Source organism: Ambystoma mexicanum, chromosome 1q (assembly GCF_040938575.1).
Source record: "Ambystoma mexicanum isolate Mex_15411 chromosome 1q, UKY_AmexF1_1, whole genome shotgun sequence".
Lineage (NCBI taxonomy): Eukaryota > Metazoa > Chordata > Amphibia > Caudata > Ambystomatidae > Ambystoma > Ambystoma mexicanum.
This window is the reverse complement of record NC_090922.1, coordinates 1,271,615,830-1,271,687,918: the sequence shown is the minus strand read 5'-3', so window position 1 is coordinate 1,271,687,918 and position 72,089 is coordinate 1,271,615,830.

The window sequence follows — 72,089 nt, the reverse complement described above, 5'->3', positions numbered from 1 at the left end:
CTGATTGGTTGGCGTGAAGCGTGAGGTGCATCAGATTTTTGGAAATGCCTGCCATCTTGGATTCGCGGACATCGGCCGGTGTCCACTGACATTGCTGTAAAAACAGATTAAAAAACACAACATTGAACTTGTCAAATTTATCAAATAATCTCTGGGGAGGTGAGGGGTGATGAGGATGGGATGGAATATGGCTGCAAGAAGCAAAAGAACTGGTGATTTTTGCCACAAAAGTCTGCAAACAGTTTGGATGTTTGCGAACAGTCCTGAGAAGTTCAAGGACCCTTCAGATGTTTGGGGCCAGTTTTGGGATGGCTTATAACTTTGGTGCTACTTAATGAAAATACATGAGATTTTGCAATTATATTCCTGACCTGGTCCCGAATGAGTTTGCAAAGTTTAGTGGGATTCGCTCAAGAGGGGGCAAAACTAGAGGGGGGTCCCAATATTATGTAAAGGCTTATACATGAGGTGCCATTTGACTAATCTACACTTAATTTGGCAAACTAATAATACATATAGATATACATGTTTTTGTCAAGTTTGGTGTGATTTTGTAAAGAGGAGGCAAAATTAGAGGGGGGGTCCCAAAATAATGTAAAGGATTATAAATGAGGTGCCAATCTACACTTACTTTGGCAAATTGATAATAGATCTAGATATAAATGTTTTGCGAGGTTTGATAGGATTTTGTCAAGAGGGAGCCGAATTAGAGGGGGGGTCCCAAAATATTGTAAAGGCTTATACATGTGGTGTTATCTGACAAAGCTATACAAAGGTTTGAAAAAGATTATAGATCTAGATATAAATGTTTTCAAATTGCAAAAGTTCGATCCCTAAGTGTGAGAGCTGTCTTGCTGAGAGCTCTTGAAGCAGAAATCGAGTATGCTGAGTCCCGGGTTTTTGCTCTGCCCACCGTGTGGATTCAGCAAACTGTGAACTGTTGTGTATTGGAGGAAGCCGAGGAAATTTGCCCCTACTCCCTCCCAGACTCCATTTCAAATAAAACTGACCCGCGCGAATGCACGCGCATGATTGCAAAAGTGTGATTGCTAAGTGTGAGAGCTGTCTTGCTGGGAGCTCTTGAAGCAGAAATCGAATATCCTGAGTCCTGCGTTTTTGGCTCTGCCCAACGTGTGAATTCAGCAAACTGTGGACTGTTGTGGATTGGAGGAAACCGGTAGGCTTTTGTTTGGACACCCCTTGTAATACTTTGTCAACTGCCCAAACTATTGTATCCAAGAGGATCCGCTGCCCAAATCCTGATCCGCTGTTTGTGTTTTCTTCCTAGAGGACATTTGCCCCTCCTCCCTCCCAGACTCCATTACAAATCAAACAGACCCGCGCGAATGTGCGTGCGATTGCAAATGTGCGATCGCTAAGTGTGAGAGCTGTCTTGCTGTTTAGCGAGAGAGCGGGAGAGGGGTGCATAGATTCTTCATAAGCAGTGATTTGGAACTTTCTTGACTGTAAGCATATTCGGTAGAGTGCGTTGAGTTTTGCTCTCAATTATAAGTAAATATTGTGGCTGGGGAGTAACATTTAAGTTGCATTTAAATGTATAAACTAACAGGAGGCATGCCCAGCACAAACCATGATGTAATCAATGTAAATGCAGCTTTCAGCATGAAATCAATATTCAATGCGCAGGCTAAATGGAAAAAATTAGCCAGAATACAGTGCAGCGTTTCTTTATCTACCGACATTAGAGCATTTTAATAGAACGGCCTGGGTTAAAATGAACATACAAACACCAATTGAAGCACCTGAGGAGGGTATAACTATTAAGGAGCCAAATGGGTGCAAATCCGGGGGCTCCTGGGGCCTTGCCGGGTAGCAGGGAGATCTCCCAGGCCTCCAGGCAGGTTACAGACAGAACCTTGGAAGCAGCCTGTGACATTGGCGAACTATGTCTGTTGCAATTGGCTTTGTTACATAGTGACAATGCGCATACCTCTTCCCCAAAAGTGCCCGCGGTATGTACAGTACAAGCCCAACATCAGTTAAGAGAGGCCTATGATAACCTGACAACAGCAGGCGAAATTGATGAAGATACTATGAATTTTATGAACAGCAGTCCTTCTTTGGGACCGAGTTCACAAGAGGTGCAGTACATTTGTTCTAATACAGGTGACCTGATTCAATTTGAGGTTGACCCAAAAACAGGCTTTTCGGCCCACACGTCAAATGTAGAAAATAGATCCGAAGCATTAAAATTCAGACAGCCTATTCTATCATGCTCTCCCGCTCTATTTGATGAATCATACTCCGGTGATTCTAATAAATCGTTATCCTTTGTTGCCCCAAACCCCAGGAGAACAACTTTCAATGCACCTGATATAGATCCCCCCTTTTACATGCGAGACCAAATGGCAAATAATATGCCATCTAACCGAACCTCATTTCCTGAGGTTCCCTTGTTGAATAACACATCAGGAGCCATGAACACAGCGTTATTTTTCCTAGCAAAGTTGTATGAAATTCTAGATGAAGAAATAGCTAAACAACATGATTTGCTGATTACCTTAACAACAGAATTCAGAAATCAAACACACATGATTCAAGTACAAAAATTTGGAAAATAAAAAATTGGACGGGGAGAACGGAAAGGTCACAAAAGTTCAACTTTGTACAAATATGATGGTAATAGGAGTGCAAAATCAGCCACATCAAGTGGCCACCACAGGAACAGACAACTTGCATCAATCTGGCCAAGAGAAAATGAATCCTCATGACTTGGGAAAGAATGAAAAAGTCATGGCGACTTCTAAGCAGGAAGTTATTGTGATTAATAAAGTGACAGAAATTAAATCTAAACAAACCTTATGTCCTGGGGAAGTGAGTGACAGTGTCAAAAAGCTGAAAAATCCATTTAACATATTTTCAGGCTCATAAAAGGAGCAAACTGATAAGAGCAAAGACTCTGCTGAAGCCAGTGAACAAGGCCCACAACCCAAAATCTTAAAAAACAGAAAATAAAACTATAAGACCAAGGAAGTTCGTACGAATTATCACAACAGCAGCTAAGAACAAGTTGCTTGAAAGAAGCACTAATCAAGGTTAAAAAACTAGTCAACCAGCTCCATATAAACCTCTAGATGATTTGGCAGCATTATCCAAAACCTTGAATAGAGAGCAAACCACAAATATACTCTCACAACAGACAGCTGCAGTTGATGTGGTTGTTGTACCATCCATTCCTGTAACGCAGACAGATCAGATAAATAAATTGAATCCAATTTATGCATCAATACAAGAACTGAGAGAGGAGATACGAAACCTCCACAGAACAGTATAAAATGACAAACCAGGAAGTTCTGAACAACAGAACAACCACACAAAGTGCTTCGGAGATAGATAATCTATCTTTATTGCAGCCAGCAATCCCACAAATTGGCTTTCTTTTAAGGGGTCCTGGCTTGGAGGGGAGAGGGCAACTTATTGACAATGAGCAAACGCATTTTAAAATTTATGAACCAAATGAGAATCAACCAGCTGCCAGCAGATTAGCCCCACCTATAAAAAATACTGGCAAAGGCAATAACCCAATACATGATAGGAAATGGGAGTCATACAAAAATCATCATATTCTAACGATCAAATGTAGACCCCATCCTCATCAAGGTTATGACCTGAACCGTACAAGTATTTTAAATATATGCACAGAAATTCCAGCTCTACAAGACTTAACATCAGCAGATATTAGTCTGGTAAAATTTGCACATGAGAAACATCTGGATATGGCAAAAATGTACATCCAATCAGGTGTTGTATTTAACACCCTCTGGAAAGCGAGAACCTCGTTCTTCAATCTAGGGTTTATTTTGGATCAAGAATTCTCAGCAAGAAAAGAGAAGATAGCAATACAAGACACCACCAGAATACGTATATATGGACAAGGAATGAACAATCAAAGTAGACCCAACCACCATCAAACCAGATCACAATGGCAATTGCAGGGGAGACAGACAAATTCATAACAAAAGGCATCAAATGAGCAGATAAGTTTGGTCTCCTGGAATACACCAGGTCATAGTCATTTTATTAATTCTAAAAACAACCTCTTGAAAGAATATGACATAATAGTGTTCCAGGAGATGTGGCTACATGATATCCCCATATGGGATTTATGCAACATACACATGGAGCCCGCTATACGTCATAGTCAGGGGAGACCCATGGCGGGCCTACTCATGGCTTTCAAAAAAGATAAACATTTTCAAATCCAGCCATACACAAATAATTCTCCTTATTTCCGAGCTGTGAAGGTACAAAGAGATCAATTCTCATTAGCAATAGTCAACACATATTGGGCCAGGCAGCAACTATCTATTGACAAATTCTTTGGACATCTAATCTCCATACTGGATGAAGTGACATTGGATTGCGCTCTAGATCATACTCTCATTATGGGTGATTTGAACATGCATATATTACCGACAAAGAACAATGATAGACACATAGAAGAGCACAGATGGGCCAGTATCATGGCTGAAAGAGGTCTTATGTTAAACACACTATTCCGTGATCATTACTCACCGCAAATTACATGGTAAAGAGGTTCACAACAAGCTGTACTGGACTATATATATGCTGACACAGCTTTCAGAAATCAAATCAATTCCTGGGAAATGAAACCTTCCACCTTTAGCGATCACTTTCAAATATGTATGTGTTGGAACTGGCCCGTGTACAAAGATGAGCATAATATAAATCCCTATATGACCGGTTTAGTGGTGAACAATGCACGCAATCACATAAAATGGTCAAATGCTAAACTCAATCAATTTAAAAAAGTGCTTGTGCATCAATTCAAAAATCTTGATGCAAACGGGCAAACGAGTTATGTAGAGGCGATGCAGGCGTTTAAAACAGGAGGGTAACATATGTACCCGAATAGTCATATTCATCGACATGCCTTTGATGATGCAGTAAAAGAGAGAAAAGCTGTTCTGCGCAAAATTATGCAAGAGTTAAAAAACATGCCCATCCACTCCAAACAAATAAAGACCAAGCAATTAATTCAGAGGTACAAACGCTGGCACAAAGAGAGACGGCAAAACCAATACCAAAAAGATGGAGAAGACATGATGAGACAACTTGTCATGAAGTCATCAGGTGGCATATGGGCTCTCCTCAATAGTCATACTCGCCAGAATCAGATCATATCTCAAATAAACCCTATAGCAGAATCGGTTTAGCAGCTACAAGTCTTGAAATATACAAGTCTCCCTTTCCTGAGTCCTCTATGGATATAAACACCATAGTTCAGGCCCATAAAATGGTCTTTGATGTAGCAGATATATACCATTGTATTTCAAAATTGAGCCGGTCTAGAGCTGCAGGCCCGGACGGGCTACATAACATCATGCTCAAAGACAACCCTGAGGCCTGGGCACACATCTTAGACATAATATACACAAACATCATGGTCATGGGAACAATTCCAGCTTCCTGGAAAAAGTCAATTATACTACCATTATTCAAGAAGGGAAATCGTACAGAACCCAAAGCGTACAGGCCAATAGCCCTCCTAGATTGCCCTGGCAAGGTGTTTGCAAGGCTGATATTAGCAGAATTCAATAAATGGCTGGATAGCAAACACCTCAGAGACCCCTATCAAACGGGTTTCATCCCTGGATTAGGCACAACAATCAACTTGCTTACCCTTAATTCGATCATGCAGCAAGAAAAAGAACATAAGCAAGTATTGTATGTAGCTTTCGGTGATTTCAGGTCAGCTTTTGATCTTGTACCACGAGAAATCTTATACAAGAAATTACTAGATCGCCAATGTCCGTGGCACATATTGAAGTGGATAGTGGACTTACACACAGCCGCCACAATCCAAATACGATTACGGAATGATGGCCTACTATCCACTCCAATTCAATCAGAGCGCGGTTTAAAACAGGGCTCTTTGTTAGCCTCTGCTCTCTTTAATTTTTACATCTCAGATGTGAACCTAGCATTCATTGTCATAATTATGGACCCCCCGAAATTACAAGGAATAACTATCAACTGGCTTTTATATGCCAATGACATGATTCTCAAGTCAAAGACTCCGAGTGGCTTAAAGAACACATTGAAGGCCTTAGAAAACTATGCAATGAAGAACTTTATCAGTATAAACACAGGATGCGAATCTCTGCGCCAGCCGCGTGCGCTAAAATCCATTTCCGCGCACAGCCTATTCATGGATTCTAGCTACCAAAACCTGCCGTGGCGCACAGTGGCGCAGCGACCCTGAAGCAGCGCCAGTTATGCCCCCAAGAACCCCCCTAGCACAAGGAAAAGCCATCAAAATCCCCAAAGGGCTGCGCTAACCCTGGACCAGTTTACAGGGCTGCCAAACGCCTAGCAGGGAATGTGTATTACTGGGGTTCACGTGAAGTTTCGCACGCATTTGGCCCTGTGCGAGTGGGGTATGTGTATAACTGGGGTGTGCAGGAAGTTTCACACGCGAAGTGGGGTACATGTGCGAGTGGGGCACATGTATTACTGGGGTTCGCAGGAAGTTTCACACGCGATTGGCCCTGTGCGAGTGGGGTACGTGTATTACTAGGGTGCGTGGGAAGTCTCACACGCGAATTGAGCAGGGTACATGTATTTCGGTGCTGCGCAGGAAGTTTCACACGTGATTGGCCCTGTGCGAGTGGGGTACGTGTATTACTGGGGTTCACGGGAAGTTTCACACGCGAAGAGCTCTGTGCGAGTGGGGTATGTGTATTACTGGGGTGCGCGGGAAGTTTCACACGCGATTGGCCCTGTGCAAGAGGGGTACGTGTATTACTGGGGTTCACGGGAAGTTTCACACGCGAAGCGCCGTGTCCGAGTGGGGTACGTGTATTACTGGGGTGCGCGGGAAGTTTCACACGCAATTGGCCCTGTGCGAGTGGGGTACGTGTATTACTGGGGCTTGCGGGCAGTTTCACGTGCGAAAGGGCCCTGTGCGAGTGGGGACGTGTATTACTGGTGTTCTCAGGAAGTTTCACATGCGAAGGGCCCATGTGCGAGTGGGGTTTGTGTATTACAGGGGTTCGCGGGAAGTTTCACACGCGAAGGGCCCTGTGCGAGTATGGTATGTGTATTACTGGGGGTCGCGGGAAGTTTCACACGCGATTGGCCCTGTGCGATTGGGGTACGTGTATTACTGGGGTGCGTGGGAGGTTTCACACATGAGTGGCCCTGTGTGAGTGGGGTATGTGTATTACTGGAGTTCGTGGGAAGTTTCACATGCGAAGGGCCCTGTGCGAGTGGGGTACGTGTATTACTGGGGTTCGTGGGAAGTTTCACACGCGAAGGGCCCTGTGCGAGTGGGGTACGTGTATTACTGGGGTGCACAGGAAGTTTCACACGCGATTGGCCCTGTGCGAGTGGGGTACGTGTATTACTGGGGTGCGCAGGAAGTTTTACACGTGAAAGGGCCCTGTGCGAGTGGGGTACGTGTATTACTGGGGTTCATGGGAAGTTTTACATGCAAAAGGGCCCTGTGCGAGTGGGGTACGTGTATTACTGGGGTTCGCGGGAAGTTTTACACGTGATTCCGCTGTCAGAGCGGGTACGTGTATCTAGTGGGGTGGACGCGGAGTCCCATACGTGAATTGGCAGTGTGGGTCCTCCCAGGTGTGCCCTCCAACCCATCCACGGCCCCTGCAGGCAACCCACAACACAGGGGACTACTCTGCACCCCTGGCCATGCCCCCCAGCCAGCACACATGTCACCTTCCACTAGTGATCACCAACTCATGTCCCTCTGTACCCCCACCCCCCAGCAGTGAGGGGCACCTGCCACCAGGCCCCCACTCATGTCCCACACATGTCCACCATCACCCCCACCCCCCAGAAGTGAGGGGCACCTGCCAGCAGGCCCCCACTCATGTCCCCCTGCACCCCCACCCCCCAGCAGTGAGGGACACCTGCCAGCAGGCCCCCACTCATGTCTCCCTGCACCCCCACCCCCCAGAAGTGAGGGGCACCTGCCAGCAGGCCCCCACTCATGTCCCCCTGAACCCCCACCCCCCAGCAGTGAGGGGCACCTGCCAGCAGGCCCCCACTCATGTCCCCCTGCAACCCCACCCCCCAGCTGTGAGAGGCACCTGTCAGCAGGCCCCCACTCATGTCCCCCTGCACCCCCACCCCCCAGCAGTGAGGGGCACCTGCCAGCAGGCCCCCACTAATATCCCCCTGCACCCCCACCCCCAGACGTGAGGGGCACCTGCCAGCAGGCCCCCACTCATGTCCCCCTGCACCCCCACCTCCCAGCAGTGAGGGGCACCTGCCAGCAGGCCCCCACTCATGTCCCACACATGTCCCCTAGCACCCCCACCCCCAGCAATGAGGGGCACCTGCCAGCAGGCCCCCACTCATATCCCACTCATGTCCCCCTGCAACCCCACCCCCCAGCAGTGAGAGGCACCTGCCAGCAGGCCCCCACTCATGTCCCCCTGTACCCCCAACCCCAGCAGTGATGGGCATCTGCCAGCAGGTCCCCACTCATGTCCCCCAGCACCCCCACCCCCCAGCAGTGAGGGGCACCTGCCAGCAGGCCCCCACTCATGTCCCCCTGCACCTCCACCCCCCAGCAGTGAGGACCAATGGCCAGCAGGCCCCCACTACTGTCCCCCAGCACCCCCACCCCCCAGCAGTGAGGGGCACCTGCCAGCAGGCCCCCACTCATGTCCCCCTGCACCCTCACCCCCCAGCAGTGAGGGGCACCTTCCAGCAGGCCCCCACTCATGTCCCCCTGCACCGCCACCCCCCAGCAGTGAGGGGCACCTGCCAGCAGGTCCCCACTGATGTCCCACTTATGTCCCCCCACCCACTCACCCATCCAGCAGTGACATGCCCATCTCATGACACAAACCAAAAGTCAACTATGTACATCAACACATGTCCATCACACACACACAAACACACACAGGTTGCCATTGATTGAGTAAACACACATGTCAACATGCATGAACCCAATGAGTGAATCCCACACATTGAAGTAAAAGATCAAAATGTATTAACATGAAAACCAATTGAAAGTACTTAAAGCGTAAAATAATGGCAAACATGAAATGAAATGCATGTCCAAATAAAAAAATAAAAAATTCCTCCAAAAAATCCAAGTCCAAAAGAAAAATGGCCAAACCTCTCTGTCCACCAAACCAAATCCAAATGAAACGCAAAAAGGTAAATCCATTGATCCATGTTGAAATAAAATTAAAATGTCCAAATAAATTTAACGTTCAACTATGTACAATACAATTTTCAAGGGTCCATGAGCCCAACGAAAAAAATGAAACCTATCTAATAACCTACCGAACAAAAAAACTATTTACAAAAGTGTGGGGCATAGTCCAAAAGCCACAAAATAAAAAAAATAAAAGGAAACCTAACACTATAAACTATTTACAATGGCGACGGGAAAGCCCTGTGGTTCACTCATTGAAGTTTTCGGCCAGGGCATCATCGAACTCCATGTCTATTTGTTGGAGGCGGGCCTCTGTCCTGGCCCCGAGGTCTTGCAGGGAGGAACTCATGGCCTGTTCCAACTCCCTGCGAGTCGCCTCAAGGCATTCTGCCCACCTCAACGCCCGACGCATGGAGAACTCCGCCCTGACCATGGTGAGCCGCGCCTCTTCCGCCTGCCGCCGCTCCGCACCTATACTCTGGCCCAACCGCAGCCATTCCAGGGTCCTCCTGCCCTGTGGCCAATGCCTGCCCTCCTGATGTCAATGGCCCCGAGCCATCATTGCTCCCACCTAGAGCCTGCTCCTGCTGCTGCTGCTGTCCATGTGCCCTGTCCGATCATGCCTGCACATCCTCCATCAGCTGGTCTCCAGTTGTGCTGTCCACCCCTGCTGGACCGCCGACACTCGACTGTGGCTGGGATGGGATCTCCACCAAGCTGGCTATGTTGGTCAGGCCAGGTCCACAGGGGGCCCTTGTGGAATCTGGGCCGGAAGACGGCAGGGAGAACGACTGGCGCATAGTCTCCACAGAGAAGGAGAGGTCCGCCAGAGTGCGCGTCACATGTAGGAACCCACCAACCAGGGCCCCTCCCAACAGTGCCACGTCGCGATGCTGCTCTTTGTGATGGCGTGCGTTCTCTGCCCAGGAAGAACGCATGTCATCACGAATGTCATGCGTGCGCAACGCAACACCAATCAGGACGGAGCCCATATGTTCATGGGATCCCTCCTCCGCAGGTAGTGGAGAGGCAGATGACATGGCACTCTCCTGTACCTGCGGATGGGCCTGGGACGGGGCCTCCCTGCTGGTGCATGGTGGTGCAGTCACAGGATCAAGGACAGGGACATGCACAGGCCCCTCCGTGGTGACCTGTGCTGCCTCCTGACCCTGGCCCTGGACTGCACCACTTGCACCAGTTCGACTATCCCCACCAGGCCCCATGTGTGGCTCAGTAGCGGGCTGCTCCTCCTCTGTGGAGACCACCAACCTGGATGTCTCCATACCATCTTCCGCCATTGCAAGCCCCTGTGGGGGCTCACCCGGCCCTTCAACCACAGCTGTAGTGGCAGACGCGGCCCCATCCCCCTCACTCCTGGATGGTGGCAAGTCCTGGGAGGGTGGCTGGGCCTTGCGTCGCCGCCCAGTGGAGGCATCCCCGCTGCTTGGCTCCACAGTGCCGTCTCCACCCTCTTCTTCACTTGACGCTGCGTAGAGGGAAAAATAGAACACAAGCGTCAGGGTACAGTACAATATTCCCCTAGACAGGAAGCAATAACACATGAGTGGCAGTGTCTAACGTCACTTCCTGTAACGCTCACCTGATTCCCGCAGAGGCGCCGGTCTTGACTGGGTGAATGCCGTATCTTCAAAGGTGATGTGTAACACACGGTTGGCTCTTTGGGCTGGACCTCTGTGCACTGTATGTCTGACTCGAAGAGTAAGATGTCTGCAGATAGAAAATATGGGATTAATGAACTGGGGTTATTGGGTGCCTCTCTCCTCTTCCCTTTCTCTTCTCCTGTAGAACCCCAAAGGTTAACGCCCTCACCTTAGGTAAGTGAACGCCGAGCTCTCCATCTGCCTCGGGGCAGTGTGCCGTAACCAGTTTCTTCACTGGATAAGGGTGCAGGCCTCTTGACCTCAGAGGACTGCTGTCCGTCGTTAACTGCACGAACGGTAAGTTCTGGGCACTTCAAATGTCTTAAAAGTCTTTTGTAATGCTATCTCTTGTTTTGCAGGGTTCCGGCGATGGCGGATGGCGGGCTGATGAGAGTTGAGGATCGAACACGCGTGAGGAATAGAAGCGCCTGGAAGCACGTAAGTAAGCGCTTGTAGCCTGCTTCACGATGCGCACTAACTGTCCCTTTTATCTTGCAGGTACAAGTTTGGAGCTTTAGAGAAGCTGAAGGGTGCTGGAATACCCACTGGATTCGGCGTGGGAAGGAGTAATGGCACGTGAGTAATAAAGTTGCCCAATGTCTTTAAACGCACCTTCTTTTGTCTTTCAGATGCCGGAATGCAGCGCGAGGCGTTGGTAACAGCCGATGGACCAGGTAAGAGATGTGCTGCCACTGAAGACCGTAGTGCTAACCTGTTCTTTCTTTGTCTTTACAGGTGCTGCTGAAGACTGGATTCCAGGATGGTAAGCCTTTGTTCCCTTAGGCCCAGGATCAGAAGCAGAAGACACGATGAGCGTTCTGCTGCAGAGAATGCAGAATAACGCAAAGCAAGATTCATCCATTGGGTGTGGTTTAAATAGCCTCCTGTAGTGCTTAGGTGTCTCCTTCCACAGCCACACCTAGGTAAGAAAAGAGTTCCTGCTTTCCAGAAGAGTTCCAGTGTTCTGAACCTAGGGAGTGGCTCCTGCCCCACCCAACAGGAAAAGTAGTCCCAAACAGAAGAGGATCAGGGGTTCAACTGGCAGGTAAGTAAGCAGCATGGTCTGCTGCAGGTAAGTCCACCCAAGCATTATGAGCCCGGCGCTTCCAGCGCTGGGACTGGGCATCTTTATGAGCCTGGTGCCACTGGCGCCAGGACAGGGTCCAAAAGGTCCCAATTGGGACTGGCTGGCACTCGGAACCGGGGTTATGGGTCTCCTTCCAAGGGAGTCGGGCAAGTCCTGATCTTTTGGAAGCAGAGATCATGACAGCACCCCCCCTCAAGGCCCCTCCCAAACCGGGCTTCTCCGGGGGTTTGGGCTTGTTAGGAAATGTTCGATGAAATCTTTTGATTAGACGAGGCGCGTGGACATATTCTGCAGGTTCCCAGGATCTTTCTTGGGGACCGTAGCCTTTCCAGTCAATCAGGTAAAATAGTTTAGTTTTGGAGATCTTGGAATCCAGGATGCTTTTGACTTCAAACTCGAGTTCTCCATCAACTAGAATAGGTTTTGGAGATGTAGTTAGTCGGGTTTGAGGTTGCACGGGTTTTAATAGAGAGACGTGGAAGACCGGATGTATCTTCATGTGAGGGGGCAAGTCCAACTTGACCGCTACTGGATTTACTATGGTAGTGATGGAATAGGGACCAAGGTATGTTGGGTTGAATGTGCGTGGTCCTTTTAGAGGTAGATATTTGGTGGATAACCAGACTTGATCTCCTACTTGATATTGGGGGGCTTCCTTCCGATGTTGGTCTGCTCCTTTCTTGTATTGTTCTTTAGCCCTTTGAAGGTGAGAAACGGCTTCCTTAAAGGCTTGGGTGTATGTAGAATGCAGGTGGTCTACTGCTGGTGTTCCAAGATCTTGGAGTGGATCCAACTCCGAGGTTCGAGGGTGACTACCGTATAAAAGAAAAAACGGGGTCTTCCCAGTTCCCGAGTGGACAGAGTTATTGTAGGCATATTCGGCTATCCAAAGGATATCTTTCCAAGTTTTTTCAGTTTGTTGTAGCATGCAGCGCAAATACTGTTCCAGAGTTTGATTGGTCCTCTCGGTTTGTCCGTCGGTTTGAGGGTGGTGGCTGGTCGAAAGTCTCACATCAATTTGAGCCGACCGACAGCAACTTCGCCAAAAATGAGAAATAAATTGACTACCTCGATCCGAAATTAGAACTGAAGGAAAACCGTGCAGTCGGACGATGTTTTCGAGAAATTCTCGGGCCAGAGTTGCTGCTGTTGGTAAGCCTTTGAGTGGAATGAAATGCGCCATCTTGGAGAATAGGTCCACGATTACTAGGATTGTATTGTATCCGGAGCATGGAGGTAGATCGGTGATGAAGTCCATAGAAAGCGTATGCCAAGGGCGAGGCGGGATGTCAATAGGGCGTAGGAGGCCGGCTGGTTTTTCCTTTTGACTCTTGTTTTGGGCGCATACTCCACAGGACATTATAAAGTCTCTGATATCTTTTTTCCAAGACGGCCACCAGAAGTAGCGCTTGATCTTTTACGAGGTCTTGGTCATACCGGGATGTCCTTCCATTAAAGAATCGTGATAACAAGAGATTACCTTTTTCTGTAAATCTGTGCTGGGCAGGTATAACCGTTCTTGGAAATATAATAGGTTGTCCTTCACCGTAAAGTCCTTTCCCTGCAGATGCCAATTCTGTATGTCTGCTGGAGTTACCAGTAGCCTGGCTTTATCCTTAACTTCCTCTATGGATTGTGTGGCGATTACACCTAGAATTCTTTGTTCGGGAATGATAGGTACAGGTTTAGGATTGATCAAATGTTCTTCCACTCCCATCCGAGAAAGGGCATCAGCTTTACCGTTTTTTGTACCAGGTCGATAGGTAATTATGAAGTCAAACTCGGCAAAGAATAGTGCCCAACGGAGTTGCCTAGAGGATTGAGCTTTTGCGGTTTTCAAATATTGCAGGTTTCGGTGATCTGTAATCACAGTAACGGTGTGTCGGGCCCCCAGAAGATAATGCCTCCAAGCCTTAAAGGCGGACTTGATAGCTAGAAGTTCCTTATCAGTAATAGTGTAATTGATTTCAGGAGGCGAGAATTTGCGGGACCAAAATGCCACGGGATGCAACTGATTGGTTACTGGGTCCTTTTGTGATAGAACTGCCCCCATGGCAAGGCTCGAAGCATCAGTTTCAACGATGTAGGGGAGTTCTGGGCGAGGATGTTTTAAGATCGGTGCAGAGATAAATCTAGTCTTCAAATTCTGGAAAGCTTGTTCCGCCTCGGTAGACCATTCAAAACGTTTGTTTTTCTTTAACAAGGCGGTGATTGGCTGGACTATTCGAGAGAATTCGGGGATAAACCTGCGGTAAAAGTTAGCGAAGCCTAACATGCTTTGAACACCTTTTACGGAGGATGGCGATGGCCATTTGAGAATTGCATCGACCTTCTTTGAATCCATACGCACTCCGCTAGGTGATAATATGAATCCCAAGAATTCAACTTCAGTCACGTTGAAAACACATTTTTCCAACTTAGCGAAAAGTTTGTGTTGACGCAATCTCTCGAGGACCATTTTCACGTGTTTCCGATGTTCAATTTCCGATGAAGAACAAACGAGGATGTCGTCAATGTAAACAACAACACACACATCTATGAGCTCTCTGAGGACATCGTTCATAAAATATTGAAAGGCGGCCGGGGCATTGCAAAGTCCGAAGGGCATGACCTGATATTCAAATAGCCCATACTTGGTGCGGAAGGCCGTCTTCCATTCATCGCCCTCTTTTACTCGTACCAAGTGGTAGGCTCCTCTAAGATCCAGCTTTGTATATATGCATGCTTTTCTGACTTGGTCCAGGAGTTCAGGGATCAAAGGTAACGGATATCTATTCTTAACGGTGATCTGGTTCAGGGCGCGATAATCTATACAAGTTCTAAGGTCCCCTTCTTTTTTTGGAACGAAGAACAAAGCTGAGGAAGCAGGGGACTTGGAAGGACGAATAAACCCATTTGCTAGGTATTGATCCAGGTATTGTCGGAGGTGAAGATTCTCAGGCTCGGTGAGGGCATAAATTCTACTACAAGGAGGAGTAGATCCAGGTATCAGGTCTATCTGGCAGTCATAAGACCTATGAGGAGGTAGAGAGTTAGCCTGATCCTTCCGGAAAACATCTTGGTATTCTAGGTATTCGGGAGGTAACTGGGGAGCCTCCAAGGAAATTGCTGCCAGTGCAACACCAGGTCGAGGGTGACAAGTAGAAACACATTCTGGAAACTGAACCGTTCTTGCTCGCCAATTGATCTGAGGATTGTGCTTCTCTAACCAAGGAATTCCTAGAATAATCTGGAACTGAGGGGCCTTGATCACATCGAACACGATCTTCTCATGGTGTCCATCTTGACTTACTAGCGTCACTTCTTGGGTGGTATGCGTTACTGGTCCGGAGGCTATCTCTGTACCATCCACCGTAGTAATGACGTCCTTTACAGCCTTTGGACAAAGAGTCAGATTCATCCTCAAAACCATTTCATGATCCACATAATTGCCAATGGGACCGCTGTCGACGTAAGCTTCAATCGCATGTAATCGATCCGGATGTTCAGGGCTAATGAGGACCATAGCTATCACGAAATGCGAGGTCACGGAACTGGTTTTAACGCTCGGCAAGAGCACCTCTATTCTTGTCGGGCGAGGTCGTTTCCCTGCTCAGAGTTTGTGACCCTGGTAACTGCAGCTCCTACTGCCTTCTTGGCTGGTTTCAACGGACAATCTCGAAGAAAGTGCCCCGAGTTTCCGCAATAGAGGCATAATTGCAGCTGTTTTCTCATTTCCCGCTCCTTTTGTGTTAGTGGTCCTTTCAGGCCCCCTATTTGCATGGGTTCCCCGGAGTCTACTCCTTTGGTAAGAGTTGGTGGTTTGGAAAATACTCGAGCAGCAAACTTGGAACGATCGGCCTTCCTGTTCTGCAGTCTGTGGTCAATTTGAACGACTAAGTCAATATAGTCCGAACAGTCTTGCGGGGGATTCACTACTTGGGCTAACACATCTTTCAGCTCTCCACGTAGACCTCTATAAAACAGCGTAATCCTTTTGTCCTCAGGCCATCGAGTTTCCACTATCAGTCTGTTGAAAGACGCAATATAAGACAAAAGGTCTTGATTACCCTGTCGCAATGAAAGGAGCTCATTGTCCAAGGCCTGCCCCTGTGAATGTCTTGCAAACAGTTTTTCCATACTGAGCTGAAAAGCTTGAAAATCATGGAGAACCGGATCATCTTGATTAACTAGAGGGATCGACCAGTCTGCCGCATTGCCACTAAGGTACGAAAGCACGAAAGCTACCTTAGCTTGATCAGTTGGAAAGGCTGCTGGCCGGCATAAGAAGTGCAACCGGCACTGATTAATAAATACGGCAAACCTCTTTGGGTCACCAGAAAATCGTTCGGGCGGAGCCAGAGGTACATTCCCAGGTAGGTTGATCTGCACTGGGTTCGTAGAGGATGTTGAAGGAAGATTTGCCCCTGATGCGGGTAACGGAGTTTGTCCGGCTTGTGACTGTAGCAATTGTCTAGCGAGATCGTCTGTTCGCTCCTTGGAAATAAACAGTTCCCTTCTTAGAGCATTCGTTTCCTGACGGGCTGCATGCACTTCTGCTCTTAGTTCCCCAAGTAACTGGGCTAGCTGGTCGGTATCCGAGGTTTCCATAGCGCCTGGGTGGGAGTTTTGCGGTAGGCTTTGCGTTCTGTAACGCTCACCTGATTCCCGCAGAGGCGCCGGTCTTGACTGGGTGAATGCCGTATCTTCAAAGGTGATGTGTAACGCACGGTTGGCTCTTTGGGCTGGACCTCTGTGCACTGTATGTCTGACTCGAAGAGTAAGATGTCTGCAGATAGAAAATATGGGATTAATGAACTGGGGTTATTGGGTGCCTCTCTCCTCTTCCCTTTCTCTTCTCCTGTAGAACCCCAAAGGTTAACGCCCTCACCTTAGGTAAGTGAATGCCGAGCTCTCCATCTGCCTCGGGGCAGGGTGCCGTAACCAGTTTCTTCACTGGATAAGGGTGCAGGCCTCTTGACCTCAGAGGACTGCTGTCCGTCGTTAACTGCACGAATGGTAAGTTCTGGGCACTTCAAATGTCTTAAAAGTCTTTTGTAAAGCTATCTCTTGTTTTGCAGGGTTCCGGCGATGGCGGATGGCGGGCTGATGAGAGTTGAGGATCGAACCCGCGTGAGGAATAGAATCGCCTGGAAGCACGTAAGTAAGCGCTTGTAGCCTGCTTCACGATGCGCACTAACTGTCCCTTTTATCTTGCAGGTACAAGTTCAGAGCTTTAGAGAAGCTGAAGGGTGCTGGAATACCCACTGGATTCGGCGTGGGAAGGAGTAATGGCACGTGAGTAATAAAGTTGCCCAATGTCTTTAAACGCACCTTCTTTTGTCTTTCAGATGCCGGAATGCAGCGCGAGGCGTAAGAGATGTGCTGCCACTGAAGACCGTAGTGCTAACCTGTTCTTTCTTTGTCTTTACAGGTGCTGCTGAAGACTGGATTCCAGGATGGTAAGCCTTTGTTCCCTTAGGCCCAGGATCAGAAGCAGAAGACACGATGAGCGTTCTGCTGCAGAGAATGCAGAATAACGCAAAGCAAGATTCATCCATCGGGTGTGGTTTAAATAGCCTCCTGTAGTGCTTAGGTGTCTCCTTCCACAGCCACGCCTAGGTAAGAAAAGAGTTCCTGCTTTCCAGAAGAGTTCCAGTGTTCTGAACCTAGGGAGTGGCTCCTGCCCCACCCAACAGGAAAAGTAGTCCCAAACAGAAGAGGATCAGGGGTTCAACTGGCAGGTAAGTAAGCAGCATGGTCTGCTGCAGGTAAGTCCACCCAAGCATTATGAGCCCGGCGCTGGGACTGGGCATCTTTATGAGCCTGGTGCCACTGGCGCCAGGACAGGGTCCAAAAGGTCCCAATTGGGACTGGCTGGCACTCGGAACCGGGGTTATGGGTCTCCTTCCAAGGGAGTCGGGCAAGTCCTGATCTTTTGGAAGCAGAGATCATGACACTTCCATCCTGTCCCTCCACAACACATGGGTGAATGCACGCAACACACATGCATAAACAGGCATGGCGCCTGCAATCAACATCAGCATCCATGTACAAGTGCCTCTATTAATCAAAATGTTGCCTTCAAACTCACATGCATCCTGGCTCACAATGATCCCATGCACACACATGACAAGAGGGTCATGCATCATGCCTTGTATACCACAGACACAGTGTATAGACACAGTGCATACAACGGTGACCGCACTGCATGAGTGAATCTACACATCATCACGGACATGTGTCATGAATCCATGGCGTATCGAAGTCACAGACACACTTCTCAGACACACACACACATGTGCAGCATACAAGTACATGACAGCAGCACCCATCCCTCACACCCCCACCATGTGCAAGAACAGAAACTGGCATGCTTTCATGTGTGCATTTTCCATACAGCTCCCCATGTAGCATTGGAACTCATCACCAACCATGTGGTTCACATATTACTGGTCTCACATGCATGACCATGATGTCCCTGCACACACACATCCATACATGGCCCATGTCACACATACAGGCAAGTATCAGACTACCAGCATACTGCAACATGCCCTATCTCGCACACCAATGCTTGGCCACTTACCGCTCAACTCCAGACGAGTCTTCCTCTGAAGGATCTGGTCGTGGAGCGCTGGGCATACGTGTTCCAGAACCCTCATCTGGATGTCACTCATGCTGACCTGGCCCCCCTCCGTGAGGCGCCGGGCCTTGTGGAGGGTCCTGGACCTGAAGTCCTCCCAGCGCTTCTTGACGTGCTTGATGTCGCGGGTTGCCACCCCCTCCGCGTTGATGGCAACCACTACGTCGTCCCAGATCCTCTCCCATCCTTCCTTGTTGGCGCGTGATGTTCCGAAGTGGGCATCATAATGCCCCAGGACATGCTCCACCAGGACACCAACTTCCTTCACACTGAAGCTGGTGGCCCTCTGCCTCTCTGGCTGGGGCTCGCCAGTGGTCTCAGATGGTGTTTGCCCCGACATGGCGACCCCCACTGCAGGCGTGGGTGGGCAACTAGATCCTGGGGCTGGGCTGTGGAGCGATGGTACCCCAGTCGGGAGTCTTCTGTTCCAGCAGGGGTGGACACAGCAACTGGAAGCCTGGCTCACGTGCAGGCACCAAATAGCAGGGCACGTGGGCAGCAGGCAGTCAGGCAGCAGCAGATTGCAGATGGGAGCACGCTCTGGGCTCTGGGGGGGCAGTAATTCAGCCTTCTGGGCAGGAGCGTGGTCTTCCGTGTGTTTTCGCGTGGCCAGCTTGATACGGAGTGATTTGGCACGTAAAAAAATTGCACCTCAGCGTGGAATTCGAGGAAAGGACCTTAACGCGTAAGTGCATCTGCACACGTACGTGCGATTTCATTGGACCAAAGGCCCTTTGTGCGTAAGGGCGTAAGTTACATTACGCGCGTGGGCGTTTCCCTCATGCACGTGATAACAGAGCACATGTGGAAAAACTGCACGTCCGAGTGTCATCACGTGTAATTGGAGGAAAGGGCCTTAGCGCGTGCACGCATATGTGACATGTACGTGTGGGCCGGTTTAAAAGCTACGTTTCAGACGCCATTTCCTTGTATGTGCTTTTCGTGGAGAGCGAGTGGGTGAATTCTGTACTTCTTGTCGGTTCACACACGATTACTTCACAGCGTTTCAAGTTCGTACTCCCTGTTACCTCTGACAGCTTTTTTCTGATTTTTTGTTGGGCCTGTTTCCTCAAACAGCATTCACTTCTTCTTTTGTCCTGTCTCCTCAGACAGAGTACAATTCTTCTTTTGGCGGGGGTGTTGCCAACGCGCACACGTGCGCATTTTTCACGTTCTTTTTCCAGGCAGACGGTGAGTAGCGCACGTATTTACCAACTGTGCTTGCCCCGTTTGTCGCGTACCCCTTCAGAGGTCATTGTAGGCTGCGTGTATTACGCGTATGCCTATTTTTGTGTTTCTGGGTGCCACAGAGTAGTGCGGGACCATTTTTTTACGCACGTGGTCTACGAGGGGTTGCGTGCACGTTATTTTTTGATTTTGGGCTGCCTGTGCGTTGCGTGACCCGTCATCTTCCCCCAGGGGTCACAGACAGCCTTGTTAGAGCACTAGGGTACGAATTCCATCTAGTACCCTACCCCTTTGACCCCCAATTGCCCAGTTAATTGTTTACTGCAACTCCCATATGCACAAAAACATCAGTGCATGGTTGGGAGGCGACCAAGCGGTAAGGGCGGCAAAGGTGGCTGACCTTCAAAAGGTGGCCGTGGTGGGCGCGGTAGGGAACGTGGCCGGGATTTGCAGGGTGCCCCTATACCCCCATGTGTGGAGGACCAATCAGGGACACCCATGCCCCCCCCATGGTTGAGGGAAACGTGGTTGACACCATCCCAGCTCAGCCCTTGTTGGACCAGCCCATTGTGGCACCTGACCTGGCACAGGATGACTCCCAGGCTGACTTCCAGGTCAGCAAGTCTAGGCCACGTGTGGCAGTGCAAGTTGTTGTCACCAAGCCACGTGGATCTGGGGCAGCTATGTCATCTGCTGCCCCGAGTAGGCAGGGTGGGGAGGATGCAGGGGCAGCTGCAGCTCCATCCGCCCCAGCTCTGACTCTCCCATGCAGGACAGTGTCGGTCCAGGTCCATCAAACTGACGTTCCCCCTGCCAACATTACCCTGCAACCAATGCCTGCAACAAGACCTATGGTCATTGTGCATTCCCACACTCCTACTACGTAATGACTTGTTGGATTTAAGAGTAAAATATTTTCACCAGTACTTTGAAAGACATGTGTGTCTAACCGAAGAACAACTCTGGTTGGAGCTGTTTCATACACAAAAGAAATCCATTAGATATACTTTGACAAGCTACCTCAATCGTTTACAATTGAAAACTCAAAATTCAAAACTGTTAGTAGGTGATCAATAAGCTAGGGAGCTCAATGAATGACAACGTGACCCACACTTTTTCTTAGTTTTTACTTTTATGTCTATTTTGTAATATTTTATCGTTGTACAAAGACATTTTGAAATGTTGTAATTGTTTTTATAATAATTTGGATATATGTTGAAAGGTCAGGATTAATTTTTTGACTATATCAGCATCAATAAATAAAAAAATAAAAAATGTTTTCATAAAGTCTGAATGGATTTTGTCAAGTGGGGGCTAGGTTATATGATGATTGTATGTGCATACATTTGACACTTTTGAAAAAATAAAACATGGGTGTATTTCTAGCAAACTTGTAAGGAGCATTGGCAAGGGCCTGAAAGCATGGCTTTGCAAATGTGCCTGTGTTATATTTTTTGACAAGTTTCATAATGTAGGTACAAAGCCTGTGACCATGGGCAGTGGCCAGATTGTCTAGGTCATGGAATAAGGTCATGATCTTGACAATCTGGCTACTGGCCATGACCACGAGGGACAAGATATGGGGTTAAAGTGGCCATGACCACTTGAGACTGGCTTTATGGTGAAGTTATTCGGAATTGGGATAGATTTGAAAGGGAAAATGTGTTTGTGGTAATAAGGTCATAGGGTTGTCTTTTCACATTCTACAGGCTTCCATGAAAGCAAAAAGGGGCCCTGTATGGAACCCCGCCTTTCCTTTCCATGGTGGCCATCTTGGAAACAGGCGTCCATGGAAAGCGAAGAGGGGTCCTGTATGGAACCCCCCCTTCCCTTTCGATGGTGGCCATCTTGGAAAAGGATTTTCCTTCCTACACTGGGACATTTGTGATGTAATCTTTGATGTCCTGGGTGTTAGTCTTAGCAGTGCTCAGTGGTGACGCGAGTTATGGTTGCTTAGCTTACCATAACTGGCGAATTTCAGGGGGCTTTCGGTTTTACATGGAACCATAACACCTCTTTAATAAAGTTTGTTTCACTGAATTTCATAGGTTTTTAATAGTGCAATTTAACCATAACTTCCCTTTAACAAAGTTTTTTTTGCTGAATTTCATAGGTCTTTAGTAGCGCAACTTAACCATAATGTTCCTGTAACAAAGTTTTTTCACTGAATATAGATATATAGATAATGTAAATTTGATAAATGTTTACTAGGATGCCCTTTGTTTATATACATATAACATAAAACATACTGAACTCGCTTCCTGCGCTAGTGGGTCTCATATCTGCGGACCATGCGCCTGTTCGCGGACGGACTCGGACAACATCAAAACTATCCAAAAACTCAGGGGTTACCTTAATTTGTTAAATCTTCCAAAAAAAGAACTAAACATATTCAAAAAGCAGCACATAAATACAATACATTAAATAATAAATAAGAAGTGAAACTTTGTATGTAAGACACTAACAGTCCCATTATATAGCATATGCAACATAGTGGAGTATACCAAAACACAATAAATATGCCTCCAACAGAATTACCACACAGAAATTGCACAGCAAAAATCAACAGGACACCTACACAGCAGTAACAACAAAATTTAGCAAGACACTAGTGAGTACACTACATCTATTGAATATATTTATAAACTTTCTGTTTTAGGTACACTAAAACTAATATATTTTTTTTTTACACAGAAATGTCCATTACTTTGGAATGGCTGGAAGAAAATTTCCCTTGGGATGAAATGAGTGAAGACAGTGATACTAATGGTAGACACTACACTTCTCTATATAAGCCAATTAATAACCATTACTTTATGTGTAATTGACACATTTATTTTAACAGACATTAAAAATAATATACCAAGAGAGACGTTAGAAAATCATCTGCAGCAAATGGAGCTAAAAATTGATCTGTTAATGAAAAATGTCATTCTTTTAAAAAACTTTGTGGAGGTCCATATAAAACACAAAATTAAATATCACTGTCCCAAATGTACCTGTTCCCCCTCTGCATGTCCCGGCCAACTATCCCCAAACCCTCCCCAGCAAGAAAAATGTTACAATGAGACTTCCATCCCTTCCTCCTCTACCATCCATCATGTCCAAACCCCTAATTCCCCAGTATTTGTTTCAGTTTCTGCTTCCCCCTCTCTTTTGTAATTTTTTATACTTTTATACAATAATAAAATAATAAGTGTGTTGTAAGTATATTCCCCTGTGTCTTATTTTTTTTTAAAAGGCAGTTAGGGTGTCCGCGGACAGTGCGGCTGTCTGGGATGTCCTCAATTAACTATAATGGAGGTTTCCTTAGGACACACAAGATGTCCGCCTGTCCGCAATTAACCAAAATGGGGGTGTCCTAAGGACACTATACCTTTTTCCACTGTCTTCAATGAAGATGGGAGTGTCCTTAGGACACACAAGATGTCCACCTGTCCGTAATTAACCAAATGGGGGTGTCCTAAGGACACTATACCTGTTTGAATTGCCGTAGTCAAAATGGGGGTGTCCGCAGCAGAACACTAAAGACGTCTGCATGTTCGTAGCTATGCAAAATAAAGTGTCCTAAGAACATTCCTGCTGTTCGCATTGTCCGTAACCAGAATGAATATGTCTGTAGAACACGTAGGCCATCCGCCTGTCCGCAAAGTTGTGACGCACATTTATTTTGTTCGGGGACCTGAACACTGTCCGTAGAACACCCGCGCGCATGCTTAACACACCCTTTCCTCTACGAACATCGTGCCTGTCTGCAACTGACCGCTGCACGTGTGTCGCACTTTTAATTAGTTTGGGGACTGGAACACTATCCGTAGAACACCCGCACGGATGCATAGACCTGACCCCGCGCATTTGGTGTCCTACGGACAGCCGCCCAATTTGCCAAAGTGTCCTCGACGTCAGCATGTGACCGCACCCGCGCTAAGCGTAGCGAACACTGTCCGGGACCCTGGACACTTCATAAGTGTTTTTTTCAACAATCCAAGATATTTTCCTGGGAAAGTTCACCCTTGCACATGTCCCACACTATGTCCCTGGCGATCTGCATACTTTTGGGAATTTTTTGAGCCCTTTCTTGGTGTTCGAAATGTTTAAGAATAGCGCGGGTGTCTGCGAAGCATGCCCCAGCACCCCTATAAAAGGCCACACCCCAGAGCTGATCCTTATTCTCTTTTTGGACTTCCAGGACAGAGACTGCTCCTTGTTGCATTGGATTGCTCTTGTTCTTTGCAACAGCTGTCCTGGTTGCATTCATGGCTCTTGCTGGTGCTACTGCTGTCTCAGCATCACCCCCACACCCTCCACCACCAACACCTCCTCCAGGGCCTGCAGAGGGGAACAGGCATCAGGATACAGAGGAGAGTGATAAAGAGAATGAAGAGGATGAGGCAGTGGAAGGCCCTACTACTAGTTCCCACCGTGAATTTTGGGTGTTGAGGTTATTTACCACTGTTGATGGAGTACCAAGGTGACCTGCAATCAGTGCAAGATGGTGCTGAGTCGTGGGAAACCGGGTTTGTACAGCTATGGTACTACCTGAATGAAGTGACACCTAAAATCATTCCACGGTGGGGCTATTCGTAAGGTTGTATCTTGCGATAAACATAGTAAGTTGAGTTCCCCTGCATCATCCTCTGTTTCCCCTCCTGCCACCACAAGAGACACTCCTGTGGGGCAGCGCATCCCTCCAGCCGCCTTGCAGGCCATACATGATGCTGTTGATCATTCCCTTTCGAGGGTCAGAGTATTGTGCATGTACTGCAACGCAGTTTTCTGCAGGGGGTAAAACCTTCTAAGTGCTTTCGAGACTGTGGTCAAGGAGCATAAGAAGAACTGCGACGTACCTGAATAAGGCCCACCCTACTTCTTCATCTCTCCACCTGCCCTTTCTTCTCGCCATGGTTGGTGCCCTTCCTTACCCTCTTTTCCCTACCTTTCCTGGTGTGTTGTGTTTACAAAACCCCCCAAAAATATAAAACAACAAAAACCAAAAAAAGGCTCTTTTCAGAGCCGTCTTTCACAGTTCCATTAAAGAAATGTCAGTGAAATGCGCAAGGCCCTGTGCATTTATACAAGTCTGCAGACTGTCCGCGGACCTCTAAAATCTTTGCAGTGCTGCCTTGTCATGACCATTGCACTTTTCTCTGGGAGGAAGTGGTATCTCTGAAAAGAGCCTTTTTGTGGTGTTTTTTTGTGTTTCAAAAAATTCAAATGGTCAACACCTACTGCAAAATGTATTGCTGTAATTCCAAAAAAGGTTGCAATGCATTTTGTATATTTCACAGAAAAATCTGATTGCCGGCATAAGTAAGATGTACTCCATCTCTGCGAAAACTGTGTGTACTACGAAACATAATGTTTTCATTGTGAAAAGAGGACATACTAACATCTCTCAAAAAGGCAAGGACAGCCTTGTTAACATTGCACCTTGCTTTCTCCATTTGTGGACCAAATGAAGAAGAACACAGCCACGTTTGTCCATGTGCAATACGGGAAAAAATTACTCTGGAGTTCGGATGCATGTTCATGACTTTCCCAAGTCCTTCTTTCATTTCAAATTGCAAAGAGATGAAACATGTCCTAAACTGTTCCCTCCACAATGAATAATAATAATGTCTGAATGACACTGTGTCACCAAAGTAGCACAAAAAGATCCCAAATCCAGCCACTTCATTCCACGCACTCCATGCCAGTGCACTTCTACATGAGGGAATCCAAGATGTACAGCCACTCTGCAGTGATGTGCAAGCACCTCCAACCAATTTATCCAGAAATCTCTCACAATCCAGACAATCTGCTTACTGAAACACACAGCCATAGCTATCACCTCTCCTCTCAGGATAAAGACCTTCTGACAAACTCTCTGCTCACACATCACACCCAGTAAACCCTCTTGACCAATCCCTTGCTGTGCTATGTCTCATTTGCATCCCCCTCAACCTCAAAAATCCTGTATGTAATACACGTTGTTTGCAGACAACTGCGGCATCCGTGGACAAATCATAAAATCTGAACATGGGGAATTAAAATATAAATATTGTGCCTCATTTCCCCTTTGAGGGTGGCTCTGAAAAGAGCCTTTTTTTGTTTTTGTTTAGCAGATGCTTCATAAACACCTTTTATTTTGTATTTCTTTTCTTGTTTTCCTCCAAAAATCTTCACATTAGCTTCTCCAAAACAACCCTTATGTTCCAAAACAGCATGGTATTTCCCACAAAAGATAAAGACATGCCATCTTCTTTATAGTAATCAACATTACCAGAGTTAATGTTGTCATTGTTGCAAAAGAACATGCCAGCTCTAAGCATAAAAGCAAACATGCCTCGGTTGATTAAATACCTAGCAATATTTTGCTGAGGACAAAAAACAGAACTATTGCCCCATATCGCCCTAGGTACCAAAATAGAAAAAATTACCTTGGCATTTGGAAGTAGTTTCATTACTGCCTGAACCAAGTTTTCTAGATCTTTTAGCAAAGTAGGGGCACTGACATAACACAAATGCAAAGCACCACAGTGCAGGACAACCACATGTGGACTGTTAACCCTAGCCATATATTGGCAAACCTCTACAATTGCCTGCAAATTGAAACCAGGCACAGTGTTCCACACAACCTCCACTCCTTTTACATCAAAATTCTTTCCCACATTCCTACTTTTTGCATACTGCTCCAAACCATTCATATCTCCAAGCACCAGCGCCCTGACTTTCTCCACCTCCACCATTTCCACTACACACAGCCTCTCTCAATACGAAGCAGAACCTCAACACCTGATTGCCTAATCCTCAAAATACACTCCCATTTCATGCTCGGAAGCCGCGAATGTGCCATGTCCGGTCTGCGAACAGCCGCGCTATCCGCGGAGCACGTAAGTAACACTGGGGCAGCCCTTCTACCCTTTCCACTTCACTCTCTGCACCATTCCCTCATTGGCTACTGTTAAGCAGTCACACAACCATCCACCAACCACATGCAAGACCTCTACATCTAACTCCATCATCACAATTCAGCACTTTTGATGTACTGTTGATCACTCTGAGTACAATTGCACTGTGACTGCAAAGCACCGCAGCAACTACTAGTAAACTCTCCAACATTTCTACTTGCAGATTTATACACATCCACATGCATGAACACAAAGTACAGTTATGAATATTTTTTGCACAGTACATTATACATGCCAACATTCCGACCCACCTGGGAGGGACATTTCCTCCGAAAAATAGGGAGACAACATTTGTGTCATAAGAATGCATTGGGTAAAGATGTATTTTCAACAGGAGAACGTGAAAAATAACAATATTTTTTATGGAAAAATGTGGAGTCTCCCACCGAAATCGGGAGGATTGGTATGTATGGTACATGTACATCTCTTTTATAAATGCATATAAACAGAGTAACTGTCCTTTACCCTGTGTAACCTGTAACACAAGCTTACTGTCATTTCTCCCATCTACTATGATCAAGTGTCACTTGCAAAGTTCTCGGCTCTCCAAATTTTTGTTTACCCATATTATTAACTGCAATTTGTAAACTGTTATTTTCTTCATTCATTCTATTATTTCTGTAACCACTGCCACATATTTAACCACATTTCAACCATGATAGCATTTAATGCATTATAGTGCATAAGATGTACATACAATTTCCTTTCTATACATTCTGCATATTTCACATACATTCTATCATTTCAACTTCCTTTACAAATGACTATATTAGTAATCAGACACAACACCACAGCTATCTAACAAAGTGCCATTTCAGGTTAAAAGATGGGACAAATAACAGTATATTTATGGAAAAAGGCTTTCTAGTGTTTTATAAAATTACACACAACCACCAGGATGAGTACATGCATCTTTATCTATGCACACAGATAGCCAATATCATTTAAAAGGCTCCCAGCTAAAACACCACCACTGCCTCTACAACTGTTCTTCCAATCTAAACAGCTCTCTCATTCCAGCTGGTTGCCCATTCCGTGTGCTAGATTTCACAACAGCATTCAATAATGTTGCTTTAACATAGTTGTTTCACTGAATTTGATAGGATTTTAGTAGTGCAACTTAACCATAATGTCCCTTTAACAATGTTTTCTCACAGAATTTCATAGGTTTTTACCAGGACACCCTTAGTTTGTACTAATGTACCATACAGCATACTGAACCCGCTGCCTCCATGTTAATGGGCACAGTGGTCACGGAGTATGCATCTGTTCACAGACATCGGGTAGCATCCAACCTGCTCAGAAAGGCAGGGGTTCTCTTACATAGTGGTACCATGCAGCAAAGTCAAGGGACATATACAAACAGCACCATGTACAGAAATTGCAAGGGAAAATAGAGTAGGTTTGCCAACTCAGTACTTATAACAGAAACATAGCAAAGGCATAGGGTATACACCATAATGCAATGCACCAACAAGAGAAAAAATGTCTGCCTTGAACAATCTTACAGCACTGCTGCTTTACATAGGAACGAAGAACAAACTGCCAGACCAAGGACTACAAAGTGCTGAGAGCAGAATGTCACATCAACGTGGTAAGTACAGTAAAGTCTGTCTTATAATTGCACAGTGCGTGCAGAGTACAATAGTAGAAAAGCATTAGCTGGAAGAGAATTTTGCTCATGACGAAATGAGTGACCACAGAAACACCATTGGTACACACTGCAGTGTGGGAATTAAAACAAAAATTATATATTACTTCATGGTCACCGAACACATTTTTCTTTCTTTAACAGAACATATTGGAAAGCAAAGGAATGCACCACAAGAGGCACCTCTTCCACAACCGCATACGGCCACAGGAAGTAAAGGAAATTCTGCAAACACTAAACTGGACAGCTTAGATGCCAAAATGGACGAATTGCTGAACAATGTTGCCGCCTTAAAAGATTTTGTACTAGGACATATAATGGAGAAAATAAGATACCACTGCCACACCTGTAAGTGTACCTCTTCTCCATTTCCCAGCCTGCCATCCCCGCAAATTCTGTGCCATCAGAGACGTTACGATGAAACCTCAATCCCTTCCTCCCCTCACGACCAATTTACGCAAATCCCCACTTCCCTGTGAATGTTTCCATTTCTGCTACCCCTTCCCTTTCCTAATAGTATCTATGAATGTGTGGAAATAGAGGCTCATATGTAAATTGTTGCTGATTTTACATATTGTTTTTCCTTTGTTTTCAAAGTCCCATTATGACTCTTAGAGGCAGAGTTTTCGTAGGGATGACCGTGAGTAAGGAAAATGGAAGTGTCCTACGGAAACCGCACCAGCCCGGCTTATCCGCAATCACAATGGAGGCTTCCATAGGACGCCACAACGGCCTGTATGTCCACTTCTTGTGAACCACCTGTAATTAGGTGTAGGAACGCACGTTTGTCCGTTGCACAACTAGGAGCATGCGTACATCTTCCTCTGTGTACTGGTAACATCGCCCCAGGCAACATATCCAAAGAAACTTCTGACATACTTTTAGTTGTTCGAGGTGGCCACCCACGTCCTGCGAGTAGCTGTGCACCTCAACATCCCACCTGCTGTACCCTACAAACACCCAGCTTGTTCCAAAATGTTCAGCAGATGTGTGTAGCACTGTGAATTAGTCCGGGGATCCCAACGGTAAACGTAGGACACCTATTCACATGCGCACAAAGTATTCCACCTAATACGCATCCTGCGGACAGCCATCCCAATAGAGAACACTTCCAATGTCACCATGGTACCAGACCCATGCTGCACTTGGGGCCTTATTTGCCGGACACGATCCGAGCCCCTGGTTATTGAACAAGTACTGTTTTCTGCAAAGTATGGAGTGTAACTATGAAAGTGCACCTTTACAGAGGTCCTACATTCTGCCCTTGTACATTTGGGAAAGATTTAGGGCCACTTTCTGATTCAAAGTGCTCCACAGCAGCCCTATAAAAGGCCACACCCCAGAGGTCAAGTTCTCTGCATTCAGTGGTTGGCTTTCAGCGGGGCACATTGCTTCATGGTCAAATTGCTTTGTGAGCAATTCTGCTCTGCTGTATTACCGCTGCAACTAATAGCAGCCATGGCTGCTTCTATTGCTGTCAACTCAGCAGCACCCACACCGTTCCCCTCACCACCATCACCACCACCTCCTTCCGAAGGGCCTGGACAAGGGAACAGGCATGGTAATGTAGATCAAGAGGAGAATGAGAATAAAGTAGAGGAATTCCCCATTGCCTGCAGACAGCGTGAGTCGTGGGTGTGGAAAATATTTACCACCATAGGAGACATGCCCAAATCTCGTGCAAACCAGGTGAGATGCACTGAGTACAAGACAGTACTCAGTCATGGAAAACCTGGCTTCTACAGCGACAGCAACACCTCCATGTCGCAGCACCTCAAATCGAACCAAAAGGCAGCAGTTCAGAGGGTTTTCCCCTTCCAGCAAAGCAGCAGGTTAACTTCCTCTACAGCATTCTCTGCATCTGCTCCTGCCACCACTAGGGACACTCCAGTGGGGCAGCGGATCCCTAAACCAGCCTTGCAGGCCATACGCACCGCAGTACACCCGTACCTTTCAAAGGTGACTGTAATGTGCATGTACTGCAATGTGGTACACTGCAGGGGAGAGCAACTTCAAAGTGCTTTCGAGGCTTCAGTTCAGGAGCATGACAAGGAGTGCCCCCTACCTAAGTAAGGACCACCCAACATCTTTCTGTATCCACTTGCCCTTTCTTACCCCTGTGGTTTGTGCCCCTAACCTTCCTTCCCTTCCTTTCCTTCTGTGTCATGTGTTATAAGAACAAGAGCAAAGCAAAAACAACCAGAAAGGGAAAAACAAAAGTAAAAGGCTCTTTTCAGAGCCACCTTTCACAGTTCAAAAAATAGAATGCCAATGAAATGATCCACGTCATCATGCAACCTATAAGCTCCGTGGACAGCGCAACAAAAAATGCGAGGTGTACCTCCCTCACAAACATTTCACGCATTCCCAAGGAAGTGGTGGCTCTTAAAATAGCCTTTTTGTGATGTTTGTGTTTGCAAGGTTTGAAGTGTTGAACTCCAACGGAGGAAATGCTTGCTATCGCAAACTGCAGTGAGATGCCGGTAACATGTCCTAAACTGTTCCCTCCACAATGAATAATAATAATAATGTCTGGATGATTGAGCATCACCAAAGTGGCACAAAGAGGAGCCACATGCAACCATTGCATCCCATGTATTCTGTACCATTGGACATCCATATTATGGAACACAAGTTGTACAGCCACTCCACAGCGTACTGCGTACACTTTCACCCAACGTATCCAGGAGTTGCCCAAAAGCCACACCCAGGAAACCCAGGAAACCGTATTGACCAATCCCACACCTGCACAGTCCCATTTCCATGTCAGCCACAATGAAAAGAGCCACATTTGGCATGTGCACACCTCCAAATGCTGCAGTGCCACCAGAAATATTGTCCTTTGTGCACGGGTGAGGGAACACATTTCAAGCTGGGTAGAGATTTTCTTTCTAAAGGTGCTTCTAAACAAACACCTTTTTTGTATTTGTTGAGTATTGTTGTCTCCTCTTTACATTATTACACAAACCTCTGCAAAATAGCTTTTAGATTCACAAGAGCATTTTCAATGGTGGACAAAAAAAAATCAGCTCCACTGAAAAAACTCACATTAGAAGCATTAAGGTTCTCATGGCCACAAAAGAACATCCCTGCATCGAACAGAAAAACAGACATGCCGCTGTTTTCAAGACACCTTTCCTTCTCTACCTTAGAAGAAAGTACATCAGGATTGCTCCACACTAGTCTTGGTGGTATGCATAAGAAAATCACTGTTGCAGTGGGAAAAAGGCACATCACAGCTTTCAGCACCCCCTTCAGTTCAACGAGCAAACTTGCAGCGGTGCGAAAAGCCACATGCAGTGCTCCACAATGCAGAACTACTATGTCAACAGTAGTTCAAGTGGCCACATCTCTGCACTCTGCAAGCACAGCTTGCACACTCCGTAGAGGCACACTCCACCACAAAGCATGAACTCCTTCCACAACAAAATGTTCATCAACGCTGCTAACCCAAGAATATGTGTGCAGGTGACCCACAAACGAATCACCGACAATGAGCACTCACACTCTCTGCATCTCTGCCATCATGGTAGACAGTAATACACATTTAATTATTTTACCACCCCTTCCTGTTAAGCACACCCTCAACACCTGATTGGATAATCAGCAGTCCCATTTCCATGCAAGCTTAGTAAGAAGGACAGTAAGTAGCACTTGTGCTACCCAACTACTGCGAAGGCCGTGCCCCAGTAAAGCAGGGGCAGTCCTTCTTCCTTTTCTAGTACTCTTTTTCCAGCATTCCTTCATTGGGTAGTGTTAAACAGTCACACACGCATCCACCAATCACATCCAAGACCTCTGCATCTAACAGTATCATCTCTGTTCAACTCTCCATAATAACCGTTAAACACTCAGAGTACAAGTGTCTTGTGAATGAAAAGCACCTCCACTGGAAAGTACTATAAAGCTATCTACGATTATTGCATCCAGATTCATCCACATCGCCACCCATCACCACAACCTGCAGGTTTCAATAATTTTTAAACAGTACATTTGCAACTGTGTTATAAGTGCCTCGCAACAGCGTACCTGCCACTGAACCTCCATAACATACTCAAAAAGCATTTCTCCCATCACCTAGCATCAAATTCCATCTACAGTGCTATGTGATTACAAAGTTGGCATTTACCCATATCAGCCATTGTAATATGCAAACGGATACTCTCTTCTTTCTGTCAATTTTACGACCTTTTCCCCCATTAACGCAACTATGAAATTCATAAAAATGTCACAGAAACGGATCAGTGAATACATCCTACCAAAGTAAACCAGGTACATACATTTCATGAAAAACAACCAGGTGCCTGCCACTTACCTTGCACACGTCACAGATTGCAACATTACTTAAAAAACAAAAAAATGTATGTGTGCATTGACACCAGTACCATTCATAAATGTGCATAAATAAATGAAACAACTGAAACAATTGCTCTACTCATGTAGCAAGCATATACCATAGGAGACATGCCCAAATCTCGTGCAAACCAGGTGAGATGCACTGAGTACAAGACAGTACTCAGTCATGGAAAACCTGGCTTCTACAGCGACAGCAACACCTCCATGTCGCAGCACCTCAAATCGAACCAAAAGGCAGCAGTTCAGAGGGTTTTCCCCTTCCAGCAAAGCAGCAGGTTAACTTCCTCTACAGCATTCTCTGCATCTGCTCCTGCCACCACTAGGGACACTCCAGTGGGGCAGCGGATCCCTAAACCAGCCTTGCAGGCCATACGCACCGCAGTACACCCGTACCTTTCAAAGGTGACTGTAATGTGCATGTACTGCAATGTGGTACACTGCAGGGGAGAGCAACTTCGAAGTGCTTTCGAGGCTTCAGTTCAGGAGCATGACAAGGAGTGCCCCCTACCTAAGTAAGGACCACCCAACATCTTTCTGTATCCACTTGCCCTTTCTTATCCCTGTGGTTTGTGCCCCTAACCTTCCTTCCCTTCCTTTCCTTCTGTGTCATGTGTTATAAGAACAAGAGCAAAGCAAAAACAACCAGAAAGGGAAAAACAAAAGTAAAAGGCTCTTTTCAGAGCCACCTTTCACAGTTCAAAAAATAGAATGCCAATGAAATGATCCACGTCATCATGCAACCTATAAGCTCCGTGGACAGCGCAACAAAAAATGCGAGGTGTACCTCCCTCACAAACATTTCACGCATTCCCAAGGAAGTGGTGGCTCTTAAAATAGCCTTTTTGTGATGTTTGTGTTTGCAAGGTTTGAAGTGTTGAACTCCAACGGAGGAAATGCTTGCTATCGCAAACTGCAGTGAGATGCCGGTAACATGTCCTAAACTGTTCCCTCCACAATGAATAATAATAATAATGTCTGGATGATTGAGCATCACCAAAGTGGCACAAAGAGGAGCCACATGCAACCATTGCATCCCATGTATTCTGTACCATTGGACATCCATATTATGGAACACAAGTTGTACAGCCACTCCACAGCGTACTGCGTACACTTTCACCCAACGTATCCAGGAGTTGCCCAAAAGCCACACCCAGGAAACCCAGGAAACCGTATTGACCAATCCCACACCTGCACAGTCCCATTTCCATGTCAGCCACAATGAAAAGAGTCACATTTGGCATGTGCACACCTCCAAATGCTGCAGTGCCACCAGAAATATTGTCCTTTGTGCACGGGTGAGGGAACACATTTCAAGCTGGGTAGAGATTTTCTTTCTAAAGGTGCTTCTAAACAAACACCTTTTTTGTATTTGTTGAGTATTGTTGTCTCCTCTTTACATTATTACACAAACCTCTGCAAAATAGCTTTTAGATTCACAAGAGCATTTTCAATGGTGGACAAAAAAAAATCAGCTCCACTGAAAAAACTCACATTAGAAGCATTAAGGTTCTCATGGCCACAAAAGAACATCCCTGCATCGAACAGAAAAACAGACATGCCGCTGTTTTCAAGACACCTTTCCTTCTCTACCTTAGAAGAAAGTACATCAGGATTGCTCCACACTAGTCTTGGTGGTATGCATAAGAAAATCACTGTTGCAGTGGGAAAAAGGCACATCACAGCTTTCAGCACCCCCTTCAGTTCAACGAGCAAACTTGCAGCGGTGCGAAAAGCCACATGCAGTGCTCCACAATGCAGAACTACTATGTCAACAGTAGTTCAAGTGGCCACATCTCTGCACTCTGCAAGCACAGCTTGCACACTCCGTAGAGGCACACTCCACCACAAAGCATGAACTCCTTCCACAACAAAATGTTCATCAACGCTGCTAACCCAAGAATATGTGTGCAGGTGACCCACAAACGAATCACCGACAATGAGCACTCACACTCTCTGCATCTCTGCCATCATGGTAGACAGTAATACACATTTAATTATTTTACCACCCCTTCCTGTTAAGCACACCCTCAACACCTGATTGGATAATCAGCAGTCCCATTTCCATGCAAGCTTAGTAAGAAGGACAGTAAGTAGCACTTGCGCTACCCAACTACTGCGAAGGCCGTGCCCCAGTAAAGCAGGGGCAGTCCTTCTTCCTTTTCTAGTACTCTTTTTCCAGCATTCCTTCATTGGGTAGTGTTAAACAGTCACACACGCATCCACCAATCACATCCAAGACCTCTGCATCTAACAGTATCATCTCTGTTCAACTCTCCATAATAACAGTTAAACACTCAGAGTACAAGTGTCTTGTGAATGAAAAGCACCTCCACTGGAAAGTACTATAAAGCTATCTATGATTATTGCATCCAGATTCATCCACATCGCCACCCATCACCACAACCTGCAGGTTTCAATAATTTTTAAACAGTACATTTGCAACTGTGTTATAAGTGCCTCGCAACAGCGTACCTGCCACTGAACCTCCATAACATACTCAAAAAGCATTTCTCCCATCACCTAGCATCAAATTCCATCTACAGTGCTATGTGATTACAAAGTTGGCATTTACCCATATCAGCCATTGTAATATGCAAACGGATACTCTCTTCTTTCTGTCAATTTTACGACCTTTTCCCCCATTAACGCAACTATGAAATTCATAAAAATGTCACAGAAACGGATCAGTGAATACATCCTACCAAAGTAAACCAGGTACATACATTTCATGAAAAACAACCAGGTGCCTGCCACTTACCTTGCACACGTCACAGATTGCAACATTACTTAAAAAACAAAAAAATGTATGTGTGCATTGACACCAGTACCATTCATAAATGTGCATAAATAAATGAAACAACTGAAACAATTGCTCTACTCATGTAGCAAGCATATATATGCAGAAAAGTAAATGTAATTGCACACACAAAAACATTCTCCTTTGCAATCTGTACTTGTTTCTGAACTTTTTTTCTCACCCTTCTACAATGAGAAGTAATCCATTGCCAAAGTAAATACTCCTACACCAATGCAGACACTAGCTAAAGAACACGTCATATAACACACTTACAAATAACCCACTTACCCCCTTCCCAAACATGCTGGGTCCCAAGTCCCCATTCATATAGTAAGCTATCCATTTATACACACACAAACTCTACCTGCCAAGACGTCCCCCTACACTTTTAAAGAATGTATTCTCCAAATGCAATCACTATGCCATTAACAGACGTATTTTCTTACCATCTTCTTATACAGTTGCGGTACCCACCTATATCCTGAAACCACTCGCGTATGACCTTGAAAATACACTCTAGAATAAACGTACTCTCACCAACCAACAAAGTAAGTACTGTACCATCGTAGTATTTTACGTCTTACTAAAAGAGTACAGTATTCTTGCATTGTAAGCTACAGATTGCGTCAACCCACGGTATGTTCTTCATTCTTACTCATGCCACCTCTACAGTTCCTCACTGTAAATTGTCAGAACGCCACCATAATACTAACCCTCAGATAGTAATATAGTGTTCCCAACCGAAATCAAGAGCCCATTACACAGTGACACACTTCCATTTATATGCCTAACCTCATATTTAACCACTCATGCGCATTGCAGACGTATACATTTCAAAATCTACACACCCATACGTTCCTTTTTTCTCCAACAACTGCTCCAGAATGACTACCAAACAACAACTCAGTAGAAAACAACACAGAAATAGATCAGCGCAACCTAAAAGCATAGAAAGTAGCCATCCACCCCTAGCAGAATTTGTACAGAAAGTTCAAACAGAAGAGCTAATATGAAAAGAGAATCACCTACCAGTAAGGAAACAGTAATTCCTCTGTCAAAATGTAGAAATGAAAGGAAATGCACTAAAAAAAGTGCATCTCGCCCTACTCCTTACAGAGCATGAACAAACGGTAATGTCACCACAAAGAACCATTCCAAAAAATTTATTTTACAAAAAAATTTCCACCACAGAGCACTTCAGAACCTCACAAAGAGAGGCGAGAAATCACGCTTAACCCTTAAAACTTAAGTCAGAAAAGTAATCCTCGAATCTCTTGTAGACAGTGCAATGGTCCTGAAATGGAAAATGTTTATATTAATTTTAAACAGAATGAAATCACCAACAAAATTAATTGATAAACTACAAGCACTACTTCGAAACAAACGCAATGTCAGCATAGATACGTTTGGCACCATCTGTACAGGTGAGTGGAGTCACACCACCAGCACAGAGCCATACTTCAATGAAGAATCATATAAAAAAGAGCAAACAAACCAAATTGCCATACATAGCAGTGGACGTGGGTATGAAAAGGAAAACAATACCATAATGGAAGAAGAAACACTTCTCTCACAAATATCCCCATCAAGCTTAGATGGCACTGCCCATTCCACTGAACCAATACTTCTCACCTACAAATGGCCTTGCACATTAATTAGTAACATTTGGCGGTACTCTATCAAATCTTTGCAGCAGTTCCTCAATCACTATGTGAAAGCCAACGACAAAGGAAAAGTGAAAATACTACAAACTATGGACTCCTGTCCAGTTCGCAAATACACAGGACCTTTATTTCTGGACCTACGTGCAAAATCACCTTCCACCATATCCAAATGTTAGCAACACACCATTTTACTGTAAGAAATCTTGTTTACAAACTGTACCATGCATAAACTCCAGCTTTACCACTGCAACTTTTAAATGATATTCTCCTGCACGGTAGAGCCAAAGAACGGCTCGAAGAAATAGAGCACATCCAGAGGAAATATTTTGGAACTAAAGAGCACTTACAAACTCCAGCACTTTCAGACAACAGTAGTGACAACTTTGCAGATGTCAACTTTCTATGTCACACCTACAGAAAATAAATACGAAACTTCAAAAGCACATCTGCTGAAGTGCCAAATCAAGTATGTGTGTGTTGTCGCAGAACTTTTTATAAAAAGAGCATCAAAACTGTAGACATAATGCATAAAATAGAAGTCAATGAGGAATCCCAAGGTTTCAATTAGCTCTGTACCTTATAGCTGTAAACAAATACGAAATTACTAACACCTCCATTCTGTGCACATACTGCACTGCAAAACTTGACAGTAACTAAATGCCTTAACGGGCAATCAGTAATAATTTAGAATTATTTCCACTGCCAAACACACTCCAACAGATTAATTTGTATGGGAGCATTATAATCCAAACAGTACACCCATTTCAAGTAATAATACAACTACAACCAAAAAACGCAAAATTCCCTCCCATTGAATTAGTAAGAGGCATTTGTGGGAAAGTAGTTTATTTACCATTAGATCCGAAACAAAATGTAGACACTCTACGAGTGCAAAGGCCAATTGAACAATCTTTGATTATCCTGGTAAATGGTGTACCTAAAAAGGATTTCTTTTAAACGGCAGCAACTAGTGGACTTAAACAAAGTTAGGGAATCCTTGCAATACCTTAAAAAATATAATGAATACTACAAAGAAATAAACGTTAAAGAAAACCTAAGAGAAACAACCTATATAATTCAGGACTCTTCAACAACTGTCCAATTTGAACTTCTAGATCCTACTGCAGGCTCCAATATTTTAGATCACTATACAATTCACCCACTGCCCTCCAAAGACCCCATAGACGATGCACTAGAAACATATCAAATGCGGCAAGCTAAAGGATCCCCAATTAGTATATGGGAAAAAAGCATAGAAGCACAAGCCTTCCCTCTACTCTTCCCAACTGCAAAAGGTGGAAGATACGATGAAAGATACATGCAAATAACAGCATCAGAATACCGCTCTTTATGAATGTATTCTGAAGACCCTAGATTTAGACAAAACATGGAATACATATTTCACCTCCTTTTTGAAAGTGACTAGCAACACTATTTTATGGAGTTACACATACATTAAAAACCGGTTCCCATATTCAAAACATGTCTGCTACAAAGCTACTTCAAAAGGTGTAAGACAAGGACGAAGTTTTACAGGCAAGTATTACAAATCTCTTGGCAAATATTGATGGTACGAAAGAGTACTGGTTCTGACAGCACGCAGATGTACGGTGTATGCTACGCAACATTGTCCCACCCACATGGTCTGTCACTTTAAGTTGTGAAAACAACAGGAGAACTTTGTTCTCTAGATCCTGTAAATGTTCTCTAGATCCTGTAAATGTATCAAGTTACTTCCATCATCACTTCATTGCCATGCTGCACTTCATTTGCAATAAAGCACTTCCTCCCATCGGAGAAGTGGAACACTTCTTTTGGAGAAAAGAATTTCAGGCCAGAGGAGCACCACATATCCACATGCTTTTGTGGATAGAAAATGCTCCTAAATTTTGTGAGGACAGTGATGCAACTGTTTTGCAGTTCATTCACAAATGTCACTTGCGACATTCCTTCAGAAAGTACACATAGTGACATACATGCACAAATTTTGCAGTTTTAAAGGCACAAGTGCGGCAAGTATTGTCAGCACAAATACAAGAACAAAGGCAAATTCTACACCAAATGCCACTTTGGTTTCCCTAGACCAGTTTCGGGAACAGGCCAAGTGAGCAGCTTTATGTCTTCGGTTTGACACAGTGTGAAAGGGAAATCTCCTACGAACACATACTTCATAAAAAGAACCTAAGCATCAAAGTACATCAATGATTACAATGCAATAATTGCCCTCCTATGGAATGCAAATGTAGATGTACAGTACATTGCAGACAATTCCACTGCAGTTGCGCAATGTGTCACAGCCTACTTAACCAAAGCAGAGACAACAGAGCTGAAAGACCTCTGGGATGACATATCATCTGACACAACACTGGCACAGAAATTGAACAGCTTTAGCATAAAAATGCTGTCCCATAGAGAATGTGGCAGTTATGAAGCCGCCAACCATTTAACCGGCACCGCCTTATATGGGAAATCTGAAAACATAGTGTGGCTAACCCTTGGTCCTGCTTCATCCAGAAAAAGATTTCTGAAATTGTATGAAGACATAAAGACAATAGCTGAAAACAATCCCAACAGCCATGCCATTTTGAAAAACAACTTATTGAACACATACTATGCAAACAGTAGTATTCCTTTAGAAACTATGTGCCTGTACCAGATAGCCCAAAACTTCTCATACAAAAATAGCATTATAACAGAAGAGAAAAAAGGTAGATACAGAGTCGAAAATTGTGAAGGCAGCCTGGTACCAACTTACCAAATACAGCCTGATTAATCATATGAAATTATCATTAAAAACTCCTCAACACAAAGAACTGTGCTACATGGCTCTACTGCAACTTTTCAAAAGAAAATAAGAAGAGTTATTAGCCACCCATGCCTCCTCCGATGAAGATGCTTTCAATGCAAGTGAAAGTACCATAGCAGATATAAAATATACATGGCACAAAACAATATTGGACAATGAACGCCAACAAGAAGAAGAACTTCAAGCTCAACTAAATGTAAACTCTTCTGAGAGCAGTGAACCTTCTGTGACAGGAAGCCAAGAACCATTTGGACAGCCACTCATAGCAAATGAGGCAGAATTAGCCATGACAGAAGTACAGACCACCATGTGTCAGTATGAGCAATCTACGGAAGAGTTTGCTTGCTAAAATCACAACTAAACAATTTTTTCTAGAAATAAGTAAAGAAATTGAACATGGTATACAGCACGAAACTAAAACTTGCACCTGTGAAATCTGAAACCTGTACTGCTATATGTAACTGGTGAAGCTATTTCAGGAAAAAACATTCTTAATAAAAATGATCCTTAAATTCCTCAAACAATTAACAAACAACAACCTTTCAGCTGTTGTAACCGTCCCTACAGGTTTAGCTGCCTACAACAAAGGTGGTGTCACTTTATACCGATTGCTACTACTTCCAGTAGAACAGCAAAACAAATAAGAGTATTACAGTTGTTCAGCATGCGTTGCTGTTAGAGTGCTATAAACTTTCAGCAGAAACTGCTATGGAGCTATAAACAGTTTTGAAACAAATGAAAACGCTCCTAATCGATGAGGTGAGCATGGTCTCCAACCTAATGTTGGCTTTGATTCATCTCAGATTGCAAGAGGTCTTCAAAACAGATCTCCCTCAATTAACACCAGTGAAAGGTGAACCTATCTTTAAAACATTAGGACACAAAATGTGCCGCAAAAAAGCATCGGGAATGTAAATCTCTGGCAACATTTCCATTATAGAGAACTAACTGAAAACATGCGTCAGTCTGCAGACATCCCCTATGCCAACAATTTAAAAAAAGCATATTGGTGTACTATCAAAGCAAGCGCAGTCTACCCTAAATACCAGATGCATCCATGAGCTGTATGAGCATAACACAACACAACTGTATGTCCTTAATGCAAACTCTAGCAAGTTGTGCACAATTCAATGCAACAATGCTTAAAAAGGAAATGCAACCACTAGTGGAAATTCACTCCACAGACAAACTGGACGTGCACGGTCTGACAATACCTATGTGTTAACAAGCCATAACACGACTAAATACCTTAGAAAACTCTATCTCCAACACAGCTGGTTTGGAGAAAATGTTAACATTATGTGTGAACTGTAGAGTAATGCTAAAACATAACCTTGACGTAGAGCAAGGTTTAGTAAATGGAGCACTTGGAATAGTTGTTGGGTTCCAGACATACCCACGTGACAACAGCATTCAGTTTGTCAACGTCCAGTTTGGCAAACTTTCAGAAGTTAAAATGATAGGACGCACAACAGCTTGATTCCTTCTTTTCAAAGATATGTATGTACACAGAGAACAGTTTTCTCTGTCGCTAGCTTATGCAGTGACTATTCATAATTCACAAGGTCTAACCATAGATCAAGCATTATTTGATATTGGCAGCAGAGTCTTTAAAGAAGGTATGATTTACGTAGCACTGTCCTGCCTACATACACTTGAAGGACTATATCTAGTCAATTTTGATGCAATTTTGCATTCCTTGCATCATAGAGTACAATAGACTACATGCAGTCTACACACCCCATCTCAAAATGTACCCTGGTCCTCAAAAACTGAAAGGTTTTAAAAGAAAACTAATTCAATCAGAAGTTCTACATGATTTCCCAACAGTACCACCAAAGAAAGTAAAATCAGCTCATGCTACATCAACTACCAGAAACACAGACAAATTGACTGAAAAGGACACCACATACCCAACACCACACAGAAAGCGTGTGCACATCCATCAAAGTACTCAAACGCAGAACTACCTGCTCCCATCAAATTTTCTAATACAACTGGTGTAAATTTCTATGCAAATGTAGCAATGAATGTTCTATTCCAAATTCCAGTAATTGTTGAAAACATTTATTTAAATGGGTCGGACCAGTTGTGTTTACAAATGCTAATCCTTCGCAGAAATGCAGCAAATAATCCTGGCAACACTTACAGTGTCTCAGGAATAAGGCAGGAATTGGACTAGTGTGCTGGAATAGTGAAATTCACGTTAAACAGACAAGAAGCCCGGCAGGAATTTCTATTGTACTTACTACAAATCGTGGAAAGCAAAAACATACCCATGAATTAATTCTTTCAGATTTTCTACATGTGGAAACATGCATGCACTCTCTGCAACCATGTCATTCAGGAACAAGTCCCTAACGAGGGCCTTGTCTATGTATCAATGCCTAACTGTGGATCCATTCCATTTCAACAACTGGTGAAAAATGCAAACCATAGCATATTGTGTACTTCTTGCAATTCCGATAATCGTTCCACGTTACATATACAATCACATAGTCAATATGTAATAATAATGCTTTTAAGATACAATGCAAGTGGAACCAAAAATAACAGCAAACTTGCTACCTTCACACACGGACAGGTATCACTTGGCAAACAAAACCTTCACAAAAGTAGCCAAAATCTATGACACAGGTGACACAACCAGTGCAGGCCACTATATTGCATACATTAGAAAGCAATGCTCATGATGCTAATGCAATGATACTTCCATTATTCCAAAGCAGAGATTACCTGCAAATCTTACAAATGCCTACTTAATATTCTTGAAGCCAAAATGTACTCATTGATGTACAAAATTAAAATACCCTACTCCCCAAAATCCACCAGTACCTACATAATTGCAGAAAAAAAAGGAATTACCTTCTACACTGTGGAACTAGAACAACTTAACATACAGTAAGTATCCAACAAATACATCAATGTGTCTGTTGTACAATTTTTTTCCCAATTAACCCACTGATTGCACTCAGAGAAACAATAAGTGTTCAAAACTATCCTCAGTAACCTTTGAAACCACCAACTAAGCATATGTGTCACCACCTGTCAAACAATTCACAAACAAATTCCATTCATATGCAAATATCAGTACGTAAACCCATAATGGTGCACCACCACTTCAAAACATGGATAGATTTGAAACTACCAACAGGAGTGCATGAGCTTCGAAACATACCCTATAGAAATGGGACAATGTAAACTGTTAGAATACGCCAACTGGTATTTAACAGCAACCAGAATACTGCAATATAACTTGCAGCATTGAAAAAGGCCAACTCAACATTCAGCAATCACTGTGTTACAAACATATCCTCAAACACTTCCAAAGTATGAACAGTTACAGTACGCCAACAGGTACGTAACTGCCCTCACAATTCTGCAGTAGCACAGTCCAATGGCACAATACTTGCAAAACATCACCAGCAACCAAATGCATAAAGAAACAGTTCTAACAAAAGGAAGCAGGTAAACAGTTACAATACACCAACTGCTATATAACTGCAACCATACTACCAACACGTACAAAACAGAAATTGTACACCATTGCAATTCCTCCTACTACAACACTTCACCTTGAACATTTCTATAATGAGTGCAAACGTTACTGTAATTGACTGTTCAACATAACAGCAAATACATTTGGAAGGTTCTTTTTCCCCACATACCCAAAGATTATGCAAAGAAACACAGGAACTGTACACATTGCACAGTACACTTGTTTAAAGCACTGTACGTATGAAGTACTCATTATGAGGGTCCACAAAGTGTAAAAATGTCTGCAATGTAATGAACTGTAAAATGATGACATACCTGCTCTAACATATTATGTTTTCTTTTTCTACAGATAATGAAGCAACAATTACTACATTTCACATCCCATACACAAAAAACTGCACAGGCACTCTACAATAGAAACAGTAAGTATGAAATTATTGGTATCATACTGCTTCATAATCTGCAAAGGGTAATCTATCCACGTATTTCGGCAATCCACATACGAATGCCACAATGTTTAATGTCGAGCTATATTACACTGTGCTGCTTGTGCCCCTGGCCTACACGCTTCACTACACACCGTACAGTGTACGGGCTCGAGCCATGCACTCACTATTGTAGACCCTGGCTACAACTACCACAACCCAGTACAACCATACATAGAAACATCTATCCACTTAGCACAAACCCGACACATAACACAGCCACCTACCCCTTAGGCACTTCAGTTCACATTATATTACATTACTTCCACCTAATGGACAACCTCTTTGTTGAATACCCTCATCACCTAAGCCTGTAATAAGTGGATACATTCAATGCACTATAGTACACTAACCTACCCAATAATGTGCACATTCAAAACAACCCAAACAGCAAAATGGATCCATACGTCTTACTTTACTGTACCATGTTCTGTAAGATTTGCCTCCTCGCATGCCACTGGCACCTTTTAGGGCATTAGTTCAACTTTGTTGTTATGTACACCATTTCCCTGGAAGGTATAAAACACAGAATGGAGTGCAGCACTTGGTGCACAACTTGGCAACCATATAGTAAAGTCTACAGTACTCCCTAAAATTTCAAACTTCTGCTTCTCTTTTTTAATGTGTAATGGAGACACAATTTGAAAACCATACCCCCCCCCTTGCAATGTTTGAAGAAGGTGTTAAGTAATTCCTTTTGTTTGATGAACACGAGCCCTAAATATCTTCGTGCTACAAGATACCAAACTGCGTAAAATGGCCCTGCCACCCACATATGTGGAGCCATTGCACACACAATCTGCGATCGTACACAGTTGCTTCGTAAGACACTAAACATATAAATAGTACATAGGCCCTATAAATGTACATTTATTTCTTTTGTCATCTGTGCATTCAGTGCAGAATGGTTAAGGTACCATCATCTCTCCACACTATTGACCTTCAGAAATGCACTGTGAAATCAAAACACGTCGTTAGCAGAATTATTTTTGTAGCTGCATGGTCGGTCGCCGGAAAGCGAAACCTAACATACCTCTCTGTCAACGGGAGAAATGCTCACTGTAAAACAGCCTTGAGTGGGATGCATGGTTTGCTCCAAGGGCAGACATTGTATGAAATGTTACAAAAAATCAAAGATAACTTACAGTATAGTTGCTGTGCACATGTTCCACACAGAGCAATTTCCCGTCCACACAGTATAAACATTGAATTTGCAGAAGTTATGTAAGTACAACTTTACGATACATGCGTAGTGGGATAAAGAATTTGTAGTATACAGTTCTGTATACATAATTGTGAAGTTACCAGACTGTAGACTTTGTCCGTGTGCACTGTATAGGGGTTTGTAACAGCAGTGGTCATGCTGTGTTACAGTGCCATGTCTCCATCATTTTACGTAAATGGCAGATATGAGTGTTCTTTGTTTTGTTGACACGCTTCTCCAGCCCATGCAAATATACACATAAAGCACAACACTGAAAGTGAACGCAACTCCTGCACTGAAACAGCACACCATATGCTCAATCGTGTGCTGCTAGATTGCCTGTATTGCCCTTACAATGACCTTTCAAACACTTAAGACATGTACACGCCTTCATTATGTTAAAATTAATAACACCCAGAGATCCATATAGCACTCGACTGGCACACAAACGACAACAGTTAATATTGAAGTGTTGCATGTTTTGGAAAAACAGCGCCTGCATAGTCCTGCAATTGGAGGGGATCCCCATGAAGATTTTTTTGTTTATGTTTCTTTGGACATACACAGAGAGAATGTGCCGTGGGTCTGACAACACTTGCTGCCACTGACATCTTTTGTGAAAAGTAAACACATAAAAGGAGCATGTGTTGACAACATTTGAAAGACGATTCACATGTGTGTAGCCGTAGAAGGAGAATGGCACCTACAAAACAGAGGCAGTGGGTGAACATATGACGCTAGTCAATAACACACAGTAGATCATACAAAGGTCCATAACGCGGCCACCTCGTGCCCGTTTACGACATACTTCCCACAGACCCTTGTCCTTTACGCTGCCACTGAAAATGGCTACTTAAATGTATTTTTATTCCTGTAGGTTCACAGATATCTTGCACCTTACTGCCCATGCCACACCTTTCACATGCCAAGAGATGGGTGGTGGAGCAATCATTGCAAGATTACCCTAAGTGGTGCGTTTTTGCTCATTCTTGTCTTGGACAACCGGTATGGGCCTGTATGTCCATTTGCGTTTCCGGCAATAAGAAGCAACCTGCAAACCTTTATGATGTAAAGCATCACAGAGACAACAGCTGGTACTTTTCCTACATTACTAAGAAAGTGTGTTCTCCCACACAAACCACCAAGAACCACCAAGTAATCCTTTTGTACTTGCCAGACAACAAATGAAGTGCAGAAAAGCACAGATGGCATTGTACGCTGGAATTTATCTGCAAAATAAAAAAAAAGTGGTTGCAGGCATCTTACACTTTCTTGTGAACATTGTTCTCTGAGCAACCACTGTATACATGAACACTGCAACCGTATGCGATCGAATGCTCTGTTTGTGTATGTATGCTTTAGCTTTTGTTTATGTTGCTGGTTTGCGGATCTAGCTCCTCGCAGGGCAGGTTGGGCTACGCTGGGCATGCACGTTATGAAAAACCTGCAGTGCACGGTTTGAGCAACTACTATCAACAACTAATGTCAGCTATGAAGGTGAGTGTGGTGATCTTGTGGCGTGGCCACATGTAAATTTAGTGTAAGCAATGCACACATAACAAAAGCCCAGAATGGCAACGCCGACCGCTTTGTTTCCGCACCTCAAAAACTACACAAAATAAAGCTAATAGTAAATACTTCCCAACCCTACCATTCATGCGGTAGGTTACCGTATTTCAAACAGTCCTACCACCTACGGATTCTGCTGTTCAAACCTACCCATTTATGGCTGCAGCAGGCCCCGCTGCCTGAGGCCCAATGAGAACAAGGAACAGCATCCTCCAGTGTACGGTGGGTGTGATAAATGGCCCATTAATTTGATTGATGTGCTGCTTACCCTTGTATGACCCGTGAAACAAACACAACATCTCTGCACTGAGCACCGTGAGGTAAATGTGTCAACTTCTCGCCTGCGGTTTGTAGAGTTGGAGAAAGGATTTCACTGCAAGTATGACAGTCTCTGGTCAGTCTGGAAAATGGCATCGCTGTTGCTACTTGGTTACTCTCATACAACTAAATCTAAGGACAACTAAGTAAACAGCAGAATCTTCTGATCTCAAAGAATATCAGGGGATGTTTCATAGGTACTGTGGCCACGTGTGTCATCTACATGAATAATTACATTCTTGCTCCACGTGATGAAGCTGTGTTTCTCCTTGTTAATAGAATTCTTCTATTTAAGAATGTACTCATCTCCGTGAATACTGGTCCTACGGCTAATTCCATAGCCTCAAGTGACCATACTTTACCTTCCATCCACATATTGCTATATTTGAAGACTTACAATTACCAGTTTTTTGGCATGACAGATGTCATAAATTATGCTGCAGTTCAATATCTGCAATTCAGAGATATGGCAGCGCCACTGCACAAGTTCTTTGTGATTACTGCATCAGATATATACATTCCATTAGTATTGTACTGTTAATAGCAACCTGTTTTCGGTCGCTTTATTGACAGTCAATAAGGAGGCAACAGAGAGGGTATTGGGGACGAGTTAAAATCATGGGCTTTCATTCCCAATGCATGTCCATGTCCAAATCCCTGCCCACGCTTTGTAATAGCTATTGTAATTACCTGCTAGCAAGAATGTATACACTGCTATAATGTTGGATTTTTGACACACTTTACATTCACTGTCAATTTCCAGCCCCTATCCCCCAAAAAATTTAAAAGATAAGTAGCAATGCTTATGTTTTGGAACAGATTTGCTTACAGAGCAGTCTAAAATGCATTTGAAAGGTAGATTTGGCTTGAGACGTGGAAAGCGATAGAACACTAGTACCACATAAACTAATATTTTTGTCTAAAAGTCAAAAAATATTCCAGATACCTGGTTACGTAATGGCAGACCGCATTTTTCTTTCAGCTCCTCTTGCTTTTTAATCAGAAGTTGGAGCCTGATTCATTGACATTTTGCACAGTTCAAAGTGATTTTGCACTGCCGACACAAACCCTGAATCATGGAACTGTACAAAGTGTATTTTTGCCGTGTAAAGTCAGTGCAAAGTCATTTAGCACTGCAAAAATAACCATGTGCACTGACTTTGCACTGTGCAAATATTCCATGAATTGGGCCCTTGGTGTGCTATGGTGTTTGTTCAATGTCACTCTCACTATTGTGAAGCTTTCTCTGATACTTTTCCCATGCTTTCTCCTTTTCACTAGCTCAGCAGGTAAGGATTTGTATATGAGGTGGACATGACAGAACACATGTTGTTGTTCCCTTTAAAAAAACAGATCAGAAAAGTAAAATGACAACGGCAAATCAGAAAAGCAAGCTTTACTATTTGTTTTTAAACACTTTTCTAATGCACTGGTTCCCAGCTCCGGGGCACAGTAATAAAGATTCTGTCTTTTAAACCAATTTCTAAAAATGGTTTCATATAGAATACAATAGCGTTGAAGTCTGCAACGTTTGGCGCTCCAGACGTTTTGGACTAAAGCTCTCACATGCCCTAGCAATCACTGTCAATGCAGAGGGATATTGGGATTTGTAGCCAAAACATCTGGAGATCCAAAAGTTCAAGACTCCTGTAGCAGCTCTGGCCACAAACATCCTTCCATGCATACTGTATGTTCAGAGCTCCAAGCCAGTACTCTGTCTCACTACAGCATCAGGGCCTTTCAACTTTTTCAATTCCAAGGAGCCCTCAGCCTGAGGGGGTGGGGAGCAACAACTGTACCATTGTCTCAGCCAGCAGTCTCATAACACACCAATGCATTTCTCACTATATTACTTTCGTTATTTGGTTTTAAATGTGCACTTTGCAGTGCAGGTGTTACAAGCTGCAGTGCTGGAGCGTTTGCAGGTGTCACTTCCCTTTGTGTATACAGATGTATTATCACCTCATTGGCCCGCAGCAACTTCCTCATGTTGCAAGTCAGCAGTGTTATAAAGCAACAATATATTTCCCTCTACATTACTTTTGTTCTGGGGCTTCAAATGTGCGCTTTGCAGCACTCCAGTTACAATCTGCATTTTTCCGTGTGCCCATCACTTAACTTGAGGTATACAGATTTGTTATCACCTCATTGTATGTCAGAAAAGCAAAATATGTCTTAATGAGGACGAAGCTGGTCACGTTGAGTCAGAGGACAGGGAGTCCTTTCCTGTGATCTCTTCAAGGCCATATGTCAAGTGAAGTAATTTCCTGTGATGTAAGTTCAAAGTTCTCATGACATAATTTTCTTTGAATGAGACAGCCAACCATCCTGTATTTTGCAGGACTTACCCACATCAATGGTTTTGGTCGGTGATTTGCTGGAAATGTCTGCGGACCTCTAAACATGCCGATTTTACCTTCTACCCAGCCTGCGTAAAAGCTTTTGTGCCCTGAGCTCACACTTCTGTGTGATAATTGAACACCAAAGCAGAAAGGCGGTAGGAGAGCTCTCTGAGGATGTGCAGCATTTGAAGATGTTACTCTGTGTAAACAGAGCACTGCAATGACAGCAGATAAACATCAATAAGGGCCAGAGGGGATATAAGAAAGGACTGCTGTCCCTTAAGAAATGTGCACTCTGAGTGAATACAAGAGACAGTGGAGCATGGTGTCTGGCAAGTACGAGTGTAATTTTCAGAGTGAAGTGTGTGATTTTTATCTTACAGTAGTGTGTCTACTACTGCTGTACCTTCCATGCTGGATAGGAGAGAAAAGAATAACAGCATACTGATTTGGCTGAACATATTTCTATGACCAATTATGTAGCGCAATGCCATTCTAAAGTGCTCCTTTTCTTATAAAGGGATATGTTTTCTTTCCAAAGCATGTCTGTAAAGCAACCATTGTATAAACATGTATGTGAAGTACACCTTCAATTATATGTGGGTAGCTGTGTACATTAGTCATATGTCAAATGTGTGATGTAAGGAACTTGTTTGATGTCACAATATCTTACTTCACTCCCTAAGCAAAGGGTGTGATCAGGTGCAAACCATAACAAACACAAATAGTGACATATCACTCCGTAAACGGCAACCAGTGTAATAAAGTACACCATATTCCACTGCACACATTTCAGGTCACCTCTGGTGCTCTACCGAGTCTAAAATATCCACCAAACCATTCCTTGATGGTGACCACCCATAGGAGAGATGCAGATTTGAAAGGGAGTACAATGGAGCAACGTATGGTTAGAACAACTTACACAAAAAAGCAAAGGAAATAAAATGCACTCCATAAACCTATTTGTGGAATCCATATAACAGTATGACAATGTTCCCAAGAGGCTAGGCCTTGGTCACACCCACCACAATGCAATGCAGCCATGCATGGGAACATGTGGCCACTTACCACAAACCACAAATGTAACTCGGGCACCGGTACCCCTGCCCTACCCCGCAAAATAATACAGCCATGCATGCAAACATGTAGCCACTTACCAGAACCCACAACCATAGCACAACCTCCAGCATCCCTATTATTTTACTCCCAACCAAACCACAAAATCTTGGGAACATTGTCCCTGCATCCCTGACTGTCGTATGTACTGATCACCAATACATCACAATACAGTAAACTAGTCAGCTGGCCAATGGGCACAACCCAAACACATAATCCATCCACTGGAACCTTATCCACTTCTATGCACACAGTATTGCAACACTATACCCAGTGGACACTCTATAGGTCTAATGACACCATCACCTCCAGGCATGGACTGAAAACTGTAGGACATGCTAACAATCACCACAGCCATGCAACTAACGATGTGTACACTGCACACAAATGACACACACAAGCCAACAGTGTCAAACATACTTGCAACCAGTGGGCATACTCTTCGGTGCAAGGGCTCCGCCCATGCAACCAAGGCATTAGGTGCTTACCACAGTCAACACAGCACACAACACCCAATAGATATATCCTGATATCATCTGCAATGCCACCTCTGGTGCTCTACCAAGTGTCAAATGTCCTCAACAACCAATCTGTAATGGTGAACACACATATGAGGGATGCATATTTGAAAGAAAGTACAATGAAGCAACTTATGGTTATAACAACTTGCCCAAAAAAGCAAAGGAAAACAAAATGCACTCCACAAACCCATTTGTGGAATCCATATACCAGTATGACAGTGTTTTAATGCATGGCTGCATGACGTACAGGTGGGTGTGACCAAGGCCTAGCCTCTTGGGTGCATGCGGAGGCCTACGGGGGTAATGGATTGCAGATGGCAGCAAATAATTGAGAATGGATGACAAGCATACAGGGAAGGATTTTTGCGATATGGACCTTTTATGGCAGTACTCACATATACTTAATTGGCGGGCAGCTGTAGCGGCGACAATCCTTTTTTGGTGAGTGCAGGCAGACTGCCTGTATTGGCTTCCAGTGGATGTGGAAGGATTAGGCTTTTGGGTACATCCGCAGAGGCCGTAGGCCTCTGCATGTACCCAAGAGGCTAAGGCTTGTTCACACCCTAGCTGCAAGGGAGGCCATTACGACATGGAGACATGGAAGGATTTTTTACAAGCACACTTTTGCGATATGGACCATTCCCGCAGCTACTGACATATACTGCATTGGTGATTAGGTGCACAGGGGACTATCATATTTTGGTCAGTGTAGGCAGACTGCATAGGGATGGGGAGTGCTGTTAAGTATTTCAATCAGGCAATACCCTCTGGTCTCAGCCTAGTATGCAGCGCACAGTTGAAATGCTTATTTATCTATAGGTTCAATATTCTGAGTGATATACCACTCATTTCACACCCCTTCTCAAATACCCCAGGTCACGATGGAACAGGAATCAGGCTGGTTGGTAAAGGTAATATTTATTTATTTATTTAAAATTCAAATCAAACATATACTTTTAAATACGGAGCAGTAATCACCAATGTGGTGACAATAACAGATAGGAAGGCAGGTATTGCACTTAAATTCTCTCTTTATCAACAAAGAAGGAAAACACCAGAGAAAAGAACACTTTTGGCTTGTTTGGAAAGATAGCACTTAAGTTAGGATTTCCCTTCCCCCTGTTCCTCAACCCACAAATAAACAATTCTAAATAGATTAAGGAAACAGCAGGTAATAAGGAATAAGGAAGAGGCAACAGAATACAAATCTAACCTTCCCTCCCCAAACAAGAGAGAAAAACGGATTTGAAATCTTACACTTTAAAATGACATTTCGGAAATGGCTGGGTAAAACAATGAATGTGTGCAAAAATCCTTAAATCAGTACAAATCTCTATGGGAGCTACATTAGAATGATACTAACAATCATGAGCTATAGTTTGAGCAGAAGTAAACACTCTGAATCCAAATAGAAGGTTGAAAATAATTTAGAATGAAAATCAGACATGTAAAACTGTGCAAAATTGTGGATTTGCGCCTAAAATTAACCAAACGGTTTTTAATAAAAACGGTCTTAGGTATAATCCAGAGCTGAAATGAAGTCTCTAGCTATTACTGAGGAAGATATGCATTGTTGAATGAGAGGTGTTTTTAGAATAATCGGGTAGTGAAAACAGAAAAGGAACTCAGTTTGAACAGGAAAATATTTACTGTAGACTAGAGCAAGCAGGCTAAAATACCAAAGAGGGATGCAATAAGCTTTGGAGTCGATTCATGACTTCAACCCCAGATCCCCAGCACCCACTCCGGCAGAACCAGACCGACCACTCGAAATAGAATTGATAGTTTAACATTTACACAAGATAAAAATGACTAAGGAAATAGCGCTTAGCAAGATAGGATTGCAATAAGGATTCTGACAATGTTATAAGCTATTAAGGTATGGATAGGATGGTTTAGAGATTAGGATGAGACAAGGCAAGGCAAGGTATGCTATGGTTTTCTATTATTCCTATTAATACTTACAGTCCACTTTAATTTAGGATTTTGGACCGTCAAGGGTTCTGGTCATCACACGGATCGGGTCTAACCAAGGACAGTTGGGCAAATCTGACAGGTCAGGATCATCTAGGCTGTCTGGTCACCGGACTGCACTGGACTGCCCCTTCTGGTTACTGGAGACTGGAGATCAGTGGGATGGCGAGTTTGGATCAGGCATGCATCTAGTAGTAGAAAGTCAGGTTGGATTAGGATGTTTCCCTTGGGTTTGTGGGAGTTTTAGGATTTGAGGCCTAGCTGAAAAGGGGTTCAGCAATGCATAGGCCTTGGCTTTGCAATGAAATCTGGAATCAGGATCAATAAGGATGAAGAAATCAGGAACAGGATGCCACACAGGAAATCAGGAAGAAAGTCAGGAATCAGTGTGTTTGTGTGCTGTCAGGTTCCATTATTTATGATGCCTAATGATATCACTACAGTCTACTTACTACCCACACCCATAATGCTAGGATTGGGCAAAAGCATAGTTTCCGCCTAGCCCACAGCTGATTGGATCACAGAAAAGGATGTTATGTTTATCGGATGATTTTTACAGTGACTAGAAACTTCCCCTAGCCCCGGAACCAAATTTCATTTTACCACAAATGCATGTTTATGCAGTTATAGCCTCTGAGAAAATCAGATACACAGGTTACATATTTTGTGGGTCATATTTCAATCCAAACCCCAAGTCTGTGGGACCTGGTTTTGCCTTTCTGCTAAATTTTGGCAATTTTAACCATGAAAGATTTGGCCTAAAATTTCCCAACTTTGTACACAGGTGCGCGTTTACCCCTGAGATGTGTGTACAAAATGTTATGTTCGCAATATCAATACTTTACCCACAATCTGTCATTCTTTACAACTTCTGTTCCTTATGCAGTAATGAGTTCTACCAAGTTCTCAAAAAAGAGCATAAAATTAGATTTAAAACTACAAACTTTTCATAATTTTCCTCATTCCTGCTGCAAAGTTAAATGTCTTGAAGTTCAGTTACAAAATAGGCTTTTTAAAACCAAACGGAAGTCTATTATCACTAAATCCGTTTTTTTTTCTTTTCCCCAACTGCAAGCAAATGTCAATTCCTTTGAAGCAGAATGAGGGGCCTCTCTTTTGATTGAAGTTTACTGCCCCTCACACTTGACAGGTGAGAGTCTCAGCCTGCTATTGTTCCAGCCTGGAGCAAAGATGAATGTCTGATGACGACTTGGGAAGTCCCTTTGTCCTGGGTATTGAAAGCCTCCAACCTAGCAATTAGCCTGTCCTGTTCCAGAAGTTTATGAGGTGTCTCCCTTTCTCAGGGCTAGCACTGGCAGAGCAACTTCTTTTTTAATATAGTTTGCCAACTCAGCCTGGGTTTTAGCTTTGATTTCCTCCTTTTAAATCTTGACTTTAAACCTATGGAATTAAAACAGTTTATAGGTATATGTTTAACAGTAACAGATCATTTCACATTTCTAAGTAATCAAGCCTTTACTCAATAATGTACTTTTAAATAGGCGATTTTCTCTCTTCAGTCAGGAAAATGCACATTTTACTATTTCCTTAAATTCGGTTTTCATCTCTAGCAAATATACACTTGCTGTAGCTATAGTTCTTTTCTTGAGCATTGGAATTGTTTTGCAACATGGATACAGTTACAGGCATCTCTTTAGAGCCTTTCTCTGGACAGCTGATTGTTGATACTGTTACAAAGAAAATAGATGCGTTTCCCATGAAAAATGAAAACAAAGCCCCGGTTAATTTTTCAAGGATACATTTGACAGGAACTGTCATTCAAATGAGGCCCCTTTCCTCTGGGCCTTTTTAATCACAGAGGTTCATGAGAAATTGATGAATATAGCTCCAAACAGCACTTTTAAGGTTGGGAAAGTGTCATTTCAAAGAGGAATTTTGGGTTTTCAGCACAATGATGCTGCCTCTTTCACTTCATTCCATGTTAAATGTTGCAGAGCACACTGGCACATTCCTGCAATGAGTACTCTGTTCCACCCCACCTGAAATGTATGTGGCAGGGCGGTGCAGCCATTCTCTGGTTGTTACTCTGGTTGTTACAAAAACTCAGTTTAGAGGTCTTGGAGGCCTATTTGTGCCGTTTCTTGCACCAATGCAGCAACATGATGTAGCTTAGCACAACTGAGTGGGTCAAAATATCCCACAGTGCATTGGAGATAATATGAGGATATTTGCAGTTGGTGTACTTTGTTGTGTTGTGCCTGCAAAGGCCTTACTGCCTTGTGTGCATGGCTATGGCCCTTGGCCATAACAGTGTAGGCACTGGTTGGAAGTAAGTGTGAGAATGTTGCCTTGTTTGGGTCCGTTAGTGTACCCATACGTACTTGTACTGAGGAAAGCACTGTGGGACATGTTAGCATGCATGCCTCTATCGCCTTCCAGTGCGTGTGTAGCAGGACTAGGCTCTTGGGGGCATGGGCGGAGGCTGTAGGCCTCTGCATGTACGCAAGAGCATAGGTGTTCAGCACAACACCCTAAACACAATGTAGGCATGTATGGGACCACTGTGATAATGTTGTGTGAATTGCACACATACATACAAAGAGTTCATTCCCTTTGTTTTGCTCCTTTGGATAAGTTATTATACCAATACCTTCTGACATCCCGCTTTTGGCTACGGTTGCAGGTGGTTATGTTGCCATTGTGTGTTACCATTGCGTTGTGGTGGTGGGTAGGGGTGTCAGTGGCTGTGGTACATTTGGCAAGTATGGTGTGCAGCGCCATCGTCCCATGCATGCCTCCATTGCATTGGATTGGTTGGGCGGCAAGGCCTAGGCTTTTGAGTGCATGGGCTGAGGCTAGGGCTTGGCCACAGCCTTGCCTCAGGAAGGGCAGAAAGAGATTGGCACTTGCAAGGATTTTTTGCCATCACAGTTTTGCGATATGGACCTTTTGCACAGCTACTGACTTATTCTTCATTGGGGGCTAGCTGCATAGGCGGCTATACATTTTAAGTGAGTGCAGGTAGACTCCATTGGGGATCGGGAGTGAATTGGAGGCAATATCAGGGTATTTGCAGTCGATGTATTATGGTGTGTTGTGCTTGCAAAGGCGTACTGGCTTGTGTTCATGGTTATGGCCCTTGGACCTAACAATCTGGCCACTGGTTGGAAGTAGGTTGGAGAATGTAGCCTTGTCTGAGTTTAATAGTGTAACCATATGTACCGGTAGTCAGGAAAGGTATGTGGGCACAGCTTCTATTGCATTCTAGTGCTTGTGTTGAAGGACTAGGAAATTGGGTGCATCTACTCAAGAGCGTAGGGCTTGGCTACAGCCTTGCTTCAGTGAGGGCAGTTAGACATTGGAACATGGAAGGAATTTTTATGCAGGTACTCACATATACTTCATCGGTGTGCAGTTGTGAAGGCGACTATCCTTTTTTGGTGAGTGCAGGCAAACTCCATTGGGGATGGGGAGTTCATTGGAGACAATATGAGGATATTTGCAGTCAGTGTGGTATGTTGTGTTGTGCCTGCAAAAACCCCTACTGGCTTGTGTGCATGAATGAGGCCCTTGGACATAACAGGGTGGCCACTAGTTGGAAGTAGGTTACAGAATGCTGCCTTTGTTGGATTAATTACTGTACCAATATGTACCTGTGGACAGGAAAGGTAAGTGGTCACATGTTTCCATGAATGGCTATTGCTTTGCAGTGGGTGTGGCGCAGGAGTAGGCTGTTGGCAACACACCCACAACGCAATGCTGCCATGTATGGGAGTACTGTAATATTGGTATGTGGTTTGCACACATATGTAGAAAGAGTACTTTCACTTTGCCTTAGGTCATTTACATAAGTTATTATAACAATAACTTGTGCCATACCATAGACTTGTAAATATGTAAGTTTCCTAAGGTCCAGACCTTTGCAGAATCACTGTGGAGGACATGGTGCAGCTCCTACAGCAGGATTGGAAAGATAAGACACTATTTGCATTAGGAGTGGTGTGGCTGCGAACAGAGCCCTGCTTCAGGGAGTGTAGTAAGAAAGTGCGACATGAAAGGATTGTTTTACTGTGTAACATTTGCAACATGGCCCATGTACGCAGATACTAACATATACATCATTGTGGGGTAGGTGCGCAGGCGACTAGCTTCAGGGCCCATTGAGGATGTGGAGTGTATTGCAGATGAAATAGGGATTTTTGTAATCGGTGTACCATGTTGTGTTGGGAGTGGCAAGTGCCTACTGCCATGTATGCATGGCTACGAGCCTTTGACCTAACAATGTGGACACTGGTTGGAAGTAGGTGTCAGAATGTTGCCTTCTTTGGGTTTGTTCTTATACTGATATGTAACTCTAGCGTACACTCTTCGAAATATGTATGTGTCCTGTGGGTGCTCAATATCACTGAATGGTTGTGGAGGACATGTTACAGTTGGTACACCAGTAGAGGTGGCGTGAAGTGAGTGAACTTGTATATGGTGCATGTTATTGGCCTTGTTGCCATTCATGGACTGAGATACCACAATTAAAGTATTGTATGGTGTGTCTCTCATAATACCTGTACTTTGAGAGTGAAGGAAGACAGTGCAACATGACACGAGTTAATAAGCATTACACATGTAAAGTATTGATAATGTACAGACCAACTCACATACATTTGCAGCTGACAACATCATCAACGTCGTTAAGTCTAGCCATATAAAGGATGGCAGGCCATCTGACTGCTAGCTTTGTTTCGTGTATTTGTTGAGATGGCCAACAAACGTGGTTGGAGCTTCTACTGTGTGCAATTTTAATGTGTGCATCGCTTCCGTTACCTATGCCTGTGTGCCACATACACCATCACAGTAGTCACTGGCATCAGTGACTTTACTTGTGAACAGTCGTTCCTCACGGCGTGGACTCCGGGTATTTTTTTATGTGCATGCCAAGCATAGCGCACTCTTTCATGTGAGCACCTGGCTCTGGAAAGGAACAACATAAACAAAAGCAAAAGCAGACCCGCGCAAACAGAGCATATGATTCCAGAACATTCAATAGTTTAGTAACACTACAGTGAATTGTTGCAAGTGTTTTATTTAACACAGAATAAACATGTCAGTTGGCTGCATTCACCGCTATTTTATTTCGCCAACAAAATCCATTGACCAATGCCGTCGGTGCACTTCTGTACTTCTGCTCTCATCTAACAAAGTGGGAAAAGGAGTACTTAGTGGTGCTTGAAGGGCCGTGCGGAATAACACATTTTCTTCGAAAGTTAGATATTGTAACATCTGGTACCTCCGGGATGCCTTACAGCATAAAGTTTTGCAGGTTGTTTCGTATTGCAGGAACCGCAAATGGACATACCAGCCCATATCAGTCGGCCCAGATAATAACGACGGAAAAGAAATCGCTTGTGGTAATCTTCCAATGCATGGTCCACCAGTCATCTATTGGAATGTGGATGGTGTGGCATGCGCAGTAAGGTGCAAGATATCTGAGAAGAAAGAGGAAAACGAGTAGATGCAAGTAGCTGGTATTAGTTGCAGCGTACCGGACAAAACTTTCCGGGAAGGATGATGTCGTAATAGCTGCCTGCCTGATGGACCATGTATTGTGTGTTAGTGCGTAGCGTCAGATGTTAACCCACTGCCTTGCTATCTGTTTTGTAGGTAATACTGTGACTGTGTGGCTGCACACAATCAAAATGTCTTGGAAAAGTTGGCACCAGATGCTGTTTTCATGTGTTTCCTTTTTACAAAACTTGACAGTGGTTGTGAGTGTTGTTCGACCCACGGCACAATGTGTCTGTGTGTCTGCAAAGATAGTAATACAATAAGCACCCTCATGGGAGTCACGTCGGATTGCTGGAGAATGGAGGAGCTGCTTTGCTAAAAGGTGCATAAATTAAATGTGAGCTTTAGATGTTTGTGTGTTGGTTGACCGCTGCGTGCATCTGTGGCTGTTATAATGTTCAGTACGCTTAGGATGCGTAGACCTAGTAATTTTGTGAAAGGGCATAGAAGGGGCAAAACAGGGAATGTGGCACTGTACGAGTGCGCAGAAGTGTGCTGTTTTAGTGCAGTACTTGTGTTCCATTTTAGTCTTGCCTTTTATGTGTGCATTTGGAGGGGGTGGGGAAAAATGCCAGCAAAAGGATGTACAATCAGGGAATGGTGGAGACATGGCACTGTAATGGCACAGAGAAAGTGTGCGATAGAGTACCTTTTTAAATATGCATACTGATGAGCACCTTAATACATTGTAATCGTAATACACAAGTGATGTAAAGTTGTACTTACATAACTTGGGCAAATTCCATGCTTCTATTGGGTGGGCGAGAAATTTCAGTGTACGGAGTATGGGATCATTGCAGACTACCTTTGGGGCACCTGGACAGAGCAACTGCAGTGTAAGTTCTGCATCTTTTTTTGCTATACTTCTATACAATGTCTGACCTTGGAGCTAAACATGCTTCTTCCTCAAGGCTGTTTTACAATAAGTGTGTGTCCTGTTGAAGGAGAGGTATGTTAGGTTTTGATTTCTGGAAAAGAAAAGGAATCAGCAGGCAACGTGGTTCGATTGTAGCATGCATTTATGAATGTTGGTAGTGTCATTACGGTGAAGGTAGTACAACGTACAAGTAAAAATGATGGTGCCGTACAAATGGTGCTGTGAATGCACAGATGGCAACATGCGTAAAATGTGCTTTTACAGTGTGTAAGGACCAGTTATATGTGCAGTGGGTTACGAGGCAACGGTGGACGAGGGCAGACTGCGTGTTCGGTGCCTCCGAATACGTAGGTGGGTGGGCCATTGTACGCAGTTTGGTGTTGCGCTGCATGAAACTGTTTCGGGCTGCTGTTCAGCAAAGGAAAGGAGTTAGTGTGTACGTTTGTCAAACATTGTAAGGGGGTTATGGGCTTCAAATGGTGTTTCCTTTATACAATAATAAAGGGAAGCATACGTTTAAAAATGTAAGCAGTAAGGCAGTGGTTGCAATATGGCTGTCGAGCTATGACCCAGGCGCTGCAGTGCAATATGAATTGATACCTTTCTTGGAAATGGTGTACATAACAATCAAAATGACCTAATGGCCTACACGATGCCAGTGGAAAGCAAGGAGCCAAATGATGCAGCAGTTGCAACAGTTACGTAAGGTGTATTGGTGCATGCATGAAGTTGTATTGTTGTGATTGTGCAGATTGTCGGGTCGGTTACTGTAGTGTTGTTAACTCAGTGCGTGTACTTCTTATTGGCTTCGGTGACAAGTTTACGTAGGAGACAGGTTATCCATTGTGTGGAAGAAATGGCAGCCAATGTCAACTGCAGTGGCTAAGGTGTAGGTGGCTGTGTTATGTGTGGGGTTAGTGGCATGTGGATAGATGTTTGTATGTATAGTTGTACAGTGCAGTGACAATAGTGGGCAGGGTGTAAAATCGTTGCAGACTTACTGTTTGGATTGATGAAGACCTGCACTGCGTTTTGTGTATGGAGTGTAAAATGTTGTGGTACTGGTTTCTTCATTACCTGTGGAAAAATGGGAACAGAATATGTTAGCACAAGTATTTTGTTAGTTTTCAGTCCACTACACAGCATCCATTTCTTTACTCAGTGGACCATCATAACTAGTACTTCCTAAGTACTATGCTTTGAACCAGTGCACTGTGCAATCAGCGCAGTTCCTGTGTTCCTTTGCATAATCATTGGGTCTGTGGGGAAAATAAATCCATGTTGGATTAAAAAAAACCTTTGAAATGTCTTTGCTTCTATGGTCCACAATGAATGATAGTGACGTTTGGGAGTGGTATCATTGTATTCCCACCATGTCCATTGCTTTCTAACGTATGCAGTATAGTGGCTTCCATTGGTTGAGTCGCCTGTGTGGTAGATTATGGCTACTGTTGTGAAGGTTTTCTTGCCAAGTGATACCTGTCCGTGTGTGAAGGCAGTACGTTTGCAGTTGTTTTTGGTACCATCGGCATTGTATTTTAAGAGCATTAATATCACATATTGACTATGTGAATGTTTATGTAGCGTTGAACGATTATCAGAATTGCACGACGTACACAACATGCTATGGTTTGCATTTTGCACCAGTTGCTGAAATGGTATGGAGTCTCAGTTAGGTATTGATACATACATGAAGCATTTGTTAGGGACTTGTTCCTGAATGACATGGTTGCACAGAGTGCATGTATCTTTCCACATGTAGGAAATGTGAAAGATTTAATTTATGAATATGGTTTCCTTTCCAGTATTTGTAGTAAGTACGTTCAACATTCCTGTGGATCTTTGTAGGTGCCTCTCCCCGGCTTACTACGTGTAAGAGAAAATAAAATAACCAACACAACCCCTGTCGGGGAATGAGGCACTGAGAATCGGCTGCAAGAGTTCAAAGGATGGTTTATTTCTCCAGCTAAGAAATAACCCAAAAAATGCCCAACTTCATTTACATCATCACTCATATATATATCAATTAAAGTAACTCTAACAAAAAATACTAAATGGACCCGATTGGCCAGGCGGTGTGGTGCTGTAGGTGTGGGTGGCATTTCTTCCTCCTGGTTGGCTGAGTGGCTGACGGGATGATGGACGTCAGATATCTTGTGCTCCACGCAGGTCAGGGTCCGGTCACTGTGGTCACTACCTAAGCTAATATGTTGCATTCGTAAAACACTAAGGCCCTCATTACGACCCTGGCGGAAAGCGAAAAACGATGGCGGAAATGCAATACCGCCATCGAATAGCGCTCGGTGCGACTATGACCCGACACCGTAAAGTACGATGCCATTAGCGACACCGTAGTGAACGCCAACGCTAACTGCACCAAGTACGCGCGCGCGCGCCATGCCAAACCGTAATTAGCACCATGGCGCAAGGGTACGCGAATTCCGACCCTAGCGGACATGTACCTAACGCCATCAAGCACGGCGGAAAGTACCATTCCGCCATGGTGAGAAGTACGGCATCGCGAATCAACCGTAAACGGCCCCACTGAGTGCCTGTACACCGCTCCCTGGCCACATAGTACAACTCCCCGTAGGTGCAACGAAGTCACAATGCAACCAGTGAAATGTACAAGTCACCCATGCATGCCAACGAACAAAAGAATCACAAGAGGGGCCAATGGGAGCTGCAGGGCACAGATGGCACGAATACAGAAGCTATACCAATGGACATGACCTCAGTCTCCCACCAAGAAACGCACGCAAACACAGGCAGCATAATTCCGATAATCACATCATTCCACCAATCCACCTGGCTGACCGGCATCTGTTACACAAAACCTAATCCCCCGCCCCTGAGCATGACATCATCCAAACAGTCATATTGGCAGCCCTCACCCCTGACCTCACTGGGCTTCGTAGGCAAACGCGCCCAGCACAGTACCACGCAACTATACTCCGAAGCTGGAACCCAATGCAGATCTCCTCACAATACATCGCTCCCCAAATAGGAATATGCTACATCACTTGCAAAGAAGAACGCTACACGGCCCATATCAGAATAGAAATTTAATGCACAACAAATTCACCAAGCCCATACAGCCATTAGGCCATGAACTCCAAAACACATTTCACCATTGTGGGCTGCATCCGCAAGAAATGACCAGCTACTTCTTGTGTGACGCCCTGTTCCTTCATGGTACACAGGGGCTACATTCCGTACGAAAAGGCAACATGGAAGCGCCTAGAACCGCAGGGCCGTCCCAATAGGGAGGCACTAGTCCAGCTGAAAGGCCGAAATGTTGCTCCGAGCCACTAGTACTGCGTAAGGGCATGTGGCCCATTGGCGATCGTCCCATAAGATCGTAATGCTGCTCCACTGATTAACACGAAGCAGCAGGTGTCGGGAGTAAAACCCATCTGCAGGAGTGGCATACAGATGGCAGTGGCAAAAGGGGAGGAGATACCTGTCAACCAAAAGAAAAGAAAAAGAATAGAATGGCCATCAGAACTACATCCGAACAACTCACCTCAATGATCACACTAAATCCACAGCCAAATGCATGCAAGCCCACTCCAAAGGATCATCACCACCCCAAAACCACTTGCGACTCATAACTATCCATATCGAGGTGAAAACACCATCACAAACGAGTGTACCTGTGCATGCGTCTGTGAAAACAGAATCCATCAGATGGGATTGGTAACGTGCATGGACACAAGTGTCTGAAGGCGCGTCGAGACAGGGAGGGCTCAACAAGGCCAGATAGACGATGGTCCCACTATGGCAGCCCTGCATCACATAGCGCAGGGGAGGCGGACAAATTCTAAGAAGCCCTGTACATGGCAAACACTGTATCAAATCATCTGCCCATGCATCCATTCATCATTCCCTCATCCCGTAATGAGAACGCCTGTTACCATACTCACATAACATGTGAGAATTCCATTGAGTCTGTGCGTTATGCAGCCTGCAAAATCCACTGTGCCCCAGCCCGTAATTCCAGTGTTGTGAAGTAACATGTATTTGGGAACGTCCGGCCTCATCATCCACTTCGCTATTGCGCATCCCAAACTATTCATATCAATCATTGCATCCTCGCCATGGCCCCTGTCCCAAGGACACTGAACAATAGAACGTTATATTTGCAGTCAGACCTGTGGGCATCTCCTCGCCGCTAGCTGAAGACCGAAAGCGCCGCCCTTCGAATTCCTCATTTGCAACATCACGTCGAAAAGGCATCTGTGGCCGCTTGAAATCACAAATTAAACCATCTAGTGCGGCTGTGTGTGAAAATGGCAACTGCCTTCACTCACAAATGGCACGCCCCGCCCGTCGGTGAACCTCGGTACAGTGATGCATGAGGGTCCACCGTTACTCGAGTACTACGTTCCACTGACCCTTCACAAGTCTGTTCGCGACTGCAAAGAATGCATGTGAAACAATGGGACCATAGCCGAATGAACATATCAACCAATGTTACACGGCCATCGGGTACTAATACATGATTGTAATAGCAAGATGCCATTCCTCGAATTGCAGCGTTGTGTGCGGGACGTGCTCGCCCAAAGGGGAGAGCAGCTTGCACAGGTGGAATGAATCACCACAGGTGGAGGCCATACAGCCTGAAAACACATAAATTGCACGCCCAGTCTCCTCCCACAACCACTCCAAAATGCTACCGGCAGGACTCGCGATGTTGGCCCTGGGGGACCTGATAGCACTGCAAGTACTCCAACTCCAAGAAGAAGACGAACACCAACTACAGCCGGCCGCACGGAGGAGACGCAGGAGGAGGAGGAGGGCAAGGCAGGGCCAGCAAGGGCTGCCAGCACAGCCCCTACCACCACGCAGGCAGCCCGCAATCCCACGCCTCCGAGCACATCCGTTCAACCTCACTGATGAGCAGATCCACACCCTCTACCGTTTGGACCGGGACACCATAGCCGCCATTGTGGACATGACACAGGCTGACCTTGTCAGCATGATAGATAGCCCAACCGCCATCCCACCCCTACTGAAGGTGGTGACTGTACTCCACTTCCTGGCCACAGGCACCTACCAGCACACAGTCGGACAGTTGCATGGCATTTCTCAGCCACTGTTCTCACGGACACTATTGCAAGTGCACGATGCCCTCCTGCAGCACGCAGACGACGACATCTCTCTACCACGCTCGGAGCAGGAAATAACCAACACAAAAGTGGGATTCCATGCACTTGCCGGCATACCGGGTTGCATTGGTGCCATCGACTGCACCCATGTGGAATTGGTCGTCCCACATGCCATGGAGGCCCAGTACCGCAACCGAAAACAATTTCATTCACTGAATGTACAAATGGTGTGTGACTCCAACAGGATCATTACACATTGTTGTGCCCGATTCCCTGGATCAACCCATGATCCTATGGTCTTGAGGAACTCTACAATACCACGCTACATGGAGCGACACGCAGGGAACAGATCCTGGCTACTCGGTGAGTCTCATTTCATGCATGATGATGTGGGGTATGTGATGCGGCAATGACCTGGCAGGAAGGGGGGGGGGTGCGTACGTAGCAATGGCATTCCACATAATTCGTTTATCGTCCACATACAGGTGATGCCGGATATCCACTGAAGAGATGGCTCCTCACACCAGTCCGGAACCCACGGGACCAGCATGAGGAGGACTACAACCATGCCCCCTGACGCAGAACTGCAAGCACCTGAAGATGGTCATGATGAGGGTGGGGATGTGGCAGCACCTCAAGGAGTCTGCGAGGCACAGGAGGGCCGTGAAATTCGTCAGCATCTCATAGATGCATGCTTCTAGCACTCACGCCTGGTGGCTGATACATGGACACGGGACTCGTGGCACTGTGTGTGTCTGGTACATGCACAATATGGACTGTACGCCTATGATGGCCTAGTACACAAAGATCATTGTCCACACATCTCATTGGTTGATCGTGCATTGTTTATGGCATATGTGATATCATGTTGAACACCCTATCGACCCGCCACCCAAGTGAGCCCAACACACCCCCTCCACCCTCCTACCTCCCCCCCGAACACCAGTGTCCAAAGATGCTCATTGTCAGTGGGCAGTCGCTATTGCAAGCCCCCTCTGCGGGTATCAGGGGCACCCCTGCCTGTGGAGCGCAGGTTCCTCCCAGATCTACGTTGGGGGCTGCCCTGGACGGAACTTGCAACGGATGATGTCTCTGCCTGCTCACGTCCATGCATGTCCCTAAGGGTTTGTGAGAGCTCAGTGAGCACACGGCGCACTGCGGCAAGTTCGGCACATACGTCTTTGGACGTCGCATGCAGTTCCCCCCTGAGGCTCTCGGTGCTTCTCTCCATTTGGACTCTCAGGCTCTCGGTGCTACTCTCCATTTGGACTCTCAGGCTCTCGGTGCTACTCTCCATTTGGACTCTCAGGCTTTCGGTGCTACTCTCGATTTGTGCCCTAAGTGTCTCAGTTGATGTTTCTATGTCTGCCTTAGTGCCCCCACATCCATCGGCATGGTCCTTGAGGAGCGTGGCCAGTTGCTGCTGTTGCACGATTAACTGGTCGAGGGACTGTTGCCTCTGCTGGGCCATGGCCATTTGCGGTGGTGTCACAGAGGGGCTGTTCGCCTCATGTTGCCCTGCCACAGGGCTTGTGGGGGATGGCCAGTCGTCTTGTGGGTGCCCCTGCGTGTTATCCTCATGGTGTACGGGATGGAACAGACAGGGGGATTGGGACAGGTCATGGATGGATCTGACTTCGACATCCCGGTCTTCTGTGTCGGAGCATGCTGCCATTAATGGGGTGTCACCTATGGTGCTGCTGCCACCAGAGGCAGTACCTTCTGTGGCATCCATTGGGGGGACCTGTGGTGGTGCTGTTGTGGGCATGCTGGCTGCTGGGGTGCCTGTTGATGTTCCCTCCTGTGTGCTGCCACTTGATATGTGCTGCTGCCGTGTCTTGATGCGTGCAGCTGAGGTGGAGGGTCTTTGGCCGTCGGTCTTGGCCCTCTTTGCAGGTGTGCTGGTAGGGGTGTCCTGGAGCTCGTCGTTTGGATCGGACCCTGTGGTGGAGTAAAGGAGGGCGAGCGTTATTAATGGGTCTGTGGGAATTGGAATGGCAATGTATCACATGCATTGGGGTGGTACCTGAGGGTGATTTGGGTCGGGGCCTTGGAGGTGCTTTCATTTGTGTGTGGAGTGAGGGTGCAGTTGTTTGGCAGCCTGCAGTTAGGGTGTGCCTGCTGCACGTGTAGTGGGTGTTTTTGGGGTTTTTAATTATTTATGTATTTATTGTGGTTTTAAAGTGCGCTATCAGGCCAATGTGTGTGGACGTTCTCCTGGCCATGTGTTTCTGTTGCACTATGTGGGCATGTGGTACTTCACATGATTGTACATTGTGGTTTTGGCATTGTTTTATTTGGGCCACCTACCTGATTCTCCGGATGTCTGCACTCCTTTCTCCATCCCTCCGACTCCCTCTATGCTCTCCATTCCAATGGTGGAGGCACAGATTTCTTCCCAGGGGGTCAACTTGATGGGTGATTCCGACCCTCCCCCGGTGGCTGTGGCAATGTTGCGGTTGGCAGAAAGTATGCTACGGACGCGTATCCGCAGGTCGTCCCACCGCTTCCTGCATTGCTGTGAGTTGCGGGGTGCGGTCCCCACCGCACTTACCCGCTGTGCCACCAGGGCCCATATGGCCTTCTTGTTCGCAAGTGCCGTCCTGGTCATTTGCGTGGAGAAGACGGCGGCGGCATTCTCCTGGAGGGTCTCTGTTAGCACGGTGAGTTCCTCACGGGAGAAGTGGACCTGCCGCTTGCGGTCGCACGCTTTCTTCGCTACTTTTCCCATTTTTCTTGGTTTCACTAGGGTGGATGACGGGTTGGGATGTGTCTCAGGGTGGTGTTTTTAGTGGTTGTGTGTATTTTGTGGTTTTATAGGTGTACGGGGTGTTGTTTCCCGTTCCGGGCCCATGTTTTTACTTCCGTTTCCGTATATTTACGGTCGCCGTACTTTCCGGTTGGCGCTCACTGCGGTGTCCGCTATGATGGGTGGCGGTATTGCACCTAGGGCGCCGTACGGCGGCGGTGTGGGCCGTTTTGGGGTCATTTCCGCCATCGCAGACTTTGCACTTCCGCCATGGCGTGGTGCTCGTGCCCGATGGGTCGGAATGGGCCGCACTTTGCTCCATCGTGCAATGGCGGAAACGCTATTTACGCTGTGGCGGTCCGGTCAGTCGCTTTCCGCCAGGGTCGTAATGAGGGCCTAAATAACAGATTATCTAAACATTTTATGCTACTTTTCATATTTCTACACAACTCACACATAGTATTTATTGTCAGTACAATTGGGTCATTCGTGGCTTTAATTGGAGGCCTTGACCTTTGTTGTGCATGTAAAAAAAGTCAAGCTGTGTTTCACATATCTCCTAAGCTTTAGACCTATTAGTATAAGTAAAAACATATATTGTGGAAACGTGTATAAGGTTAGTAGCGGGTGTGTTGGGTGGGTTTCGCAGCGCAGGCGAGGGTCTGGCACTTGAAAGAAATACCTTACAGGGAGCGCAGGGTCAGGATGGCAATAAACCACTCTAAATAGGGGTGGGTGGCTTGCACGTTTATGGGGACGAACGAGCAAAAAGTGCTTAGCTCATCCTGATTCACATGCTGGTTCTCATGCTAGCAGTGATCTCAGAGGAAGAAAACTGTATCATATTGGTTGTTGCAACTTTCTCCAGCTTCAGCGTGAGAATGGGAGCGCGGAGCTTTCCTTCGCAGGGGGAGTGCGCGCCTTGTGTGTGTGTCTCTGTCCTTGGCTATTGCAGTGGAAGGGGAGCTGAGCCTTGCTGTACTATCGCAGTGAGGCCTGTTTACCCAAGATGGAGTCAAAAGGTGGCACGAAAGATGGATGCCCCGTGTCCTGCTCAGTAGTCCCATCTATGTAGCGGTCAACCGTGGTTAACTTTACATAAGGGCAAGGGGCAACCCCACTACTGGAGGCATGTGGTCCAAGTCCTGTACTGAGGAGTGTACGGCGCGAGGAGCCCTGGGGGCCCCTTACTCCCATACATCTTCTTGTCAGTTTAAAGTGAATTTCACCATTCCAGCACTGTAGTCCAATTCTTGCCTTATTCCTGAGACATTTTAAATGGTGTCAGGATTGCTTACTGAATTTCTGTGAAGGACGAGCATTTGCAAACACAACTGGTCTGCGCAATGTAAATACATGTAAATACATGTTTTCAACAACTGCTTGCATTTGGAATAGAACATTGATTGTTACATTTGCATAGCAATTAACACCTGTTGTATTGGAAAATTTGAATGGGCCAGGTACTTATGTGTCTGAGCCCTTTGATGGAAGGGTACATGGTTTATTTGCAGAGGCTTTTATTTTGTGGGTGGAGTCGGGTATTGTTTGTCTATTTTAATCCTTTTGTATGTACTTTTGGTAGTTGCTGTAGTATGAGTTGCTTTCAGATTCTTTGTTGGTACTGTTGCCAAATCATTTACTACTTCTGATTGAATGAGCCTTCTTTTGAAACCTTTTGGTATTTGAGGAATAGGGAACATTTTTAGATGGGGTGTGTACAGTGCGTGTTGTCTATTGTACTCTATGATGCAAGGAATGTCTTCGTTGACTGCAGTTGCATCAAAATTCACTAGATACAGTCCTTCCAGTGTACGTCGCCGTGACAGTTCTACGTAACTCATGCCTTCTTTAAAGACTATGTTGCCAATATCAATCAATGCTTGATCTAAGTGTTTATATAGGTATGTTTACATGGACAATATGTGCACTTTTCAAGTGTTGGTTTAATTTATGAAGTATTTCAGTCACACAATTGATTTGGTTTTGACTGATTGTTTTTCTCCTTGAATAGTGGAGCCCACAGTAATTACTGTGCTTCAACCTGAAATAGCCTATTGGTAAGCACTTTAAGGCATTTATTAATTTTGCAATTTTTAACTGTAGTCTCAATTATACAACATTATATGCACGCATACTAAATAACAACAATAATTTTCAATTCAATTTTAGTTAGGTTGACTAATCTTACGGAACGTAAGGTAATCAATTATGTTTCTCATTACTTAATTTGGCATGAACAATAACTGGAGAGACAAAAGATATGTTAATTTCAAATCAATTTCCTTGGATTTCAAATAACTTTACTGTGGTTATTTTTTATGTCTCCATTTCCCCTTGTATAATTTTCCGTGGTTTTTGCTATTGTGGATGCATCACACAATATCCTTTTTCATAATGTGATTCATGAAGCAATTCATTGCACATGGTTGATTTAATTTTGTTATGCAAATAATTCACTTATCTGTGGGGTCTACCACCCATATGCCCCATGCTTGGATCTGTTTTTGTTGTTTTATTTATAATCCTTGATCTCTAATTGTTGTTCAATATATTTTGGCATTATTTGAATAATTGTGTAATGAATTTCCAGCCTCTGATGACGAGCGCCGCAGTTCGAAACACGTGTCAGGCTGTTCAATTAAAATCTATCTACAATTGTGATTGTAATTGTGTTTTGTGTGCAGACAACAGGCAAACTACCCCCTGATTGATCTAAGGTTAGACCTTGCGATTTACGAATAGTTACTGCATAAGGTAGCGACAGTGAAAACTGTTCTCTGCGTACATACATGTCTTTTAAAAGAAGGAATCAAGCCGTTGTGCATCCTATATTTTTTACTTCTGAAAGTTTGCCAAACTTGATGTTTACAAACTGAATGCTGTTGTCCCATAGGAATGTCTGGAAGCCAACAACTCTACCAAGTGCTCCATTTACTAAACCTTCCTCTACGTCAATGTTATCCTTTAGCATAACTCTACTGTTGACAGATAATGTCAACATTTTCTCCAAACCAGCTGTGTTGGAGATTGAGTTCTCTAAGGCTTGAAGTTGTGCTGTGCCTTGTTGACACATAGGTATTGTCATACCGTGTACGTCCAGTGTGTCCATGGCATGAATTTCCACTATTGGTTGTTTTTCTTTTTGCAGCATTTTTGCATTAAATTGTGCAAGCTTGCTAGAGTTGGTATTAAGGCCATACAGCTGACATTTTTCTGAGCTAATTGTTCCATGACATTAGTAGCACATGTGTTACACCCGTACAGCTCATGGATACGTCTACTATTGAAGGTAGACTGCGCCTCCTTTGATAGTACACCAATTCATATGCTTTTTAAATGTTGGGTAGGTGAGATCTGCAGGCTGTCACATGTTTTAAGTTAGTTCTCTGTATTGGAAATGTTGCCAGAGATTTATATTCCCGATGCTTCCAAGACTTTTACGGCACTGTTTGTGTCCTAAAGTTTTGAAGATAGGTTCACCTTTGACTGGTATCAATTGAAGGACATCTCCGAAAACAATGACATGTTTTCCTCCAAAGTGTTCTTCGTAGTCTGTTTTGAGGATCTCTTGCAATCTGAGGTGAATCAAAGCCAACATTAGGTTAGAGACCATGCTCACCTCATCGATTAGGAGCATTTTCATTTGTTTCAAAACTGTGTATAGCTCCATAGCAGATTCTGCTGAAAGTTTATAGTAATCTAATTTGTTTTGGTGTTTCACTGGAAGGAGTAGCAATCGGTGTAGAGTGACTCCACCTATGTTGTAGGCAGCCAAACCTTTAGGGGCTGTTACAACAGCAGAAAGGTTGTTGTTTGTTATTGTTGGATGTATTTACTGATCATTTTTATTAAGAATGTTTTACCTGACCCAGCTTCACCACTTACATACAGCAGTACAGATTTATAGTTGTCACAGGTGCAAGTTTTACTTTTCTGCTGTATACCATGTTCAATTATTTCACTTACTTCTACATAAATGGCATGCTGTTCATTGTTTAGCTGTGATTTTGGTACTGCCAACTCTTCTGTAGAGTGCTCATAGTGAAGCATAGTGGTGGTTACTTCCGTCATGGCTAATTCTGCCTCATTTGCTATGAGTGGCTCTCCAAGTGGTTCTTGGCTGCCTGTTTGAGAAGGTTCACTGCTCTCAGAAGTGTCTACATTTAGTTGTGCTTGAAGTTGGTATTCATTGTCCAATATGGTTTTGTATTGTGTAAAGCTTTCATCTGTAATTGTACTTTCACTGGCATTGAAAGCATCTTCATAGGAGGTGTAGGTGGCTAATACATTTTCTTTTTTCCATGGTTTGAAAAGTTGCAGCAGAGCTAAGTAGTACAGTTCTTTGTGTTGAGGAGTTTTTAAGGACAACTTCATATGATTAATTAGGTTGTGTTTGGTTATTTTCACCAGGCTGCCTTCACAAATGTCCACTCTGTGGGCCTCATTACACGGTAGGCGGTAAACCATGGTGCTATTAGTGCCATGGTTCATGCCGGTAATTTTTCGGTACCGCTTTGGAGGAAAGGGGAATTACTGCCCTATTCCAAGGTTGGGAAGGCGGTAATTTCTCCTTCCTCCATTGCCCTTCCCCATTCCCATTTTTGCCCCATAGGGCATAATGGGAATGGGGAAGGTGCTAATTATGGTACCGCAAATTGCGCTACCGTAATTAGCACCAAGGTCCCTTTGCGGGTTCCAGGGACTGGAATGGTGGATACCGGCCCAGCAGCCAAAGTTATCAGCCCAAGCGAAGCAAGGGTGTATAACAAGGTCTCCGGACCATTATCCCCCCATTCCAGCCCTTGTAATGAGGGATGAAGGCCATTAGCACCCTAGGTT